The sequence below is a fragment of the Notothenia rossii genome (genome assembly GCF_949606895.1).
Source record: "Notothenia rossii genome assembly, chromosome: 10".
Classification (NCBI taxonomy): Eukaryota; Metazoa; Chordata; class Actinopteri; order Perciformes; family Nototheniidae; genus Notothenia; species Notothenia rossii.
The window spans coordinates 17,142,051-17,211,118 of record NC_136908.1 but is presented as its reverse complement, the minus strand read 5'-3'; the positions used below and the strand labels follow the sequence as shown (position 1 = coordinate 17,211,118).

Below are 69,068 nucleotides of genomic sequence, written 5' to 3'. Positions count from 1 at the left end.
AGAGCAAGGCTGCAGACACTCAGGCAGTCTGCAATCATGACCGTTAGTCACTGGAGGGAAAACATGTCAGAGCTGAAACCCCTCAGTCATACTCTCTTTTCGTGAGAGATTCATATGGCTATGAATGCTATTCCCACATCTTTGATGAAATATCACAGCATTAATTGTGAATGTGATATCAGTTTGAACTATTCATCCTTTGTAGAGCTCACTTTCTGAAAAGCCTTTTAACCACTCACTCAAACAAGTCATTTAGAAGAAGGCAGCGTTGCAGTGGAAGCATTTGAGTGCGTGCTTACCCGTGTGGTGCCTCCGTCTCCCTGATGTCCGTCAGTGGAGTCCTCTTTACCGGCCCTCTCTCGTGAACATGGCAAAACCTGGCTCTCCATCTGAGGCTGCGTCTCCTGCTCTGCAGCACTTGTTGCTCCCTCTTCCTCCAACACTGCCTCCTCCTCCCCCTCCCTGTGCTTTTCTTCTCTGCAGTCTGTGCCGGCGCTTCCCAGTTTGCGCTCCTGCTTCGACTTCTGCCGTCTCTTGCGCCTGTTTGACCCTGAGGCGGTGGACTTGAGTGGCAGGGATGGTCCCGCAACCTCCCCTACCGACTGGACCGCTGCTGGAGAAGGAGCCAGTGAAAGGTTCTGGATCTCAAAGGTCTGCTTGACGCCGTCTCTCTCGGATTCAGCTGCCTGTGAGAGAGACTGAAGAGCTTTCGTCTCTTCTCGCACAGATTGAATCTTAAGGTGATGGTCCTCAGAAGACACTGGTTCATCAGCACGCTGGAGCTTAGCTTTTCCCTGCCCCCTTGTTTGCTTTCTTATCATTTCCTTTCTCTTTTCTAGCTCTCTCCCCGGGATTTCACTCTGCGCGATGACTTTCACATTTTCTTGTCTTACTTTGAGCAGATCTCTCTCCAGCTGTGTCACTTTGCTCGCGGTAAACATCAGTTTCTCTGTAACTTCGGAAAGCCTTGCAGCCAGGCTCTCCTTCTCACTCAAAGTAACATTAAGCTTCTCCATTAACTCAGTAGTATCTTTCTCTATTACAGCGTGTTCCCATGTGTCTGTATTCGCTGCGCCCCTTTTGCTGCTGCGACCCTTCAGCTCGCCAATCTGGGACTGAAGGCTGGAGATTTTCGCCTCAAACTCAAGTGTCTCCTTCAGAGTCCTCTCTTCTAGCTGCGTCTTCGCCTCAATAAGACATGTGTACTCCTCCTTCAGCTCCTGATAGTTTACCTCAAAATTCTTCTCGGCAAAAGAGAAAGTAGTCCTCTGTTTATCAATTTCCTCAGTAAACTGAACTACTTGTTGTTGTTTTTGATGATTCTCTGCTGTGACTGTCTCCATTGTCAGATGTGTGGAGTCCAACTCTTCTTTCAAAGTGTGATTAGATTCTGTCAATGTCTCTTTTTCCGATTCCTGATCTTTCCATTTGCTTTCCCAACAACGTTCCTTTTCTCTTGTTTGGTTTTCAAGCAGCTCGGTTTTCTTTAGCAATGACTGAATTTCATTTCCCATACGAACTCGTTCTTCTCCTCCCTTTCTCAGCTCCTCGATCTCTACCTGAAGTTCTTGGAGCTGCTGGACAAGCTTGTCTGCTTTGGAGCTGTGCAAAGCCATCTTCAGATCTTCCTTCAGTCCAAGGATTTGGTGGAAAAGCTCATCCCGCTCTGTGGCAGAACTTGACCTCTCTCTTCGTAACAGATGCAGCTCTTCTTCATAACCCTTGCGCAGGTCCTCCAGAGCTTTCCCGTGTTTGATAGCAGCTTCGTTGAGAAGGTTCTCCGTGTTTAGGAAGCCCTGCCTTTGCAAATCCTCCTTAAGCACGGTGAGCTCTTCCTCATGGCTGAACAGAAGCTGAGTCCTCAGTCGATCCAGCTCTGACTCCTGTGACTCGGCCATGCGGTCCAGCACAGCATCTTTCTCTCTCTCCAGCATATCCAACTTGATTTTGTAATTGGTCGTTTCCGATTCATGTTTTATTTCTGCTTCCTCAGCCGCTTCCTGAGCAGCATCCAGTTCGCTGTTAAGATTGTCGATGTGCTCCTGGAGGCGCTGCAGTTCACCTCGATGGCTTTCCTGAGAGATAAGGCTTTTGGAGACCTGCTCCACTTGTTCTGTAGCAGCACGTAGATCTAGGAGGAGACCCTCCACCTTGGCCTGCAGGTTGAACTTCTCTTGGGTGACTTGGCTTAGCTCATGTCTGACGTTGTCTTGCATTGCTTGGGATTGCTGTAAAGTCTCTTGAAGCTCCCTAGTCTTAGCATTGAGTGTTTCCACCTCAGTGCTAACAGTGGAGCTTTGAGACAGCTGTTGAGATTTCAGAAGCTCGAGCTCAGCACGATGTTGCTCGACCATTTGATCCACTTTCGCTGCATGCTGCAAATTAACCGCCTGCTTCATCTGGACTATTTGCTCGCCGTACATCTCATCCAGCTCTGCCCTGAGAATTTCGAGGTTCCTCGCATTCTCTTCCTGCATTTGTTGGATTGTGTCGCCCTCCGACAGGCTACCTTGGTGATTACGCTTCTGCAGATCCTCCACTGTGCCCATGAGCTGCATGATTTCATTAGATGACATTCGCTCTTTCTGTCTGGAGGTTGCAAGTTCACCCTTACAGCTTTCTAACTCAATCCGATCTTTCTCCCAGTCTAATTTACATCTCTCCATTTCGCTTTTACAGCTTTCTAACTCCACACGATCTTTCTCCCAGTCTAATTTACATCCCTCCATTTTGCTTTTACAGCTTTCTAACTCCACACAATCTTTCTCCCAGTCCAATTTACATCCCTCCATTTTGCTTTTACAGCTTTCTAACTCCACACAATCTTTCTCCCAGTCCAATTTACATCCCTCCATTTTGCTTTTACAGCTTTCTAACTCAATCCGATCTTTCTCCCAGTCTAACTTATATCCCTCCATTTTGCTTTTACAGCTTTCCAACTCAATCTGATCTTTCTCCCAGTCCAATTTACATCCCTCCATTTTGCTTTTACAGCTTTCCAACTCAATCTGATCTTTCTCCCAGTCTAACTTACATCTCTCCATTTCACTTTTACAGCTTTCTAAGCCTGCCTTGTTGTTCTCCGACTCATCCATGCATCGTTCAAACTCTGCCTCTTTTGCAGCCATTCGCTGTTTGAGGTCACACAGATGTTTTTCAGAGGACTCGAGCTCATCCTCGAGCTGGGTGAGAGAGTAGTCGCGTTCTGAAATGACTCGCTCGTACTCTGCTATGATCAGGTCTTTCTCTGAAGGGCCTTTAATATTGTCATCAGTAGTCCGTGCCACGTGAACAAGTTCCTCTCTGAGCAGGGTCAATGAGCGCTCCTGCTCTGTGATTATTGCAGTTAATTCAGTTTTCTCTTTCAGTGTTTGTGCAAAAGACGTCTCTACCGTCCTTATCTCTGTCAGCGACTGCTCCTGACTCATAATAACTTTGTCTTGTTCAGCAATAAGCAGGTCCTTTTCATTTATTCTTTGTAGGAATGATTCTTCTGATCTTCTCCCCAACTGCAAATAAACAATTCTCATTTAAGCAGGGGCAACCTGGAGAACATACTGTGTAACCACTTTACATGTCTAAAAGATATCTGCAGCTTCACATTAGGCCTCTTACCGTCTCCATCTCACTGAGTTTGAGCTGGAGCTCCTCCAGCTGCGGCTGGTATTGCGTGAGCTGCTGCCTGGCCTGCAGAAGATCAGCTGCTGTGCTGCTGTGGCTCGTGTTCCTCAGAGTCTCGCCCGCCTGAAGCTGAGATTTTCCCATAAACAGATGTGTTTTTAATTAAAACATGGACTACAAGGAGTAGAACACAAATAATAATAATAGTGTAATGACATGTAGTGGCTAGGGAATATAGGACTGAATAGCTAATATAACATAGTAGTTTATACTTAAAACATTCCCACCTGCTGGAACTGAATATGTAGTTTTTGGCTTTGCTCCGTCAGTTCCAGGAATTCTTTCATGGTCTCGTCTTTCTCCTCACGAGCCTGCTGGAGGTTAGCTGTGAGCTGCGTGATGATGCCATCTCGCTGCTTCAGAGCCGCTTCAAAGTCCTGAAGCTAGAAAAGTCAAATGCAACTAAGTAAAATCACTTTACAGACAGCTTTCAAGATACTACCGAGCAGAGAAAGGATTAAGCATCAGAAAGAACCTTCCGGGCTTTCTGATGGAGGAATAAACAAGTTCTCGCCATTTCATTGTAGACAGTGAGAGCTACAGATGGAATTGCAGTATGACAAATAATTGGAAATGGATGACAGGTGACCATTTGTTATTCAAAACCAAATGCAAAATGTGTTCGTGTGAAAATACTCGTTGATTTTCACAACAACAACAACAACAACAACAACGACGGGTAATGAATGTACCTGCTGTATTCCCTCTGTGCCAAAGGCAGATCTGATATCTTCAAGCTCTCGACTCAGCTCCTCCACCGCCTGGGTCTTTGCGGCTAGTTCCTCTTCCATCGTTCCTCCCTTTGTCACCTGTCGCAGGGGCTCCACCTCCTCCTGAGTAGGGAAATGTGCTCTTTTTACAGGGTTTTGGTAAAGCCATTAGGAATGAGCTTAGCAATTATTCGCCACCGTAAGGCAACAGCAGTTAGTTACAAGAGCCACATGAAAGTGCAATAAATGTGTTAATGGTTTTCTCTTCTAAGGATTACTTTACAGATAAGGGTAAAAATGCATCTCCAATAACCCAAGGCCATTTAGGCAAAGTCTTTGTTAGTACTGTAAGCGTGAGTTAAGGCCTGCAAGAAAAATAATTCAACTAAATATCTGAAATTGCACATTATACTGTTTAAAAAACAAGAGATGTCGTAGGTTTAGCAAAATTATCACACTTTCAATTTAAGATCGAAAGGCATTTGCATTGGTGCTGAATACTCATGATACTCATATCATTTAAGCAGTAATTAAATGTCTCATCCCACACCAAGTGATTTCATTTGAATAATTTTGAGGATAAAAAACAGCGCCGCTCACGTGGTATCAGGTTTGGCTTTTTTGGTGTCAGAGCTACAGACTATCAGACGTAATGACAAATATGAAATACATTTGCACTGTATATATAATATGTTTTTAAGTGAGCTTTCAGACAGAGACCTTCTTGAAGGCAAGAAAAGCTAATTCATGCAGCAGTACCAAAAGTTAGGTTGACTTGATCAGCCTTAACACAGAACACTTGTGTGGCTAAACATCAAGGGAACTGTAGTCCTGTGATGATGGACTTCATGTTTGAGACAGTGTCTTTAGGGACAGTCAAGAATAAGCATATTGAATATATACAATTCACAATATGTGATAGAATATGCAACAGTAGAGATAAATGCTGCAGCCCTCATACAGAGAGTATTTGGATTGTATTATAGATTATTCATAGCAAAACACACAAGTCAAAATCCTCACTAAGACACAGTTAATTGTTCCTAAAGAGTGGATCAATATGGGTTTCATTTTGCATATTTCAATGAAACATTAAGTTATGGTAACACTTTTATACTATAAGAATAGTTCAGTTTATAAATAACTTCTGACATTATTATCTTTCTTAACATATCAGTGTAATTCAAACCGCAGCTGGCATGTCATTTTGCTCCCCAGCTATCCCACCTTTATTGATTAGCACCTCCTTGGTGTCCCTCCCCTGTTCAAGTATAACCTCAGTGTATCTAAAGAGAGCAGCTCTTTATAAACCCCCCCATGTGCTCTCTCCTTCAAACTCTTCACAGTACTTTTTTCATCTCTTCTTCTTCCATTCTCCCAGAGGACTGTCCTCCAGTTTTCACAAATAATTGACACTTCTAAAATGTCACACTGCCCTGTTCCATCCTAAACTGCTCAGCCATTAGTGCTTTCAAAATAGTCATTCATAACATAGAAAGATGTGTACTTCTCTTCCCTACAAAACAGCTTTCAAATTCCTATCACACATAAGGTTATGGTTTAGTGAGTACAGCATTAAACAGGCTTGGTTAGTGGGTTATAGGAAATCTTGCAGAGGACTAAAGTGTAAGCAAACAGACAGTTACGTCCAGCAGCCGAAAGCCGAGCCAAAAGAGCTGCTTGATCAGATTACTGTACCCAGACAAAATCCTTCGAAAGCATCATCAGGCTCTCTGTCATCTCCTCATGGCACCCATTCACCTGTTAATTCACAACGCTGTCAGCCAAACTTGAAGATATAGGAGCTGTGACGGAAAAGTCCACATTGTTTCCAAGGTCTTAATTGGGTAGATTAGTACTGCTTAAGTCTGGTGATTCGTTTTTTGGGCAAATGTTTTGAAATGTTGGTTTTAAAATCACCTTTAAATCAAGGATTCAAAGTTTTCTGTGTTTAGTTTTAGATAACAGATGTTCCTTGTTGACGATAGTTAATAGAAGTCACATTTTTACAAGAATGAATATCCTCCATTTGACTGATAATAACATCATTTATGTATCAGATTTGATATACAAAATTCAACTCAAAGTGCAGAAGGGAACACGTTTCACCTATTTTCTGGAAAATAAGTGGCTGGGTCTGTGGTTGGATTTCTGTGATTTATCCACCAAAGGCATACCAGCATGGGATATGTTATAACCTAGCTAGTAGTCTGAATGTGTGGAGGTGTACTGGAAGACTACAGTATTCAACAAAGGTCTACAAAATCAACAAAAGCATCCTCTGGTAGTTAAATATGGATCTCCAGAAGCCCTTCTAAAAGATGCTTCAATATGCAAGTTGCATCGATGTAAACTTGGCATGGTAAAAAAAATCTATTGTAGAAATGGGAGTAAGGTATTGTGAAGGAGGTTAAAAAGACACTAAAATATCATATCAAATGATCCCCCAGCCCTAATTTGAAGTCAAGCGGGGGGGGGGGGGGGGGGGGGGGGTTTGTCTAACGGTATGATGATACATTTTTTCAGAACGGTCCTCTCACCTCTGAGGAATAATCTTCAGCCGTCGTGGACACTTCACTCTCCGGCTGCAACAGAGGAGATTAAGACAATATAATCAGCACTGAATTTTAAAAAACTAACAAATAGTAATGATAAATGTTGAATAAAATAATAAAATATGAGCCACGTAAAAGTGATTTCAATCTGTTCACAGGAAACCTAAGTAGTAGTACTGTACATGACAGACAAAGCATCACAATTGAGCATAAACAAAGTCAAATAAACAGTAAACATTTTAAATATGTGTAATCTTTTATTGTGAAATTAAAAAACCGGACTATGTAGTGATTACAGTTTCAAGAAATCTTCCACAAAATGCACATGATAAAATGTTGAATCTGAACAGTTTGATAAACACTGCCTGCATGATGTCCTATTGCTGTGGGCACTCAGCATTAACATATGGGCCTAACCTCCTTCCATCACACAGCTCCTTTCGCACTCCCACTGAGTAATGACGGCCACTATTCAACTCTATGTTAGAGTTAATTCAAGGGTCATACATTTCAACTGTATGTGGCCCACGAGCGGTGAAAGGGAGAGTTTTACTAGGAATTGATTGCAGATCTTAGAGATCGTAGAGAAAACGCGCACGGAGAACAGAACACGTGAACACAATGTCAAAACCTCATTGAACGAGAGCGAGAAGTTTCCTTGCCGCTGGCGCTGTCTAAGGCGCCCTCTATGATTCAACACACTTATATTTGTAATTACTTGAGCTGTGAAAGACTGTCGTGATGTTTCCACAGCAACCGCTTCCTGCTAACAGAAAGCAGCGTCACTGACAAACCTCGAACCCGTTAGTCTGGGACCAGAACGATGTAAAAAGGCATAAAGCATTTCACTGTGTGCATGGCTCAGTCTGTTACGTTGTTAGTGTTACATAATACATCTCAGTGCTCTATGTTCCACAGCCTTTTATAACAGAGAGGAGGTAAAAAAAACGTTCTGTGCAACACATCATTCATACATTAAATCAACCTTAAGGTCTGGAGAAAAAGTGTTGCAAGGCCACAAGAATTGGTCGCGCAGGCCGACGCATCTCATCCTGTTTAAAAGGCAATTGTTTGTTTCCATGGCAACTGGAAGTTTAGTGGGCATGTACCGCATCAAGTGTACAGCGGGTCCAGAACGGCTGCACAGCGGTGATAAAAGAGACTGAGAGGAAAAAGTGTAAGAGCCTTCAGATATGTGCACATTGTTTTCCAAACTGTCATTTGAATAGCTTATTTTCTATGAAATATTTATTTATCAGAGCCATTGTTGAGACTGCTGAATGAAATGTGTTGCAGGTTATAAGGTCAGGGATGTTTGTAAAGCTTACAGACCAAATAATAACTATGCTCTTGAAAGCTTTCGATTAGGGCTGCTCAATTAATCGTATTTTAATCGTATTTTAATCGTATTTTAATCGTATTTTAATCGTATTTTAATCGCGATTACGATTATGACTTGCAACGATTAGGAAAACAACGTAATCGAAATAAAACGATAATTTTTTTATTATTACTTTTATTTTATTTTTTGGGGTTTTTCAGTTCAATTATACTTAAAGTTCAGGGCAATCAACTGTTAAAAACATACTGTTCAAACAAATTTTCTCCAATAAATGGATGTTTTCAAAGTCAATGAATAATCGCATTTAATAATCGCAATTACAATTATTGACCCAAATAATCGAGATTATGATTTTTGCCATAATCGAGCAGCCCTACTTTCGATGTCGACAAAGAATATTAAACTGACTCACCATTTGTTGCATTATGAAAGCGGGCTTGGCTTGCATGAGACACGGTAGCATTTGTGGATATTTAATGAATTTGTAGAAGCCTCAACATAAAATGTCATCCCTTTAAAGTTTCAAACAGCATGCCTGATGAAAGTACTGGTCTGTAGTGTATTAAGCAAACTAAAAACTAAGAAGTTTAAAAGTTCAACCCTCAGGACAACAAATCAGCACTGCACCAACATTTAAAATATCAAATATTCCATAGGGAAATCTTGTCTCTCAGCACAGTAGTCGAGTTTTAATCATCAAGTGCTGTTTTTAAACATCATATAATAAAGTATGAAGCCTCCTCCAGGCAAAATGTATCATTGACAAATTAAACCAGATGCATGCTGCAGAAAAAGTATTTAACACGTTGAAAAGTCCAATCTATACTGTTGGGATACAAAGTTTCAAATACGAAATGCAGGCTCTCAGTTATAAGATTGTTTTGTGCATTTTAGTCTAATTATGAGGGCTCAATTAAAAGCAAAGTAATTATTAATGAATTAATGGTTTTGCTATTGGAAATGTTATTCTTGTGTGTGCTTGATTACAAAAAATGTCATTTAGAAATGTTCTTTCTATAAAGTGGTAAAGGTCTACTAGTTAGTTACTTTTAAATGTCGGTTTTTTAGTTAAGCTGTGTGACTCAGAAAAGCAAGACATCTCCAGCTGAATCTTTTCATTAAAGAAAACACTTAATTATAAAATTCTGAAGAAATTAGGAAACAATTCATTTTCCAGCCTAAATTCCTACATCGCTGCCCAGTGCTCTCAGTGGGAACGGTTGTCATGACAGCTACAGCGGCTCATTTGGCTCCAGGAGACAAACAAAACTCTGGAGAGGACGATGATCATTTTAACAAAGATCTATCACTGCTTGTGTTTTCTCTCATAGGCTCTTTCACAGTCAGTGCATGTTAATGATGAAAGACTGAAGCCTTCAAATGCCTTGTGTTGAAAGGCTTTCTTGGTGCAGGAGAAGCACAGACTACATCAGACTGCAGCATTAGAGACGGAGGAAACGCATTCGGAGGAACGCTCATTTTTAAAAAGGCTTCAAATGTGTCCTTTCACTGGAGACAATTAATGACAGATTCATGAATAAACATTATTCATATTTTGTGAAATTGTTTGTGACTGAGAGAAATATGCTAGTGCTGTTTCAAAGCACACAGACAGTGAACCTTTAGATTTGAAACACCATTCTTAGCAGGGATCTTCTGCTGACGTGAATTCATATATTTTTGGTGTTACTTGATTTTTTAAATTAGGATTAAAAATGAATGAGCTGATCATTTTATAATTCATTCCATAAAATAAACATTTTTAGAAGATGTATTTTACAATATGTTAGACCAGTAGATTACTTTGGACACTTTAAGATGTCAGCACCAACAATGGTGTTTTGTATAATTCAGGATGCAACAGTGTGTTCTTAATTTGATAATTGAAGACTTGTTTGAGCATTTTAGGTAACTATAATCTCATCTCAAAATAACACATTTTTCACCTTCCCATTTCATGCATTACAACATTTTATGATTACATTCAAACATTGAAAATGTATTTGAAGTTAAACTATCAGTCAATTATTTGATAACTCAATCAACAGAAAATGAATTGCCAAATATTTTGTCATATATTTTAAGCAACAATTCCAAAACGAATTTATTGGTTTTCAACTTCCCAAAGGTAAACATTCACTGGGTTTCTTAGCGTTCTTTGATATTAAATTAAAAAATGTTTGGGGTTTGGACTATTCAATGAACAAAAGCAACTATTTCAATATGTCAAAATGCCCTTCAGGAAATGTTCAAATGTTTTCTCATATATTCGTTTTTGCACCTTTACCTTATTTTGTGTTTTTCTTGTGCATTGAAAGAAATAAAGGGGACTGTAAAACTGTAATAAATGAAGGTGCGTACCTCTATGTTGTAGGTCTGGTTATGTTTGACTGTCTCTCCGCTCCGCAGCGTCCTGGCGAAGGTAAACTCGTTGGTGGGGGGGTCTTCATTCCCTTCTTGTGATCTATCACGTCCTCGACCTGAGATCTCTTCTCCTCCCACAGACTGATCCGGCTCGCCCTCCACTCGTCCCTGAGAGTCCCCCTCAGAGTCCTCCGCAGCTTTCTTTTTCTTTTTCTTTTTCTGATGCTTCTGGGAGTCCGCGTGAGCTTTTCTCTGCCGATACTCAGCCAACTGGAGAGGGAAGAGAGAAACAGACAGTGTTAAAGAATAACAAAGGACATTTTCAGCTTCTCCTTGGAGGTAAAGTAAGTGAAAACATGTTCTATAACACTTCTTGGAAGGGTTATTCTCGTGTACATCTCGGGCTGGAGCCTGTTCTCAGATCTTTGTTTACCTGACCTTAATGCTTAAGCTTTAGAGCATAACCTCCTGCTTTAGCATGATTCACAACTTTGTTAGCCTCCCACAAACTAATAAAGAAAATATAGAAAAAGAACAAATAAACCTACTCCGAGTCGGCACAGATTGCTCAAATGAAAGCGCTGCATTATGTGTCACAAAAAGACTTCTCCCCCGCTGTGAATGAGTCCTCCCTCCCTGAGTCTGTATCACCCGACACATGCCTCTTGCTCTGCCAGGTGCTAATCCTGACTAGTGGGATTACATTTCCAAACTATGTCAATGATCGGAACTAAAACATTATGTCATCTCTCTCGTTTTGTTTGAATTGTTTATGTTCATAATTTAGAGAGACAACTTTTTGTTGGTTCAAGATCTCCACTTTATATCAATTTAATTGGAACAAGCAGCACAGCAGGAGATCACAAAAGTTTCAAAATCATTGAATGTTAGATATTTATACATATGAACAAAGACTAAAACTGCAGACTATAAGTGAGACCCTCCTGTCTCAATTAAGCCAATTGGTAAGATAACAGAGCCCCTGTGGTCCAGTCTGTCCCTCATGCAGAGCGGAGCAGGGCACAGACATGATTAGTCACCGAAACGATTAACCATTCAGGCCAAGCTAAGCAGATCAACTCCTACCTGTGCTGTGCTCAACACCACAAAAAAACCTTTAGTCTATTTGAATCCCAGCAGAACCTATTTATAATTCTTTGTGGCAGATAATACAAAAGAATAATCCAAACATAATCTTTTTGCATTCTGGACGATGAAAGATGATACATTTAGTTTTTGAGTTTAAAAATGAATAATCAACTACAGACACAATTTAATTCATTTTATGACATTTGAACAACCATTTAATCCGGCAACAGTTCCATGTTTTCTGTGCCTAATCCAAAACATAAAGGTATTTTATTATCCATTGTTATTAGCTTTCATATTCTCCATTTCAAGGTAATACAGGACTTTTTATCTTAAGAAAATACTTTTAAAACAGTTTTGAAGCGTATGATCAAACAGATCTAATAACTAGCTATTCATTATTTTTCCCTTTCTTTCACACAAATTCATTTTGTGCTGAAAACAAAACAGCAAATGTTACTAGAAACACAGTTTGTTCCAACTACTGACATGTATTATATATGAGTTCCAGCGACAGCTCACAGCGGGGCTGCAGGTGTCGCAGCACAGGTGTTACAAGGATTGCCATAGATATACACAGACTGTTGCCACGGATACCGTGCTAATGCCTGCTCAGCTGTCCTGGAAATGGCAAAGAACCCCATGACAGGAATAATTACCCTAAATGCACTTTAACATATGGGTTTGGCACTATCTTTGGAAGTGCTTATGTTTTTTTTCAAACGCCAAGAATGAACTTTCATGCTTCAACTTTGAAACTCTTTGTCTGTTTTTGTCCAGTTACTCAATTACTTAAAAATGAAGAAACGTTATATCATTGATGCAAAATGTATATTTAAATAAAATAATGGATAATTCCTTCTCATGATTTGTAACACACCTACATATCCATTAAATATATTCACACTCAGTCAAGTTTAATTGTACTGTAACATTTCTGACAGTAGTTCATAACATATTGTTTCAAAGTATATATGGTCATATCACAGATCCTTAAGTGTCAGTTTGTCATTTCAGCCAACACTGTCCTCTCAGCATTCAGGCACAATGCAAATAAGTACGCATTGTACACAGTGAGAACAGTGCTTACATAAGAAGTGATTTTGTACCACACTCCTGTAGCAGCAACATTAGCATAAAGGAGAGCACTGTTTGACGGCTCTGGTATGGTGATGCTGCACTAAAGGTTAGAGGCGGACACGACAGAGCTGAGGGTGGGCGTCGTGGTCCCGTCCCCCCACCTACAGCACACAGCTTAGAAAGCTAAAAGGGCTTCTGATGTGCACCTCTGTGCACACACACACACACACACACACACACACACACACACACACACACACACACACACACACACACACACACACACACACACACACACACACACACACACACACACACACACACACACACACACACACACACACACACACACACACACACACACACACACACACACACACACACACACACACACCCTCTCATCTAAATATACCCATCTATCTGTGCTTCCAGAAGAGCGTCAGTCATTAAATACCAGGAGACATGAATGAATGCCAGTCTTACAGGATGGAAGATCTACAGGTTAAAACAGTAGTGAGGCTCTGAAAACCCAACAACAAGATTATGGATTAAATCAAAATAACACACTATCACTAAATGAGACATGCATTGGACCTGCCAGAAGAAATTAGCCTGAGTTTTGGAGAAGTCTCCGGAAACCCAGCCTTTGACTGAGCTGCTTATCATATCAGGCTGCCCTATTTGGCTGGCCGAGCGGAGCATATGGAGAACCAGAGCTGCGTCGCTGTGTCGCCATCCAGGAGGAGAGACTGTAGGTGTATCACCATCTGCTGTCTGAAAACATTTACACAGTCAGATTTTTCACACAGGTTTTTTTTTTAATCCATGTGTAAAAGTAGGTGACTCACAGCATCAACAACAACATACAGTAAATATGTTTCTTTTTTTGGTGAGATTACATTCATTGCAATTGGAGTGGAGCTAAACAAAACTAAGATGTAATATTCAAAGTGAGTGTTTGTCGTTTTTCAGCAGATACATATTAATTTGGAGCTCAACACAATTTATATTCAGACATGATGTATATTTATATTGGGGTGGTATAAGTCTAGGTGTTTTGACCGGATTGGACACAAAATACATAAATGAGGAGGATAGATCTATAAATATTAGATTTATTTAACCAAAATAAACTGTGTTATTTCATCCATGAACAATTTATCATTCGATGTATAAGAAAATGTACAATATCAGGACTATCAAATTACAAGAGCACTATTTTTTGCCATTAATTGTATTAAAAAATCAATCCATAAAAAATGTATAGTACACAGCTAAAGAATAAATATTGCTTCACTTTAACATACTGTCAAATTTGCCAATTGGTCATCCAGTAGTCTTCTGCCAATGGATTGATAACGGTGAGGCTATAATACTGAAGCAGCACTAAAATGCAGCAGTGCAGTGGGGAGGACACTCACAGCAAAGTCATGTGTCAATGAGGCTGTCAGCAGCAGTGTGTTAGTCAACAACCCACTACTAGAGGGCAACCATCCCGTGCTTTACACACATGTACACACACATTCCAGTTGGAAATTAACAATAGCTAACCGGCCTGAAAACAAAGCAGCCACAGCAACTGAAGTCACCTATGACCCAGGGGGTTCAGCTGTTAAACAATAAAGAGGCTTCAAACACAGAAGCTATCATTCCCTTTAGTTTATATATGCGTATATATCTCAAAGAAATGTGATGACCTGAACAACTCCTACCCTAAAGTCTCTTCACACTGTGACTGAGCGGCAGGTAAAGGTATTTGAATGTGTTTATTCTGACTCTGAGCATGTGCTTATTGCCTGTGAGCAATAAAATGTGGTTTTGCAAGTCATCAAATCACCCTTGTTTCTGTCTCAACAAGCAATACACTTGTAATACCTGTCACAGCCCTACGTGCCTTAGCAGTCAACAAATCTAAGCCAGGATCAAAGTCAAGTATCCTTATAACCTCCACTGAGAATGATGTCTTCATGCAGCATCCTCATCTTAATGAGCGCCGCCACAGTCTCCCTCCTCACTGCAGAGAATAAGAGCGGGCAGATATCTAAATGGAAATGTCTTTGGTGATGGCTACTTGTCCAATGAGCAACCGAAAACAGAGCTCAAAAGGTAAACACACAATGGTCACTATAGGATAGACCAGTTGGAGTCTATGGCATAGGTGCCACATTCTGGATATGAAATATAGTCTTAGCTCCCCTGTAGGAAATGTAATGTGTTGGACCATCTCTAAAGTTCCTATATACACCTGTAGTCGGGTTTATTAAGCAGACAATTGATTGATTGATTGATTGATTGATTGATTGATTGATTGATTGATTGGCATTAACACTATCGTCCTCAACCAGACAAATTCTGCAAAAATCATTCATACATCCCAAGATTGCCAAGTAACTAAATTAAAATGCCACCAAACCTGTGATTTTAAATGAGCTATATACAATATACAGATGCGAATGCCTATTGGAAAAGCTTTTTCTCTTATAAAGACACTAGTGAAACCTAACTAATGTCTTGGTATAGTATAGATTTCAATCAGCTGTGGTGTGCTACTGCAGCAATGAAAGCGGCTATTTTGCCGCATATCAAGTGAAAAAAAAAGAAAAAACTTCCTTCTCACATAAAATGGTTTCTAAAAGTGCACGGGAAGTTAGGTTAAGTCATGCTCCCAGTTGAAGCAATTCAAACTGAACAGCTGTTAAGACGATCACATTCAATCAATCACTCGGCAAGCCCTTTGCATGCAGCACTGCATGACACCACAGGAGCTTCAAGAGCATTCAATGTTATATCTCCAAACATATTGGGATGATAAAGACTGAGGTCTAAAGGTGAAACCGTTCCAGTTTTAATTCAACAAATGAATAAGATAAAAGAGCGTGGTTAACTCTTTGTATCATAAGGAGCTCTGCAGGACACGCACATGATTAGTCACCGGACGATTAACTATGCCAAAGCCAAGCAGCTCAACTTGCACCTTTGCTGCCCTCAAAACCTCAATAGCTGCCTAATCAACGTGACCTTTAGGCTATTTGAACCCCAAGACAACCTACTTGTAATGTTGTGGCTACACTATTTTAATTGTCTGTGGTATGGTTTGGAAACTGATTTCTCTAAAAGGGTCTGCATGTTTATTAGCTGAAACAATCCAATCAAGGCTGAAAGATTTAATTAGTTTGGACATAATATCAATCAGGAATATTTTAAGCATCACCAGTAGTTGTTAAGAGCAAAATCAGCACTCATCAGATATCCACTGCCATGATGCCTTATTTGCAGAAAAACCCTAAGGCACATCAAATGACCAATCAAGCTAATCAGTCAGGATGGTAGAGGCTCGTAAAGTTACAAACATACATCCATTGCAGGACCAGAAGGCACATGAGAGAAGCAGGGAAACAAATATGCATGTCGCCCTTCATGAATGATGCATGCATCGCTGGGTCCAGATTTAAAAACACTGCCATGTCCTCCCGTGAGCCAATCAGTATTATTGTGAAAACGCTGGAGCAGTACATAGGCTGGCACCTCAATGGAGACACCAATCTGACAGTTAATGAAGCCCCTTAAGCTTAATTGTAGACCACCATTACAATAAAACATGTCTATTTGATTAATCAGTTTCAGATTAAATGGAACTGCGCTGAAATACAGGCAATTTACATCATTCTATTCTGTTAGTGGGCTTTACACAAACTCAAACTTCTGCAGAATCTGGCAAAGAAAGTAAAAGGTAAGTCACTGATAAACTGGCGACTGTAAAATATGCAGTATCTACGTCTGTGAGTTTCACAAAATCCTTCCACCATCTTGATCTTATCACGGCTGTGTCAGAAAATACAGAGACTCAAAGACCTGCCATGCAACTGGAGAAGGGAGCTGAAGCCAGTACATCTATTATGCTGGTAATGCACTTTCCACAGAGAAAAGTGAGAGCAACAACAATACATCTGCAGCGAATGGATTGAAACATCAGCCTGCAATTAATGCTTATTGTCTGGTTTGACTCAATAGGCACTTGCTTGGGATGGAAGTCAATCTAAGTAGAGGGCTTACACAAAAAGTGATCGACATTTCTCCTTTCACTCGGACATTAAAATTAAGCCTTACTTACACCTGGTTCTAGGAAGCTCATTACCAAGACACTAAACGCCTCTGATTGTCAGACTTGGAAATCATAACAGCAATTTCATACGTACTTCCTCTTAATTTTCAGCTAAATGTATTGGATTCAATGGATTACAGGCACAGTTTAATTTTTTATTTTACATCTAAAACCACCTATAGTTGAAATCTTTACCTTTAATGTGTTGAAGTTTAGAGGGGCAGTGTCATGTCATTATTCAAACACTCCCCATTGCTTGCTGATTGATTCTACAAATCAGCCTTGACTTAATCCAAGCTTACAAGATCCAGCCGGACTTTGAGAACAAATAATAATGTCCTGGATATCCCTACCAGGTGCCACTGCCAACCATTATGAAATTATTATTCCGCGAAATACAGAGTGATGTTTCTCCTTGCAAGTGAGGGCATGGTGACATGGTACGTACGGTGTGTGAAAAAAAGAAAACAGCAAACCCCCTGCAGTACAGAGAGGCCTTTTATAAGACAAAATGCCACTGAGATGGTGTTTGTCATGGTCTCTCCCACATTGCTAACATAAAAGCCAGGGCAGCAGCTCCACTATGTAACCTGGAGTGAGCTAAAAGAAACCAAATAGTAGAGAGTATTAGATGTTTCTCTGCAGTGTCACAACGTGGGGTAGCATTTCAAGTCTACCTGACAAAAGTCATTCTTATATTCATTACAAACTCTTTGCATAAGTCGATAGAGCTAGACAACAACTTAAATATAAAGAAGAAGCAACATTATATAGTAAGTGGTGTATGAGTAATAGCGATGAACACCATTTTAAACACAAGTCTAAAGGGTTTTTTATTGTCATAGTGTTCATTATTTTTGTTATGCCCAAAGTGGAGCAGCATGTCATATTTCGTAACCTCCTTGCAGGCATGCTATGGACATAATTCATACCGAAAATGCTTGAGAAAATAAATATAGATAACCATTGCTGCATTTCATACAGTACATCAGCAGTAAAGCTACAAGAAGGGAGTATTCACAACTCAGCCAGAGCAGTGTAACACTTAGTGTTTTGCTGCAATTTCCAACATGAAACAGTAATGAATTGATGTCACAAAAATATCAAAGACGAAATGGACATTAATCCACAGGGCAAAATGTAAAGCCCTGCATTATCCTGTTGTAGCACCCTGGTTTTACCCTATGGTTTTACCCCAGTAACCGGGGGTGGGGGTTGTCCTCCTGACCTAAATGATGAGTCTGATAAAGCCAATGAAGCACACGTCTGGGCAATGTTTGCTCTAACCAGTGGGGAAATGTGTCCTGTTTATCCTGTTACACCAGCCTGCCTGCCTCACTTCAGGTGGAGTTAAGGCATTTATAAGACTTTGATAACGATGTGGCAGCTAATGTTGTCAAGCTAGCATTGTTATTGACTCCTACATGTTCAGAAAAGTGCAATGAATCAGTGAAGTAACGTTAGGCTAGCAGCATGCTAACAGCCCGGCGAGCCAGCGGCTGTCAGAGCAGGGCGCATGTTTGTGGGACTGACAGCTGAGAGGGGGGTAACAAGGGGAGGAGGGGGGCCCGTAAACAGCTGACAGACCTAGCAGTGAGTGGAATAAGTTGTCGACAACATTAAGTTATCACTTTACAGAGTAATAGCAGTCCTAGTGACACCAAAAACTGAGAATCCAACCTTTGCTTTGCCGGCCTCCAGCTTCTTTTGCCTCTCCTCGTCCTCCATCACCGCTGTCCCTGTGGCTGAAACAAGAGGGAGACTGCTTCATGCGAAATACCAGCGAGGTAAATCGAAAACCTAACTGTTAAATATTTCTCTCGTTTTGGCTTCCAGCTCGCTTCCAGTCGCATTTACTAGGTGCTGTATCCTTGTTGGTAGTCCGCCGCCATGTTTTCCACGTAAACATGAGACCCATCAATGATGACGTCGTGTAGGTGCGGCCACGCCCACTGGCATACCAATGGTGTTGCCTTCAGGGCTGTCACAAATCTCGCGATTACTTGTGCTCTTCTCAACGCGTGAATGTGTTTGCAGCATTTTAATCAGTCGTGTAAATTAAGCAAGTACATTTTGAGGGAGGGACACATACTTTAAATTACTTGAGTATGTTCCATTACAATTCAGAGGTAAATAGTGTACTTTTACTTCTAAAACATCTTTAACAAACCACATAACTCCATTTGTTTGTCGTGTTTACTTTTTTTTTCTCATGTTTTGATCGGAAAGAAATATGAATTTATAAAGGCAATACTCATTTTGCAGAACCTTTTAACTTCTTAATGTACACTAAATAAAGTATTCTATTATCCACATATTCACCATGAATTTCTATGTTTTAAATGCAGTCCGAATAGTGCTTAAAACATCTGCTCAGTTTGTATGGTAACGGGCGGAAAGGCAGAGCTTTCCCATTTGAGAGATTTATTTTTTGAAGACAAGATATTTTTATTTCAAAGCTGCGTTTTTTTTGTTGTATAAAAAACTTGTTTCATCAACTCAAGTTGATAGAGAATGACACATGATTGTGTTATTCTGAGCACATTTAACAACAACAGTGCCGTATACTCGTTCAAAAAGGAAACATTTGAGCCTCATTGGCTGAATGGGACAGGTAACATGAGAGACTGGCTTATGTTTCTAGGACAGAAGGAGGTGATAAAAGACAAAATGTTCAGTATTTAACAGAATATTTATGTGGAACTGATCTTCATCGGCTGAATAGTTATAATTATCAATACAATTTATATAGCAGTATTTGTTCTGCAAACATGTTTAGTTTTAGAATAATTACTAAAGTGTCATTTCGCTTCATATAAAAACATTTTACATGAATTGATGAATAAATAAGTAGCCTAATGTGCAACAATTTTGATGTCAGGTACCAGGATTTTGGAAGAACTGTGATCCTATTTTGGTGAATTCTGCCTCATTTGTTTGATTCTTGTATAATGTTATTGTATTATTTATTTTAAGTAAAGCACACATAAATCACTTAGTGTACAAATACATGTCTTCTCTTTTTTGTATTCTTTGTTATTGAATTGTGCAATTACATTTTCTTCTGAAGGAGAGAACTTTGAGATATTTTTCTCATGTTAGATGGATAGGACCACACAAATGTAAACAGCTTGCGAAATGTATGTGTATTTGTAAAATGTGAAAACAATCTCAAGTTGTTGAGAATCACAATGTTTGTCTTCAACTTAACAAATGTTAATGTTAAAGGTTATTTAAACTATAGTACCATTATTTAAGTCCCTGTCATCTCACCTTTTGTTTCAATTATGGTTAAAACAAATGACCCTACACAAATGTAAACCTTTCTCTGCCCTCCAATAACATTTCAAACATACCCGCGGCAGCAGCAGTAGCAGCAGCAGCAGGAGAGGATGCTCTGTGTCTTCGGCTGACAGGAGCCGAACAGCTTATGGTCTGGCAAATTTTGAATTCCACCCATCTTCTTTTAGACATTCTTACCAGCTGTTAAAACTCACTATTTGTGCAACAGCGTCTGCAGGAACCGCTGAGCATTTGAAAGCTTTGACAGTTTTTGAATTATTCATTCACTGAAGGAGTACTGTGTCAGCAGTTACCCGAGCAACTTTACCAATGTAGACCACAACAAATGGATCCGGGTAGAAATCTATTCAATATTAAAAACATAACAAGAGGCTCAAAAGGGAGTGAGAAACTAGGCACACTCGAAATAAAATGGAATCAGATGAGTACAATGGAAAGCTAAATAGGCAAAATCTTTATCAGCTCAAATTAAAGACATGGATAGTTGTGTTTTTAAAAAGAGCATGGCTGAGGGGATGAAGAGCCACTCAAATGCTTGTTGTAATTTACTAATATAGTCTACATGTTATTTGAACATTTTCACATAAATACCATGTTGTTTCAAAGTAGTGTCATTATGATGCAACTGATGTTTTTATTTTATTATGTTTTTTTGTCAGTGTTACCTTAAGATGTGTAGCTCCAAGTGTTAAACACGACAATTAAATTCCAACACAGTTATCTTTCTTGCGTCTCCTCTATAGCCTCACATTAAAAATGATGGAAATTTGGCCATAAGAGCTGTTACCAAACACATCATTACGCAGATATAGGCAGAAGTGCTTTTTGACAAGTGTGAGAAAACTGGAACTGTGTTTGATCATGACAAATACACTGTGTCCTGTTGATAATAGGGAAAAAAATGTATCTGAGATCCTATCATGGACAAAGCTGCTGTCACTGAAACACCACGCTCACTTCAATCTTAGAGCAGCAGTGCGAAAGCTCCTTTGCATAATGAAGATTACACTGTGCAGTATTAAAATATTCACGAGTGGTTGGACTCATCAGTAAAGAGTGGTAATGGGTCAGTAGGTTTTTCAGTGCTAAGCAAAGAGATACAACACATGGCAAATGCTCTATTGTACCTCATGCATAAAGGGTTGTCAGATGTGTGTGTACCATTAATTAACTATTAATGCAAGCTCACATTCCAACATATATTTTATCATAGAATTGGTATTGTTATACTGAATATAGGCATGTATCATAATAAAGCTATGACTTGAAAACCCAAATTCACCCTGATAGCATTGTAAGTGAATGGTTATGTATTCACTGTGAACATTATGTGCAGAATAGTAATTCAATGATTCAGGTCAAAAATAAGTCAAAAATAAAATAAAACTCAGGTTCAATTTAAAAAGGTTGAGCCCTTTGTATTGTTTCTCTGAATGTGAGAGTTTTAACAACTGCACAGTTATGACGAATGGTGAAAGCTTATAATTATGTGCTTATTCTAAAATTAATCAAATTATGTATTGAAATAATTTAGTTTTAGTGATATTGGTAGCCTCCATCCTCCACAATTTGAAAGGTTACCCATGGCCTGGATGAGAGCGGTCTGCCTGCAGACCTCCACTCTCAGGACAGTTCCGGTGCAGACCTCCACTCTCAGAACACCTCCACTGTCAGTACAGGAAGTGAGGATTCTGACGTATGCTAGCTAATAGTGATGCTAATGATAGCTAATTCCTAATAGTAGAATGTGTGTCGTTTGTACAGTGCTAATTATATGTTATGTAAAGCCTGCATACTTATGTGTTTTATTTCTGTATTGTTAAAGTGTTACAAAGTAAAAGAAGAACAGTAAAGTCAAGAAAGAAAACCTTGCATCTTTATTGGAAGACTTTTAAATGTTAGCTAACTGTCTAGCTACGCATAGGGATACGCGCTGTAAGGGCAGAACAGTTCAATCAATATAAGTCAGGGGTGCCCAACCGGTCGATCGCGGGGAGATTCCCAGTCGATCGCGAGATGTGTCTAAAAATAGAACAACAATATTCTGTTTTATCGTTAATGTCCTATAACATAATCTTCCTGTGCCAGAATAATGCACTTGAACGCATCAAAGCTTTGTGATTGGCCGGCGTTACGTGTCGGGGCGGGGCTGGTGGGCAGTCCAAACTAGTTCGCTGACTTTGTCCGTGTCAACAGGAGTGACAGCGTGACAGCCCGCGCACACACAAGACCGCAAGTATGGCAGAAGCAAAAAAGCCCAAAATATATAATTTTCAATCAGAGTGGGAGGATGATTATTTTTTTATCTATTCCAATTCAAAGTCCATCTGTCTCATCTGCAATGCGAGCGTGGGTTTATCGAGGAAGGGTAATTTAAGAGCGACATTTCAAAAGACTGCACACACGCTACGAGACGGAATTCCCTCCTAATTCTGCCCTACGCTCCCAAAAGGCGAGGGACCTGAAAGGACAGCTAAATGCATAGCAGTCCATTTTCACCTGGCCCAACAAGAGCAAGGCTGCTACCATAGCATCTTATCGTGTCAGTCACGTTCTTGCGAAACACATGAAGACGGCAAAGTTGTGAAAGAAGCATGGAGGCTGCCGACGCGCTTTTGGGGGACAGTAAAAATAACAGTAGCATTTCAACAGATTTTTGATATAATAAAAACTCAAGTTAGATACCGTTATTAATCAGCTGTAAGTTTTAGTTTGTTTGAACTTATTCATTTGAATTATTGTAAAAAATGGTATAAGAATGCAAACATTAAGATCTGTTCCGTTTAAATTGATTATAGTCTATTATCAATTCAGGTTAAGAAACTAGTGTTGCTTGCATCCTATTTTAAAGGAATTTATTTGTATACTCTACTGAAATGCAACAAAAAAAGGGTTTGATTCTATTAATTTTGGTCTTTTTTATTGGACTTTGGCAGCAGATTCCTGTGTAGCTTCAGATCTGAGATGTCTTATTAGTAAGCCTAATTTATATTTTTGTAGCAAGACTATTTTTAAATAATGGCAAAGAAAGGGTACAGAGTCTTTTCTTTTTTCCCTGTGTCATGTGTGGCAGCATTGTTCAATGTTTCTTGAGAACATTACCCACTGTAGTATGTGACGTGTGAATAAACTCCAACTCTATCAACAACACTGTTATGTAGCTTAAGTTAAATACTTGTATGTGTGTAGATTAGAATGAGGTAAGATAAATGTCCCCCGGTAGAAACCGGGGTGAAATAGCCAAAAATAATAATAATAATACAACCGGGGAAAATAGGGGGGAAAGTGAAAAAAAGTGTCCGAAAATAGGCACTCGTGAGGCGGGCAGAGTCCCCTGTCAACTCCCGTTACATTCCTCCATGGTGTCATTTCAGCGAAAAACTTTTACGAGAACCAGGCTGGGGGGGTCAGGGCTTGACCGGCTTGACCAAGGCCGACCCAAAGTGCACGGTCGGCGGACTCCGTGATGAGTCTGAATTGTGATTTGAAAAATTCCTTCGGTGGGCGGGAAAAAAAAACGTGTTCGTCCGAATCGTCACTTCCTGTACTGACAGTGGAGGTCATATGGTGGAGGTGTCCTGAGAGTGCAGCCTGCACCGGAACTGTCCTGAGAGTGGAGGTCTGCAGGCAGGTTCCCATGGCCTGGATTAAATAAAATGATAAATGAGTTCCATCTAGTGGTTGGAAGTGAGCTGGGGCCAGTTTGTCTCCAAAACGCCAGATGACGCTGTGAGAGCTTCTTTCCCTCGAGCTTCGCTCACTCGAGCTTCGCGTTTCCGCTTTCTCCTTGACACTGGGCTGTCATCAAAAAAACACTGCAGCATGATGTAGTTGGCTAAGTGAAACCAAACGTATATGGTATGCTTTTTTATCTAATTTCTTCACAAGGACTATCGCTTTGAAACATTGATAATTCATTGTACATACTAAATGTTTAAACGTTATCGCTCAATACTTGTTCGGTTCTTTCAGGCAGTCATTTGGGGGCGAACAAAGTTTCTGACGTCGCTGCTGTAGCTCGTCTCCGGTGTGTTTTTGTCATATATCTGTACATTTAGCCATCACCTGGTTTCAAGGTAGTAAATAACTACTGCCTCATCGTAAGAAATTAGAATAATGTGAGTTTTCCCTTAGCACAGATTCTTAACAGAAGCGACATTGTCATGTATCTGTAGATATAAGAAATATCTCCAAGATTCAGATGTTAAATACACAATTTGATCAACAAATGAAATAGGCTCCATTGATAGGAGATTAAGTATATCTCAACACCTTACAACATTAAAATGCTTCAGACATGTTTCAACATAGAATCCAACCGAATTTAAAATATATTCTATCTAAAAAATATATATCTGTATTTTGAGTAATTTTGATTCACATATTGTTCATATTTACTGTTATTTTATTTAAGTAGGGAACAAAATATTAATTACATAACAAACAGTATGCCGTTTACGTTCAAACTGAATTTTTCCCTTTGACTCCATCATTGTTTAGCTAAACATGTTTATTTTTGTTTCAGTTTCTCTAAAACAGGCAGAGGTGTTACAAAGTAGCTTTACAAATGGCAGCAGTAGCCGGAGTAAGGGCTCTCCAAAGGCTTCATCAACCAGGGATATTTCAGCGGTGCTTTGGGCTCATCCCAGCACAGTTGACACCAACCTGTCTTCCCAGGAGGCTTTGCACTGCTCCTACAGGTAGTAAGGAGCGAAAGCAGCCGGACACCCCAGAGAATGTATCGCTGGTGGAGAATCTGAATCTAATGGGAGTTGATGTGAAGATGGCACGCCTGCGTCAGCCCGGGGTGCTTCGTAAAGCCTTCACAAATGAGCAAGCTGTCGCTCTCTTTTTGGACAAAAAAGGTGCCCCTACTAACATGATCGCTAGCATCATCTCCCGTTATCCTCGCGCTATCACCCGCTCCGTTCAACACCTAGAACAGCGCTGGGAGCTGTGGAGAAAGATCTTCAATACTGATGAAGAAATTGTGAGCGTCCTGTATCGCTCACCTGAGTCTTTCTTTCGCACCAGTAATAATGCCAACTTGGATAACAACATCACTTTTCTCACCTCGCTGGGACTGAACACCAAAGACCTCCATCGTCTGCTAACCACAGCGCCGCGGACATTCTCCAACAGCTTAGTGCTGAATAAGCGGATGGTGGACTTTCTGGAAGAAATATGTGCCGAACTTGGCGGGAAGAATCCAGAGCAGTTTCCTAAAGCTGTAATATCCAGAAACCCTTACATTCTCATCAGAAGCACGAAGAGAGTCAGGACAAATATCGACATCCTTAGAGCTTCTCTTACGTTGAGCAATTCAGAACTGCTCGACCTCTTTCAAGGGCCTGGAGCAGAAATAATGGACCTTTCTAGTGAATGTCTGAAAAATAATTTTCTAAGTCTCGAGCAAAAGATGGTAGCAGTTGGCTGTCAGAAAGCTGACATTAAGAAACTAATCCTCAGCTTTCCAATGGTTCTGTTCATTGGGAAGGACAGGCTCAGCAGTAAACTGGACTGTCTGTTAAAAGGGGGAATAACAATGGAGCAGATCGTGCGAAAGCCCAAAGTGTTAGAATACAGCACAGAGAACATCTCAGGGCGACTAGAGGAGCTGAAGAGAGTGGGATATGACTTTCAGGAGAAAGGCATCAACGTCCTGGACTCAAGCCAAAAGCGCTTCGATGCAAAGATTGAAAGACTTGATGCCTGAGGACAAAATATAGCTTCTTTATTTGATGTTACATAACTTTGGATGCTGCTTTTACTTGGGCTTGCTTTACAAACATGTTTTGTTCATTTAGTATGTAGAATATCATTTCTGACTTTTAGATGTCTCTTTTGTAACACTGGTTTGGCTATGTCAAACATTTTCCCTGATTAATCTTAAGGTCTGTAAAATAAGGAAAAACTAAATCACAGTGTTATGTTCAAAGTTTTTGTTTTGTCCAACCAATTATCCAAAAACACAAAGACATTTTATTTTTTATAAGGCAACTAGTGCAGCAAATGCTTACAGTTGAGAAAATTGCTGCTTCAATGTTCTGTCAATTGACTGACTGTTTGAGTTCTAATAGCTAGTCATTTATTGTTAAAGATTGCACTTCTTTTATCACTCACACCTGTTAAGATAATCCTCTTCCATTGATTTGATCATTTTATTTCTTCATCATGTATACATTTCATGTTGGAGAGTTGCTCTTAGAATTCATGTGAGGATACAATGTCGAAATAAAAGTGATCTAACTGTTACAATGTTAGTCTTTCTTTTTGTAATAATCTTTGTATGGGAGAATACATGCACGCAGGTTTTCTTTTTTGAATGATGGAATGCCTGTAAAGAAAATATATGATATAAATCCTATTATTTTATTTGCAAAACATAACCCTGCCAGCAATATTTGTATCTTTCCAAACATAATGGAGCTTTTCCTCGCTAGGATTTGTGAGAACACTACAGTGTGACGTTAGCTTATTGGGCCGTCAGATTTCTATTTTCCATAATATGAGTAATCTGATGTTATACTTCATTCCTGGACTGTAGGGATCAATTTCAATTGTTTTATAGTTTATTCTGAAAATGTCTGAGATTAATTTGAAAGAAGCGGAACCAATGTTTGTCTGCCAGCACACCCGGACCTCTTCAAATTGCTGCACATGTCTTTCCTCATGCCGTGGGATTGTTGCTGCGCTTGTTAGGGTAAGAGACAAGCATAATCAAAGTTAACGGTATTTGTTTAGTGTTTTTACTTTTGCTTTTTAGGTGCTAAAAATTACTCTTAAATGCGTTAGCATTCTAGCAGCTAATCGTTTCTGTGAACATCCTTTATGTTAGCTGTTAGCTTCTTAGCAGGTAGATTCAGTTAAAGCTACAGTAACGTCAGCTGTTTACAAACTTAATATAAAAGGTAAGTTACTCTGCTAATGTTAATTTGGATTCATTTCCACAGCCAGGCAACCTAAATGAAGGTAACATGATTTTGCTTCAGCTGACGTTAAGTCAATTTATATAAAGTAACGTTACCGGTTACAGTAAAACATGCAGTAGTTGGAAATAATTATTATGATCATTTATATAGCACCTTTCATACAAGCAATGTAGAACAATGTGATTTACAATGAAGGAAATGAACATTGATTGAATATGCATTTTCACATTTATTTCAAAATAAAATGCATTTTATCATAGTAAACACTTGAGAAATATAAAATCAATGTTAAACTAAAATGAAATATAACCCCGAAATGCATAACCAAAGGTGGATATCCAAAGCCACTGTATATTAATAATAATACAAATATTCTGTCATGTGATACATTAGTTAGTACGATTTAATCAGTGGATTAATCGATATGTTTTCCAACAGAGGGATTTGGAGAAAGCCTGTGGGATGGAAAATGCTATGGAGGAAACCGTTGAAAAGAAGACTGATGTCATTGTGAAGGGCGATGCTGCACTCAAAACGCAGTAAGTTACTAGCTTATTGTGGAATACATGAGATAGTAAAACTGGTGGAAATCACTGCAAACCTTCTCACGTGTTGTCTGGAGTATATACGGCTTGTATACAGATGATATGACAGTAACCACTTAGCTGTCAAAATGTTGAGCGCCATGACTTGCCTTAGACAGGTTCCATACTACAGCAAATCTTGTATTTTAATAAAGTTCTCTGTTGTTAGATCAACATGTTTCAGCCATTTAAGATCTCCAGCTTGTACCTTTTCCTTGCATCTTGAAAAATTGTGTCAGAAATTCCTTATCCATTACAACACTTGAATTACAGCTGACATCGCACCAGTTTGACTTATTTTAATGTGTCCTTATTGGTATACGCAGAGGTACTATTCACTTGGGGCAGGAAATGCCTCTCAACTTGAATAGAGTAATCTACTGTTTCCCAGAAGAATAGCATGGACTCAAACATTTCATCCTGCACGCTGCTTTTGTCTGATGTAGTCAACAGAACTGCACAGTTAGCAAGAAGGCTTAGCAGCTCCATTGTATGCATTTAACTTCTTGCACAGAGTATGGACTCAGCTTTCCTTCCAGTTTTACAAGGACCTGTAAGCCCCTCATTTAATTGTACCATAACTGAGTCATTAATGTGGTTTTAGAGCAGCATGCAAAGGTGACAGAATATTCTGTATACTATAAATGCTGGCCTCAAATGTCTCCAGTCTCATATCTCTTCTTTTTTATTTGCAGATTCCTAACCACCAAAGACAAATTTCATGAGTTTGTAGACTCTGGGTGGAAGGGCCCAAAAGGACATAAGACCAGTGATAATGACAAACCTGAGGAGGAAAAAGAGACATCTGTGGAGGAACCTGAAACAAAAAAATTCAAAGTAGACCCTGAGGAGAGGAATAAAGTTGGCAAACCAGACGGTAAACGCATTCGGGGACAGAATAAGTCACGGCCACACACAAAGCCTAATGCCTTTGAAGAAAAACGACTATGTCCTTCAGTCATTCAGGTAGAAAATGTTAACAAATCATTCTGGAATACCACAGAAGTATATTTTGCAATCACTAGGTCTGCTAATGGTTATTGTCATGACTGTTCCCATCCATGCAGGACAATAAGGAATGTACCTATGGAGACAAATGCATCTTTCTTCATGACGCAGCCGAATACATGGCCTCTAAGCTCGCTGACATCGGGGAAAGCTGCTACCTCTACGACACATTCGGAAAGTGTGGTTATGGTCTCTCCTGCCGCTACGCAAAGGCGCACACCACACCTGACTTCAAAACCATGGAGAACGCAGAGCTAATAAAGGCCAACGATGGCAGGGAGACGGTGAAGAACAGCATCAAAAAAGAGCTCCAGAATCAACTGAGGAAGCGCTCTGTAGCCTTCAAGAAGTCAGAGGAGTACCTCAAAACACTTGCAAACAACAAAGAAAAAACACAACGACTTGGAAATGGTAAGACTATATAAAGGTTTTCTTTGTAAATGTCTTATATGTATATTATTCCAGCTCTCAGTTGTTCTTGTCTCATAATGAATCTGTTCAGTGGTTTAAAACTGTAATTGGAAAAGGAAGTGAAGTGAGTCTCTGTGGAGCTCATTGGAGCTTTCATTTAATCAGCTCACTCTAGCAACGTGCACGTCATTCCTCATGATACAAGTTAAATTCAGTCTTTTTTTACACCTTGGTGATACAGCTGTAGTATCTGCAGATCCAACAGGAGAGGAGCAGCGTGTGTCTACTGAAGCAGAAACACAGGTAAACACTTTTACTGAGCACAACACAGTATGTATACATGTTATGTTGCTCAGTATTTTAGATGTTTATTTGTACATGTTTGCTTTGTAACAGGCCAGACAAGATAAACAGCCTCCAGTGAAGACTATTGGCCCACTCACTGATGAGGATGTCATTAAGTTGCGCCAATGTGAGAAGAAACAGGTATATCTCAGGCCAACATCTTAACTGCAATATCCATTTCATTATCGGTTATCCATTTTTTTTAAATTGTACAATTTAATTACAGCCAGCTGATACTGTTAAATAGTCTCTGCACAAGTCACTTCTGATTTATAAGGAGTGATGTGTTCTGTCTCTTTGTTCAAGGTGGACTTTCAGGACAAGCTATACCTCGCTCCTCTAACAACTGTAAGTACAACCAGATTTAATTGAGTCCTGAGGATAAACATATTATTGCTGTAGTTATATGCGTAACTGCTGCCAAACTAATCAAATTGAAACTATTCTGATTATAAGTTTTTTTTATTAAAGGCCCCCTATTATTCTGTTTTTCTTCAATATGTTATAGGTCTCAGATATATACAAAACATGTCTCTGAAGTGTTTGGCTCCAAACACCAAACAGATCATTGTAGCATCCCATAATCCCCTCTGTTTCAGCCATGTTTCAAAAGTGCTGATTCTCTGTCTGTTACTTTAGATGAAAAATAAGGAGCCCCTCCCCACGCCCCTCTGTGAGATATTTGGTTCAAAAGAACACAATGGTGCTCTAGGAGGAGATTCAGGTGATAAGGTGGGGGTGGGGTGGTTACCTTGGTTGGTGATTGGCTAATGGTTACACAAGCCAAAAAATCGTTAAGACATCATAAAGTGGCCAAAATCTGATCAGCTCATTTTCAGGCAGGTTTTCATTTAAATGGATCAGGAAAAAAATGAGAGTGAATCTCTTTTCCTGAAACTTCAGAATCTCTTTACACAGAGGGGACACATGCTTATGTATAAAAGACATGAAAAGTGGATTTTGCACAATAGGTGACCTTTAAGGTTCTACTCCTATAGAAGCAGAATTAAAACATATTATATCAAATGCTAGCCCAGATAGGAAGTATTGACCTGACCTTAATGATTCCCTTTAATTCCCCAGTGTGGAAATCTGCCTTTCCGCCGTTTGTGCAAGCGCTTTGGAGCAGACATCACCTGTGGGGAGATGGCCATGTGCACCAACCTGCTGCAGGGCCAGCAGTCAGAGTGGGCCCTCCTGAAGCGGCACGAAAGTGAAGATGTTTTCGGCGTCCAGGTGCTGTTCCTAGATTTCTTTAACTCCTCAGAACAAATCTGCTCTCTTTGATGTTGTTAACACTTTTAGACAAACTACAAATTGTATTATTTTACTGTTATCTAAAGATTTGGTTAAGTTGTCTGAAGAAAAGTCCAAATGTTGTCTTCAGGTGGAGGGCTGTTTCCCCGACACCATGACAAGGTGCGCAGAGCTCATCAACAACAACGCAGATGTTGACTTTGTGGACATCAACTCTGGATGTCCCATTGACCTCGTCTACAAGAAGGTACACCCTCCATAAAACCCACTAGTTCCACAGTGTTCCTCTGTTGTTTACATTTGAGCAACTTCACACTTTAGATCAGTATTTCTTTGAACTGAAGTTCAATTAGAACCCACCTAAAAGCTTAAATCCATCCCCCCTTTGTTTGATACAGTCAATGCCAAGAAAAAGATAAGCAGAATTATCTTTTTCTAAATAAGACGGGCCAGTTAAAGTAAAATAACATTAAACCATGATGACTTTAAGCTTTAAAGTCAGACAGTCATTTGTGTTTTATGATCCAGTGTATAAAGCATCGTTGAACATCATCATGACACTCACTGACAGGTGGTGTTTGTTTGCTTTCCCTCATCAGGGTGGAGGCTGCGGCTTGATGACACGCAACAGAAAGTTTGAACAGATAATCAAGGGAATGAACCATGTAAGTTTGGGTGTTTTGACCCGGTTCAGCTGGATGAGATGTCTTGTTCAATTTAGGCTTTTAGGAGGAAAATGTAATTTTCTTTCTTCCTGAAGGTCCTTGACGTCCCGTTAACAGTCAAGATCCGCACTGGTGTTCAGGAGAAGTGCAACATAGCGCACAAACTTATTCCAGAGATGAAGAAGTGGGATGTCTCTATGATCACAGTAAGTAACACGGCATGTGTTTGAGCAGGGGAAAAAGGCATCGACCTTCATGTGTTGAAAATTATTAGTATAGTGGCAGTTTAAGTAAAAGAAACACCTGCAAACAACTGCAGTCCAATCAGTCTCGTTTCAAATAGTGTAGGAACAAGTGGACACTTGAATGAAAATCATAAAAAATCATGTATTAATTCATGTGGCTAGCTTTATTATTTTCTTACGTTGTTGTTTGATTTTAATGCACTCAACAAACCACTTTGAAATGTAATGTGAGAGCCCTTGATGTGTCTATATATCTAAGTTGATGTGTTATACCCTTTTGCATTTTGATTGACTTGATTGAACTACATTTGATGCAAGTTTGATGCATAATATTTGTTCCTCCTTCAGCTTTAAAGTATGAGAACACAACTGATGATGTAGTTTCCTTACAGTTGCATGGCCGATCCAGAGAGCAGCGCTACACTAAACTAGCTGACTGGGACTACATCACCACCTGCTCCAAACTGGCTAGTCCTGTCCCCCTTTTTGGTATGTGAACTTGTTTTTCAATTTCTTGATTGTAGTTACACACACTTCAGATGGGGGCAAACTAATATATATAGGTGAAAATAACTTCATGTGTGCATTTTGATACTCTGAAGGTTCCAAAAATCCTGCACAGGCCTAAGAAATGTTATCTATTGTTGATAATGATTGAGACTAAGGTGACTTGTGTTTATTGTCCCAGGTAATGGAGACATTCTGTCCTATGAAGATGCCATGAAAGCAAAAGAGACCGGAGTTTCTGGAATTATGATTGCAAGGTTGGTGCCACTTATAGTGATTCAATAAGTAGACAATATAATAGATTGTAAAAATATTTTGTCCACCCTAGTTTATTTACTATGTTGTATCATTGTCAGTGAACTTCTTGTGTGTTCTTACTTTCAAAGTAATTTTAGAGGATTATTTAACCCATAACCAGTCATGACCAGTGGAATTACTCTATATTACAGAGCCGAATTATCTTTGTGGTGAACTTGAAACTGATTGTGCATGTCTGACTTTTGGTTCTTCAGGGGTGCTCTTATTAAGCCCTGGATCTTCACCGAAATAAAGGAGAGCCGACACTGGGACATCTCGTCCAACGAGCGAATGGACGTCCTCCGGGATTTCAGCAACTTTGGTCTAGAACACTGGGGCTCCGACACACGGGGGGTGGAGAAGACCCGCACCTTCATGCTGGAGTGGCTCTCCTTCATGTGCAGGTAGCGAAATATTGTAATTATGAAAGCAATATTTATGACTTGTAATTCGACCAGGCCGCTAAATATATGAGTTTATCTCTGCCTCTTAGATATATTCCAGTGGGCCTGTTGGAGCGGGTGCCACAGAAGATCAATGAGAGACCTCCATTCTACATGGGCAGGAACTACCTGGAGTCACTGATGGCCAGTCAACATGCTGGGGACTGGATCAGGATTAGGTGAGCAGGGAAACATCAAGAAGCACCATTTTAAAGTCAGGCTACAATAAAATGAACTGTTGATGTATTTACTGTTTGTAATGTCCTTCTTTTTCCCCTCTCCAGTGAAATGCTGCTCGGACCTGTACCAAAGAATTTCATCTTCTTGCCAAAACATAAAGCCAATGCCTACAAGTGATTTTTGTTGAAATATCTGGTACTTCCATTTGTTCTTTTGTTTGTTATAGGCTTTAGAGAATAAGATTCAAAGAAAGCTAATCTATTGTTATGAATAATAAAGGTTGGAAGAGTCTGATTATTTGACCTGTGGTGATGCAGTAGCAGAATACATGGTGTGTTTGTGTACTTGACTATATGCAATAAAGTATTTTTTGGCCACACAAGATATTCCTCTTTCTTTTATTCTGAATTAAATTATTTGATATGAGTCATTATGAAATATATTCTGACACAAACATCCAATATTACTCATTACAATACTTAAAATATATTTTTTACATGAAAAATAAAAAGAGATACGTTTGTTATGACATCAAATTGAGCAACACTGTGGGAATCATTTACCATTTTGATCAAATATATACTTGGTGATCAGTTTAGTAATAACAGGATGTAGATGCTTTTGCTGAACTGTTTTGCCCAATGATCTAAATATATTGTGATTACTTGAGTCTAATTTTTGGTAAAATACTGTGACCTGAAATTGGTCAGGACACTAGTGAAGTGTATTTTTGTATTTTCTCAATAAGGCTAATAAAGCAAAGCAGAATTCCCAATCTGTATGAATTATCAAATATGTTTAATTACCTTTTGGATATGAACATGTGTTGCATACTGCATACTGCACAATGCATTGAATGTTTTTTTCAATTGTTAATAGAGGTCTTTACCAAGTTAATAACAAGTATTTATTATTCACAGTTGATGACTGAAATATGTATAAGATACAAAAAGTGAACATTTATCAATGTATAATCATTCAATATTTGAAGTGGCCAAATTGTAAACCCCTACATTGGTGTCAAAGATAAACCCTTGTTGATAAGACTCATGAACATAAAATAAGGCCAGTCTATTTTCAACGACTTCTTTTTGGAACAAATATGCGAGATTGATTCTCTCTCTCTCTCACACACACACACACACACACACACACACACACACACACACACACACACACACACACACACACACACACACACACACACACACACGTGAGACTTGATTAGCAAGTGCCAACCAGCAGCTTTCAGGTGCAATCAATTAACTCCAACTACTTGCGTGACAGGAGGATACGTCTTCATTCGACATTCTGCAGCTGGTGCAGGGTTATTCACTTCGAGCCATGGCTGGTATCAAGGTTGATCTGTGGGTGGTGCTGATGCTGTCTGGGACTCTGCTGCTGGGTCCAGCGTGGGGATGGAAACCAATCACCAGCGATCAACTCAATCATTTCTACGAGACCGGGCAATGGGGAGAACCAGAACCAAGCTTGACCTCCACAGGTAAGCCCCTCTCCATCTTCCTCAATGAGTGAAAGCTGTTAGCTGTTGCAAAAAAAAGTCCATCACATTATGTCTGGGCCTGGAGTTCTTATGAATTAAAATACTGTTTTACAAGTGAGAATTTGAGGCATGAAAGGCTCTTTCTCAACTAAATTCTCTTGAGGTTTAGCTGATATATTTGATTCGTTTGGTAGCACCAGTCATTTGGGCTTTTAAAGGACTGTTCCTGTTACTCGTAGCCTACTGACTTGATTACATTGTATGTCTTGTAAGTGTTAAGAAGTCTGTGTTCCCAGCCAAAATATTTTGTGTTTAGCCTTGGGCCAGTTTTATCAGTTGCAATTACACTTGAGTGGAGTGAAAAAGCTCAATCGATGGGAGTAAAAAGATTTCAGGAACTTGTTCAAAAGAAAATGTGCTATTGCAAGTGTCAGTTATGATGGGAGGAGTTAAGGCTTTGAGTCTTCACAATTTGTTCTAAAATGTATTTAATTTTAGCTAAAAACTCCCTTTGGGCAGACTTGTTGCGGAGTCTGCACTTGGCACTATATATACAATTATGGAAAATGGCAACAATATTTAGCTGTGTCTTCACAAAAGGCTTTTTTGACTGTATTCATTTGATTTCGGTAACAACGACTGCTTTCTCTAGATGACCACATTGACTTTGATGAGGGGATTCCTGAGGATGAGTTACCTGAATTGGGCCCCTCCACCGATAGAAACCCCATGTCTGCTCACCATGGATTCGAGGAGGATGTAGAAGATTGTCCTCCACAAAACTGGGCCAGTGCTCCGAACAGGGCATTTCAGGTGGAATTTGATGATTATGATGCCCCAGAAAGAAACATGGCCAGAGGTAGTGAACAAGAATTCCAGACGGGATTTGAAGATGCCCCTCCAAGAAACTTGGCCAGTGGCTACAATAGTGGATTTCAGGTGGATTTTGATGATGCTGAGGCCCCAGAAAGAAACATGGACAGAGGTATTGATCAAGACTTTCAGACAGGATTTGTAAATGCCCTTGAAGTCTGTGTTCCTAGCCAAAATATTTTGTGTTTAGTCTTGGGCCAGTTTTATCAGTTGCAATACACTCGAGTGGAGTGAAAAAGCTCAATCGATGGGAGTACAAATTACATTTTTCTAGAATTCAGAAACTTGTTCAAAAAAATGTGCTATTGCAAGCATCAGTTATGATGGGAGGGGTTAAGGGTTTGAGTCTTCACAATGTGTTCTAAAATGTATTTAATTTAGCTACAAACTCCCTTTGGGCAGACTTGTTGCGGAGTCTGCACTTGGCACTATATATTAAATACAATTATGGAAAATGGTAACAATATTTAGCTGTCTTCACAAAAGGTTTTTTTTGACTGTATTCTTTTGACTTTGGTAACAACGACTGCTTTCTCTAGATGACCACATTGACTTTGATGAGGTGATTCCTGAGGATGAGTTACCTGAATTGGGCCCCTCCACCGGTAGAAACCCCATGTCTGCTGACCATGGATTCGAGGAGGATGTAGAAGATTCTCATCCACAAAACTGGGCCAGTGCTCCGAACAGGGCATTTCAGGTGGAATTTGATGATTATGATGCCCCAGAAAGAAACATGGCCAGAGGTAGTGAACGAGAATTCCAGACGGGATTTGAAGATGCCCCTCAAAGAAACTTGGCCAGTGGCACCAATAGTGGATTTCAGGTGGATTTTGATGATGCTGATGCCCCAGAAAGAAACATGGCCAGAGGTATTGATCAAGACTTTCAGAGAGGATTTGTAAATGCCCTTCCAAGGAGCTGGACCAGCGGTACCTGTCCTACTTCGTCTGGGTTAAGTGTGACTTGTAGTGAAGCTGGTTTCAAGATTGTGCCGACGGGTTCCCTAAGTGATGTTAAAGTTTTGGGTATGTATTTGACCTTGTCTGCCAATTTGTAATATTTGCATCTGGTCAACTTACTATGACTTTTTAATCCTTCCCCCTCCAGGCTCAAAGGAATTGATGGCTGTCATGGATGCTCCAGGGTTTTGTGGTTATAAAGTGAACGCTTTCCAGAAAACCTTGACTGTACCCTTCACTGGGTGCAATGTGAAGCATGTAAGTGAATGAGAATTTTGTTTGATTAAACCTTGCATTTAGGAATTCACTTCCTAAAGCTCCTTTTTTTATTTTTAAATGATTACAGACTGATGGCTACAGCCTGCAGTTGTTGTACGTCGATGAGTTTGGTAGCACACAAGTCACCACTGCGATTTGTGACGAAGTGCCCGACCATGGCCTGTTCCCTCGCACCAGTGGCTTGGACAAACCCAAGCATGTCTTCATACCAACAGAAGTGCCAAAACAGGCAACAAGTGAGTGAAACTGCCTAATGAGCTATAAACGAATTGTTGGAAGACATTTAATGTTGCAATGCTGAGGCTGTACTACATATTTATGATAAAGGACAAATGTAGGAGACTTGTTCTTACTTCAAGGGTGGTTTTGTGGGGTAAGGCAGGCACTTTAAAATGTCCCTGTCTTTTCAGATTGTGCCGTCGTCTCAGGGGAGAGGGTGACTTGTGGTACTTCACAAATTTCTTCTGCAGACTGTGAGAAGACTGGATGCTGTGTGGATTATTCTACATCTGCATGCTACCACCCGCTGGATGGTATGGCTCGTTTAAGGAGATGTTATGTAAATGTTTTACCCAATTTTAAACTATTTATACGGTAGCTTTTTATTCTCACTTTTTTCTTCAGAGTGCACTGGGGATCAACACTTTGTCTTTGCCATTCGCTTCGACTCTGCATCCATCCCTTTGGACCCCACAAAGCTTTTCATTCCTGGGACAACTTGTAAACCAGTCATTGTTAATGACAAGGTCGCCATCTTCAAGTTCAAAGTTACCGAATGTGGAGCTCTTGCCTATGTAAGTCGTTCACTCTGCATGACTGTTTAACAATGCACTTTGATGATGATTCTTAGTGATGTCAAACTTTAAGACTCAGAATTGACTCGAGAAAAATCTTTAAACCGCAGCTTAAGTTTCTCAAATGGGACAACCCAAATTAATCCACACATTCCTCCACCTCAACGATAAATTGTTGCGATTTTTCAGGTAATAAATCACTATACTAAAAGACTGGTAATAAAGACTGTGCCTAAGGCATTACAGATACAGTGGTTGACTTGAGGGAAAACTGTGTTTATTTTTCATACAGGAAGTTGCTGGGACAAAGATCTACCTGGCTGAATTGCAGACGATTGTCAAAGCTTTAAATCTTAAGTATGGCATAATTACGAGAACTGATCCACTCAGGTTAGTCGGTTAATTAAAGGTGTTTTTCCAGCAATGTAATGTTGTAGCATTGTCTGTACTTTTAGCACCAAGCTTGAACTGACTTTTATTAAACAATGTCTTGTAGATTCATGGTTGAATGCCGCTACGGCCAATCGGGCTCTCATCCAGAGCCTCTTGCCAATGTAGGCTATATGGTCAAGACTCTATCTTCCAGCTTGCCATCATCTGTCATGTCTGATGGCTTGCCATCATCTGTCAGGTCTGGTGTACAACTGAGAATTGCAACAGGTGAAGTTTTTCTGTTTATTCATTCCAAATGAAATTCAAATCTTGGCTGGAGTTGGCTCATTCAAAAGCAACTCAAACATTTGTCCAATTTCTATACATTTGCTTGTTCAACCTCAACAGATCAGACTTATTCAAACTACTTGGAAGATGCCAAGCTGCCCCTGCGACTTCTCCTTGGCAAACCAGTGTATCTTGAACTGCGCCTGCTGTCCCCAAAACTGAATACAGCAATTATGGTCAACTATTGTATTGCTTACACTCGCTCTACAAAGAATGCCCTGGTGCTCATTTGTGAAGGGTAAGCATGGATCTAAACCCCATTCATGTGTAATAAGGTCATATAATTATCCTAACCGTAACTTTTGTTATATCTGCAGGTGTACCAATCCTTATAACCCAAATTTGGCCATCCTTGAAGTCAGTGACCTTCCCACAAACCGGCGCTTCATGGTCCAGGCCTTCCAGTTTATGGATCAAGCAACAAACCAGTACCTCAATGAAGAAGTGAGTCAAAGTATTAAGGAAGCCTTGCTGGTTTAAACGGTCAAAATTATGCCGTATTAAAGGTCTTGTTTTGGCTTTTGCTTAAGACTCTGCACATTGCTAAACTTTACTGTTTTGTCTACAAAGGGAAAATTGGGCAACTTGTCCCTAAAGGATTTATGAATGATTTATCATGTGGTAAATGTTTATTTCCCTGCAGATCTACTTCATGTGCTCTGCTGAAGTCTTTAGGACAACAGAGAAGACTTGTGCAGAACGGGGCTTTGACGGATAGGTGAGAATCTAAAGTTTCTAAACCGTGCAATGAATTACCAACTCTTTCAATGTCTTGTCAATTTGTGTTTGCTTTTAGACACGAGGAGGATCTGCAGTTGAAGACATTAAGAAAACAATTGATTATTAACTGGAAAAAATAAAGTTTTATAATACAGCATACAATGGTCTGTCTTGTGGTGTTATGATTTGTGCTCTTCAAAAAGGTGTTCCATGTCATGCTAAAATGAAATTGACAATGATACATTTCCAACAACACTTGATAATGAGGAAAACTCATTTCAGCAGTGGGTAAGAAGTTCAGTTATCACAAGTTTAAAGACCACCTCATTTAAATCAATCTCAGCTATGCCTCCAAATGTCTGATATACTTTACATACATTATTGCTGTTAGTGCTTTTCTGATTTGGCCTTTATTTTCAAGATGGCACTACACTTGGAGGAAAAGGGTACTTGCAGAAACATTGTTCATAAAAGTCCAGATTAATTCTAGAATCTGATTTACTTAATGGCGTGTCTGTTCATACAAGGAGAAAGCCATAGTTTGAAAGTTGAGCAGAGGGCACCCATATTAGAAGGGGGACCTGAACATTCAAATCTACAAAGAAGAACTAACAATCTCTCTATGCAGAAGTTTAGCTTCACCTCAGCCAGTTAAACCATTTTTTTTTAAACAAGCTGAACATTACAACTAAAGGTCACACACACCATTTCTGTCCAGCGCTAAAATGTAGTGTAGGCTTATTTTATTAAATCTGATAGAATTCTGCTTAATATTGCTTGACACAATTTCTAAACATTTGACATCCTTTAATAGCTGCACTGTCCTTGCAGAGCACTTGAATGTATCCAACAAATGTCCCCAGTAAAACTATTTACTTTTTGTTTAAGTACTCACAATTTTGTAAAATTGAAAGCTGTTTTGAATTCTCTATCTGATGTTGCCTATTGTGAAATACTTTAAACATGAATAGGCCTTTCAGGCCCTGCCATTGGACAATGCCATTACCTTAACTCGGTCTACCACTAATTGTAACATTTATTATTAGTTTGAAACTTGATTTTCATTACACAGCAGTCATGCTGGAGACAATAATGCAGTTCAAACATATTCGTGTATGGGTAGAGTTTGAAAAGTAATGAATTATCAATGTATTGGTCTTTAGATGGTAACATCACATGGGAAAATTAACAACAAAAGGCCTGAAAGTTTGGTGCTGTACAATTTAAAAATATTAACATTACTTTTGAGATAATCGATCATGCTATTTAGTTTGAGAACATTTCACAATATATTTATTTCATCACAGGCACATTTTTCATATTTCTTTTACTGTCAAAAATTACCTTCAATTCTTGTTTTGAACAAAATAATTCTACAATCCAATATTTCTACATTTACGTAGGTAAAACATCATAGTGCTGTTGCATCAGTCAGTGTAGGTGGGTTTGTCAGAGAGGGCTGCGCTACACGGTTTACGGTTTCTGGACCTTATGTATGAATGAACATGACTAAGCATCTGTCGCTGACCCACAATCCTTTGCGCCGTATAAAACACGTAAACAGCCACTTTGTGTCCATTGAAACGGTGAAGTCTCTCTGTTCTCTTTTATTGTCTGCCTAAAATAAAAATATCAACTGTTCCAAAGCTTCAGCTACGTTTGAACGTCATAAGGAAACCGGACGTCAGGGGAGAAGAGTCACATGTGGACATCAGCTGTACGGGAATAAAAACGATGTGAGTTTGGTTTGAACTAAACAGGTAGTTTTACTGCTTCTTTGTGCGTTTCAGAAATAAGCTCACCAGAACATGTGGCAGGAACATAATACGTGTAAACATAAACTATGATTGAGTGTAACTTGAACCTGCTACTGCTACTTTTAGAGGTATTATGTTAGCCTGTTAGCTAATGGCACTCAGTCTGAGCTGTCAGCTGCCTTCACAGTTAGCTGCAGAACGGTTTTCTGCGGACAGTCAAAACTAGACAGTGTTGTTTACTTTTATAAGCCAGCTCAATCAGACTAGATCTGTTATGAAGTGCAGATTCCAGTATTTTATGTATTCTTAGCATAGATGGCAGATATCTAGATGTAAATGTTCTGTTAAAAAAAGTGTGTAAACAAATGTTTCTGTCCGGGTCAACAATGTCCCTATGATACAGAGACGTTTCTAGAAAAAATATCAGTTAGAGCTTAATTATATGACTAAACTCGATGCCTGATTTTTTTTCCCTTAAGTCTTTTAGGACCAAAAGAGTCATGGATTAAAGTAATTACAATACAATAGATGACATGTTTTGTAAATAAACACATTTAGGGCATCAAGACAAGGAAGTTAATGCATATATTTTTTTAATGGACCAAAAATTACCGATTAAAGTAATATGTACATATTCATACAACTTCAGGTGAGGGAAGTGAGCTTTGTGCCTTAATAAGACCTAATGATCATATATTTGTACCTGCTTTTCTATTACTAAAAACTACTAGATACACAAAGTAGGTAAACAGCTGTAGCTAAACTATCACCAACTCAACATCCTGATATCAAACATCCTCTTCTGGCACAGCTGGATAACAGAAGGTACAAATACAGTAGTAGTCAGCAGGTTTGCAGGAGGGTGTGGTTTGTGTCCTCCCATAAGAAAGCAACGTGGTGGTGCTAAACTCTCACTCCTCTCTGTCTGTTAAACCCTCAGATTCTGTCGCTGGCAAAGATGGCTCATCTCTCAGCGCTGTTCAAGTATGTGGACGAACACCAGGATCTGTACGTGGAGGTAAGCTCATCTTAAGTGACATTCATTTACTTTAAGTTTACTCCCCGTGTGACCTCCTCCTATTACTGATCATCTCTTGTTGTTCTTATCCTGATTACTGAGCAGCATTGTAAATAATTATCTCTTAGTTGGAGTGTTTGATAATTGTCCAAATATTATGCCATGTTCGACTCCACGCTACAGGTTTAAAATAAGCTTTGATAAAATGTTAGCCATAAACGTATCTGACTTAAACATGCTTTATGAAACATCTAGAGTTGGTCGTACATGCTTTCTTAAATAATATTTAAATGTATGGCTTTTTTAACCTGGTTTCCTAGCGCCTCGCAGACTGGGTGGCAGTTCAGAGTGTGTCTGCTTGGCCAGAGAAGCGTGGGGAGATCAAGAAGATGATGGAGATGGCAGCCAAAGACATCGAGAGGCTGGGAGGAACTGTGGAGATGGTGGACATCGGCAAACAGGAGGTGTTAAATCACTTCTGCATGTAACAGACTAGGTCCTCTTTCGTAAATCGTCTTTATAATGTATTTTCTTGTTTTGGTTTGTGCATGCAGCTTCCCTCTGGAGAGGAGATCCCTCTGCCACCTATAATCCTGGGTCATCTGGGGTCAGACCCGGCCAAGAAGACGGTGTGTATCTACGGCCATCTTGATGTCCAGCCGGCCAAGATCGATGACGGCTGGGATACAGAGCCTTTTACCCTGGTGGAGAAAGACGGTGAGAGAAGACTTTGATACAAAAATAACCCTGATTCTGTTTCGATATCACCCTGAACGTTGCCAAGTTGAAAACAATACACTTTTACTGGAAGTTATTTAAGGAGACTGGAATGTTTTCTCTTGCATGAAACACAAGCCATGTTGTTGTTAACTTCAGGGTTTCAGTTCCCAGTCTTCATGCAATGATTTCTCTACTTTCGTCTTTGGCTCAACAAACCTATTGTTTCACATTGCACTAAAATAAATGACAACATGTCCTTCAGAAAAGGCATGATGGCAGGTAAAGTCAATCAAAAAAAGAAGGACATTCGCTTTATCTGAGCCATGTGCAGATTACACAATTAATCGAATCTGGTATTTTTAAACATTTATTTAAATGTTTAAATCTCGTTTGAGGCTTAGTATAACATAACAATGAAATCACACCCCTTCTTTAGTGTGCAGCTTCATCTTCATTACTTGTGTGCAACGTCTTGTTAAAATGCTCTTTGAGCTTTTATTAGCTTTGAGCTTGTGATCATATCACAGTTTGCTGCATATTTCCAAAGTCCAGTCAAGTTACCTCATGCTATAGAGGCGTGCTATCAGGTCTTATCTGCACGCCTTGCACGAGCTGAATAAGTGCTGATGTGTTTAGCAGAATCAGTATACAGCTGCTCAAAAGGCAAAAGTCAAGCTGTTTTTTGTATAAAAAGTTTCTATGTAATGTATTTTCTATTCACAATTACACAAGAGCTTAATGACTTATCCTTTATAATGTATCAGCTCTCTCATCTGCTGTTGTACTTGACATATAAAGAATGTAATATATTTTCAACCAAATAATACTTTTTAGTTTATCTTTAAATATATCTGGATTGGTAGGCTATCAGATATTAGCATTGTTTTATTACCTCTTTTTTGTTTGTTAGGATATTTTCAAAATTCCTCTTGTACTTTCTGGAGTCAGCTGACAGAAAGTAACCCAACCACTTCCCCCTGTCTCCTTCCTGTCGACTCAGCTCTGTTCTTGCCAACGTCATGTTTTACTATCTGGTTGTTTAAATGCTGATTGCTTTCCGTCTTTCATCACGTGAAAGGGTTCCTAAATGTGCACGCATTACTAGCTAGTTTCATAAAAATAATTTCAACTTATTCTGTTATCCCTACAAAACCACCCATTTAAACAAAACTTTTCTACATATACAACTTTCAGAAACATGTGTAAGAAATAACAAGATCGAGGGCTTCAAACTAAAACCCTTTTGTCTTTGTAGGTAAACTCTTTGGAAGAGGTTCAACTGATGACAAGGGTCCCGTGTTGGCCTGGTTCAACTGCATTGAGGCTCACCAGAAGCTCAATCAGGTAAACTTCCCACCGCAATTTAATCTCTAACTTAAACTTAAATCAAGTAAAAGAGTACAACAAATGTAATTGTCTGTGATCAGACCTCTGTTACAAGACTTGGTGTATCCCTGATTTGGGTGTTACAGAGCTTTTCATTGTGAAGATGATAGAACCAAAACTAAAATACGTTTTTTTTATCTTAAAATATCTGAAAGCTGATCATTTATGACTAAAGAAATTGGGTGTGGATGGGCGTTGATGAAAAACATCTATACACACAATGAGTTTACCTGCTGGAATTTTCTTTGAATGCCAAAGAGGAAATATACCGAGGTGTGGTGATGTCTTTCAGGTTGTAAACATTGTTTGGAATGTATTGAAAGTTCATCACCTCTTGTGTACTTTCTAAGATAACACCATTTGAATTTCCAAAGAGGAAATATACCGAGGTATGGTGATGTCTTTCAGGTTATAAACATTGTTTGGAATGTATTGAAAGTTCATCACCTCTTGTGTACTTTCTAAGATAACACCATTTGAATTTCCAAAGGGCTTTTTGGAGAAACAGATTGTTTTGTTGTCTGAATTAGTTCAGGTTTTTAGGTTGGTTCTCCAAACCAACTTGTTAGAGATGTTAGTTATTTTGGACAGCAGACACTACATCTGAACTATATTATGCTTAAAGCAGTATCTTATACTCATTTGTTGTGATAATGCGTAATATTCATAAGTTAATATGCAGTATTCTTTTCGTATTGTGACATGGGATCTCATTATTTGAATGATTCTGCATTATTCTGAGATATGAATTATCTCTGTGATAAAGTACAGAGCCGATGCATGTTAAATCCCTTTCACAGCTGTCAGCAGGAGAAGTGGTCAAAGGTCTTTAAAGGAAATCAGCAATTATATCTTATCCAGCCTTTAAGTAATGATTGAACCAAGTCACGTCACCTGCATGTTGTTTTGAATAACCTTTACTGTTCCTACATCAGAGTTTCTGACTAATATTTCTGAGTTAGTATCTGCTAATTAATTTACATTTAGATAACGTCATGTTGTACCACGACATCTCATTAATTGATTTTAGCAAGATGCCATTCATTGAATATGTTATTTTATTGGTTCACTGCCCAATGCTCGTTTCAATAAAGCATCATAAAGAGATTAACAGTTCTACTATACTATAAACTCAGTAAGGCCTTTGTTATTATGTAAATGAAAGTATCTATTTATTTTAGAATTACATTTGTCCTCTTATCTCACATGCAGGAGCTCCCCATCAACATCAAATTCTGCTTCGAGGGTATGGAGGAGTCTGGATCCGAGGGCCTGGATGAACTGGTGTTTGCACGAAAAGACACCTTCCTAAAAGATGTGGACTACGTCTGCATCTCTGACAACTACTGGCTCGGCAAGACCAAACCCTGCATCACTTACGGCCTGAGAGGAATCTGCTACTTCTCCATTGAGGTGAAGTCTGACTTCACACAGATGTGTATTTTGTGAACATGTATTCTAATGAAGCACAATACAAATATTGCTTTTTTGTATTTAAAGGTGCAATGTGGTGACAAGGATCTTCACTCAGGGGTGTTTGGTGGCTCTGTTCATGAAGCCATGACCGACCTGATCGCACTTATGGGTAAGTCAAGCTGATAATTGAACTATAATCTCATAAAGGTTTTTTTGCAGTTTTAGAGAGAGAATGGTAATAAAAAATATGTTTCTCTGGACATTTGAAGTTGAGTTTAAATGTTGTGTCTGACTCTTTCTAAACAGGCTCCCTCTTGGACAATAAGGGGAAGATTTTGGTTCCCGGGATGAACGACGATGTGGCCCCTCTGTTAGATGAGGAGAAAAAGCTGTATGAGAAAATTGAATTTGACTTGGACGAGTACTGCAAAGACGTTGGAGTTGGACAGCTGCTGCATGACACCAAGGCAAGGCATTGACTTCTGTTGTTTAAATCGTTCAAAGGTAGAACAGTTCCCTGGGTCCCTGCATTGGAATCCATCATAACTAAAGTGTACTGTTGCTTTTTTACTGTAGGAGAAAATCCTGATGCACCGCTGGAGGTATCCATCCCTTTCTCTTCATGGTATTGAGGGAGCTTTCTCTGAAGCAGGAGCCAAGACTGTCATCCCCCGCAAGGTCATCGGAAAGTTCTCCATCCGCCTCGTCCCCGACATGGACCCCAAAGTCGTGGAGAAGCAGGTAGACCCTGAAATATCAAAAACACAGATCCTCATGCTGTCATATGGCATTGTTCATGTGACTACAAAACTGAAACTGTCTCTGCTAGGGACATTTGAAATGATTTGACTTTTCCAACCACAGTCTGTACTGTAAGTGGTAGTGTGCCACAAAGATGACTCACTTGGTCGCGCTGCTACAACAGAAATGTTGCAAGTCAAGCAGATTTAGAGAGCGGCCTAAATGTGTTCAGTTCCATTAATAGAGAAAAAAACTATTAAAAAAGATGCGTATATTCCTCTTGGTATTCAAGCAGTGATTGATGTGGTTATCGTGTCTGCTAATATGACAAGAACTTAGAAATAATTTACTTTTGAAATAATGTATTTTGTATTATTTTCTAACTATATTCAACTTCTGTTTCTACTGAGTTTGTCAACAGCTTAGCTAGGCGGAAAATATATGAAAAACTATAATCACATACCACAGTTACATTTAAACGACATCCACAAAAGTTAGGCATACATAAACCAGTCATTCAAACAAACACCCTATTGCTGAGAATTAAGTAAGATAATGAATTGTAGTTTTCTGTAAATGAATAGCATTAAGCCATTATGGACTCATTTATTTGCACACATTTATGTTGGCTAATTAGTTGTAATGATTATTAAAATCCTGGTATGTTGTAAACAATGGGGTTTAGATTTAGCATGTCTCCACTGACACATTGTGTTAAATTGTAAAAAAATATCCTTGGTGCTTTGATTTCACTCGTTTTTTAAATGTTTTTGTTGTCAAGGTTATCGATCATCTGCAGAAGAAGTTTGCTGAACTGGGAAGCCCCAACAAGCTGAATGTGTACATGGGCCACGGCGCCAAGGCCTGGGTCTCTGACTTCAACCACCCGCACTACATGGCCGGCCGAAAGGCCATGAAGACAGGTACAGAGGCTGAGTCATGCAATATGAGAAATGTATCTGGATAAAGGCTCTTAAAACATATACTGCTCACACCCTCCATTTCCTAGCTAGTTTAATCGTTAAGGGTTTGCCAAATCTTTTAAATCGTTTTTTGTTATGGGGCTCATACCACTTAAATACTTAGGTAGCATGTCTTAACCATAAACTGTGTCCTTGCTAATCAGAGTATTCCACAGATGTCCCTATCGGAAGTTTCAGTGTTAGAAAATATTCCCCATTTGTCTCAATTGTAGCTAGAAAGCAATGAAAAACAAAGCCAGACTTAAATCATCAATAAATAGGATGTCAAGATAACACAAAGGGTTAAGTGGGTCTTTTCTTCGTAACTTGTGTGAAATCATTTCTTTTTTGATCATTATTGAGAGAGGATTTGGGTTGGAATATTATCCTTCTAGTTGCACTCTGTCTTTTAATGTTGTAGATTATTTTTCCAATTTGATTAATCCCATTTTCTCCTCCTTGCTGTGCCGTAGTCTTTGGTGTGGAGCCTGACCTGACCCGTGAGGGAGGAAGTATCCCCGTCACCCTGACCTTCCAGGAGGCCACGGGACGTAACGTCATGCTGCTCCCTCTTGGATCCTCTGATGATGGAGCTCACTCCCAGAATGAAAAGCTCAACAGGTATGACACATTGCACTCCTAATCTACTTATTTCCTTTCCTTCCTAAATCACTGCGATTAAGAAGTGAGGGGGAATACCTCGAAACATACACTAAATAATAATAATACTTTCACTTTTTCCAATTTCAGAGTCAACTACATTCAGGGGACCAAGATGCTCGGGGCATACTTCCATGAGGTGTCCCTGCTGAAATGAAATTATGTCTCGTTAGGAAAAAATGTAAAATATATCCATCCTTACTATCAGAGCCATAGCCTTTGTGGTATGAATTACCTTTCAGTCAGCAGTTTTATACAAACCTCCTGATAATAAAAATGTTTTTGTTTGTAACTCTTTGTTGTCCTGTTTATTTATGACCTCTACTGCATCACTTATCAACTTACAATAACCTGTAATGTCCCTGGATTTTGCAGTTGTTTTCATTGTGATACTTGAAGCGTGATTAAAGAAAGTCTGTGATTACAATCTCTAATGCTCTCCTGTACAGCGAGTCCCTTGCAAAACTAATCCCAAATTACTATGTTACTATTTTTGTGCACGTCAGAGATAGGAAATAAATGATTTATTATAACTTAAGAAGAAAAGATACACGTTTGGATAGTTCCACACTCACAAAATTAGTAAAGTTACCTTTTTTTGGTTTATTTTTTAAATATTTAACATACTCGCCATATGTACTAGTGACAGAACAACAACCTCTTTTAACATTTAAGTCTGAAAATGTTTTAATTACAAAGTGTAACTTTTAACAATAACAATTCAGTGGTGGAGGATTATTCAGATTCTTAACTTTAGTATAAGTAGCAATGAAACAATGCAGAAATACTATGTTACAAGAAACAGTGCTCCACATAAAATGTTACTTAAAAAAAACAAAAACAAATATTACATATATTTTTGCATTAAAGTAGTACCAAAAACAAATTATCTTTATGCAGAATAGCCCATTGTTTTCATTATATTATTACATTTATTAATATACTGTAATATGTGTATCGGGTGGTCATGAAACCTGTATATTCTAACTAGCTGACTACTCTATGCACACAGCCCATAATAGTCAAACAAAGGACATGTTGGTTGAAATTAAAGTATATTTGTCTTTCGTCCTGTCCCTTTAAGAAGCAGCCGGATGTTGATGGATGCTGCAGGAAGTGATGCCTGACCTGCCTGACACAAGCCTGACAGAGTAAAACTAAAGGCATGGGTTTGACATTCAAGAGATTCAAAGCTATGCAAATACAATTCTTTTTTTGTTACTGTATTTTATCCTCTGTCTTCATTTTGTCATTGCTTATACATTCCCCCACTTGATAAAGTACCCTGCTGTAAAAACAGAAAACTTTGTTGTGAGAATGGGGGATACAGAAAGTAAACTGGCAACCCAGCCTGTCATACACCAGCGCGGGAAAATCGTAAACAACACACAGCGGAAGAGAAGCCTTTTGTGCAGTTTACTGATATGTTTACTTAGCAATAACTACATCTGTAGAGTTTTTGTCTCTTTGAGTAAGTGTTACTTTTATTAGAGAAAAAGACGTTAAAGTAAATCACGGTTACAAAAAAGCAGTTTCCGCTGCTAAATTAGAGATATGTTAGCAATAATGTCGGGTTTATAACGTGAGCTAACTACCACATCGTGTTGCTGCAACGTTAACTTTCGTCTGACAGACCCTATGCTCTAAATGCATATGCAATGATTTAAAGTTAGTTAAATAAGATAATACGTGTTGTACGTTACCATGGATCGATACAACGATGTAAAAATTCAGCTGAAAACCTGGGAGCAGGGGTTTGTCACAGACCACCAGAGGAAACCAAACAAGGTGATTTAAATGCTAAGCATTAGCTGCTAGTAATAATAATAATAATGTCAACCCCATGCTTTAACTTACTATGCATGTCATGTGTTTTTAATCGTTGTTATTTGAATGTGGTTTTGTTTGTTCACAGGATATTTATATCCATGTTTCTCTTCCTTATACCTCATAATAACTGGCTATTAAAATGCTCCTTTTTTCCAGGAGGACATTGATCAAGCTGCAGATGAGACCAGGAGTGAGTATGAGCAATAACTTGCAACATAAGGTATATCTAATCCATCTGAAGCATAGATGATCCGGTTATAGCCAGAAGCACTTTAGCTATACTGTGTGTTTTAATTCCAGACCTGTATAAAGAGTACCGCAGTTTGAAACAAGCCAAAGACAACAGCAGCAGTGATGCAGCCAGCGGACACGTTGAACAGGCCAGATCTACAGCTGCGGTCAACACACCACAGAAGGTACTAAAGAAATTGTGTTTTATAGCAAAATAGACAGTAAGACAAGTGGTTTCCTTTATCGGTTACTATGTGCTTGTCATTGCTCTTCATAGGACTGTTGGGGATCCCATCTGAACCGCAGTTCACAGCCTGCACCTTCTCCCAAACTGACAGCTGAGGAGAGAGACAATCTGCAGGCCTCTGCCCAATACTATGGCATGAAACTGAAAAACAACATGGGGACACTCGGTAAGGTAAGGCACACTTTGAAAAAAAAAACACAATATGGTGGTAAGAGAAATGCTTACTTAGAAACTTGGGATAAGTTAAGATATTTGTTGGTTATATTCCAGGAGAGACCTGTCTCACTGAAGAAATCGTTCCTTCCTGGTCGGGTGTCTCTTAACTCCCTGAAAGATGGACTAACTGGACAGACGAACAGCCCTGTTGCGACCCCTGTGAAGAACCCTTTCAACGGACCCAGATCCAGCCCCTTCACACCAAGGTAATTCAATGAAAGAAGGGATTGTAATGTTAGCATATTATCAGGGCAATATTAACTGATCAATATGAAACCACATTTCTATTATAGTTGGATGAATTGTTAAGTCTTAAATTCCCTATGCCATACAGACATGAGGGAACACTTATTTTAGACTTTTATTATTTATATTACTTATTTGTTGATACCTGCACACTTTTACTGACTATGTGTATTGTATACTGTTATATGTACCTATTTTATGTTCATTTGCTGTACCAAAGACACATTTCCACTGAGGTCTACAAAGCATTTAATCTAATCTTATATTAAATCTAATACATGAAATATCCAGAGTCCAAAGTCACATCTTCAAATGCCTTGCTTGTCGACAGTCCATAACGGAAAGATATCTATTTGACAATAATACAAAGAGAATATCCTCTTCTTTAATAACAATGCTCTTAGTTTCTAAGACAGTTTTTTTTTTTAGCTTTCCCTGTAATTGTGTTTTTCTTCACAGAAGATTTAACACACCCCAGGGCCTGGCTTCAAAGACACCCCAGAAGGCGGAGCCTGAAGAGCCGTGTGAACCCTTTGAATCCGTCAAAGATTCTTGTGAAGAACCTGCAAGTGCTGCTATTAGTTATAGTATTCCTAGTGTTCTAAGTAGTAAGAGTTGTACTAGTAAAGTTATTAGTTCACAAAATCAGAATATCTCTCATCTAGCTCCCTCTCCAGCCAGATCTGCTTCACTGTTTTCATCATTATCTTCTCCAAGTAGGCCAGGAACTTTAAGAGGAGACGTAGGAGCCACGGGCAAATTAAATGAAAGTATAGGAGCTTTAGGAGACAAAGAAGAACATGTGGGCAATTTCAGAACTCCTCATAAGGTTGATGATGAGGCAGGTGTTGGAGCTTTGATCAGCTTGAGGGGAGGCCCGCAGGTTATTGCTGGCTTCAGAGGAGGAATGGCAGGGAAGCCCTCTCCTGCCAGCAGATTGAGTTTTGTTGACAAGAAGTGGCTGGAGAGGTGTCAGGTGTTCGGAGAGATGGGGGCTGAGCTGAAGCCTGGAGCAGGCAACGTGGAGATAGATGTGGAGAAAAGAGGAGAGTGTGAAGAGGGAAGAGAAACAAAATGTAAAACACATGAAGAGGAGAAATCTGGAAAAGAAGAAATACACGTAGCCGAAGAAAGAAGAGCAGCAAAAGTCTCGGGAGAAGTTAAAGAGCCTAAGAGCATTACCCATGACAAAACAGTGAGTGAAAGGGAACCAGAACCTTCTCTACAACGCACTGGAAAAAGCCATCAAAGGAAAAGGAAAGGGAAAGCAAAAGAGAAGGAAGATATTGAGGAGATGGAAAGAGGACCGACACCACCTTTAACGCCAGAAGAGGACAATGAGGAGAGTAACAAATCCAAAGGTGGAAAGAAGAAAGGGAAGAAAAGGCAGAGAGAGGCCGAGCACATGGACGCAGAGGCGCCAGAGGAGGGAGGAGTGAAGAAGAGGCGGAGGAATGGTAAGAAGAAAGAGGAGAGCTCTGATGGAAAGCCCAGCACAGCTCCACAAGGAGGGAGGAAAAAGAGATCCAAGAAAAAAGGAGATGAAGACGAGGCAGACGAAGAGAAAAAAAACAAGGAACCAACAAAGGTACGTCAGTCATACTCGTATTTACATACTGTACATACTGTGCATACTGTGTGCATACTGTGTGCATACTGTGTGCATACTGTGCATACTGTGTGCATACTGTGTGCATACTGTGTGCATACTGTGCATACTGTGCATACTGTGCATACTGTGTGCATACTGTGTGCATACTGTACATACTGTGCATACTGTGCATACTGTGTGCATACTGTGTGCATACTGTACATACTGTGCATACTGTGCATACTGTGTGCATACTGTGTGCATACTGTGTGCATACTGTGTGCATACTGTGCATACTGTGTGCATACTGTGTGCATACTGTGTGCATACTGTGTGCATACTGTGCATACTGTGTAAATGATTTAAATACATTATTCTTCCGTCCAGCTTCCTCAGGAGAACTTGTTAGGAGAAATAGAGGAGGACTATAAAGCCAGAAGGGCGTATAAAACTCAGCCTGCCAAAGTCAAGTAAGACAAAACACACCCTACTGCAACATGTCGTTCAAACACATCCATTTGTGTTCCTGTTCCAAACCATTCTTTATTCCTACAGAGGCATGAAAGGGGCAGAGGGTAACTTTGTGAAGATAAATCTGAAGAAGAAATCCCATGTCAAAGGATACGCTCTCAGAGGTGCTGGTCTACGCAAACAGGTACGTGTTGTGTGTTTGTGGCACATTGTTTCTGTACTTTCGAAACCATTCGTACAGTTAACACGAGTTGTCATAATACAAAATGTATCCAGCTTCTTTCACTGTTGTACTCTGTTTTTTAGATATACATGGAGAAGTTCCAGCTGAAGGGCGAACGCTTCGGTGGACATGGATTTCTTAGCAGAGGAGGAGGGGGTGGTTTCAGAGGGGGAGGACACAGAGGAGGTTTCAGAGGGGGGATGAGTCAGTCGGGGGACACCTGCTACAAGTGTGGAGGGACCGGACACTGGGCCATCCACTGCAAGGGACCAGGTATACAAACAGAGACATGTCTAATCTGCTTGTTAAACAAAAAACGATCAATTTCAGTAATACTGAAAGTTTTCCTGACAACAGGGGGTCGAGTCATCTGTTCATCAGCGATTCATCTCCTCAATTCATTGAACTTAACTTAACCGCTGATAGCCTTACCGTCTGTATGGGCCATAAGAGTGACGCAGCCGTCCACATCAGACAACTTCTGAACCTCTGAACTCTTGGTTCTTTACGCAGCCCCCCCCCCTTCTGCTGCCGATGACCAGGCCGCTGAGGAGGAGCCGTTTGACCTGCCCACCTTAGAGGAGGTTGCCAGGGCAACAGGCACACTGCAACCTCAGCCGATGGGTAAGCCTGTCAAACCTTTTGTGTAACTGACCTTTGCTAATTTATCTTTTAGTACGGTGACTGTATATTTGTGTGTTTTTTTTTGTTGCTTGTGTTTAAATCCTGCTTTGTTTCTGTGTTCCAGCAGCGTCTTCCAGTGCATCAGAGGAGCAGCCGTCCCAGGATAAGCAGGGTGACGGTAACACTAAAGACGAGGTGTTGCTGAACGTGATTCGTCCTGACTATGAGCGTCCCGTTGTTCCACCTCCAATGGAACCACTGTTTCCTCTCACAGATGATGGGAAAGTCCAGGGTAAACACTTACTTTGTTCATTATTAAATTAAAAACAACATTATGAAAAATAGACTCAGAACATTGGCTCGAAAGCTCACACATTTGTGGGAATATGTGTCCGTTTAGAAGCGCCTCCTGAGCTGTATGAAGCCCTGAAAGAACTCGGCTATCGGTCATTTAGACCCGGACAAGCGGAAGCTATCATGAGGATCCTGTCAGGTATGCACACTACACACAGATACAATCACACATCTAAGACCTTTGTAATAATGTGTCTCCCTTCTTCCTCCAGGTCTCTCTACCCTGGTAGTGTTGTCAACAGGAATGGGTAAATCGTTGTGCTATCAGCTCCCAGCCTACATGTATGCTAAGCGATCGAATAGCATCACTTTGGTCATTTCCCCTCTAGTCTCACTAATGGATGACCAGGTAGCCGTCCTATCACACATGCATCGACAACAAAAACACAACACCTAAAGAAATCGACCATCATTAAAAGAACGTACCCTCTCCCTTTGAGCAGTTATGCACACAACACATCTTGATGTTAATGTCTTTCTCTGCATTAAGGTGTCTGGCCTGCCAGCCAATCTGAAGGCAGCCTGTATTCACTCCAACATGAGCAAGAAACAGAGAGAAGCTGCGATAGAAAAGGTACGTGGCAATTGTAAGATTTAATTCTGAAAAACATCTTTGGCTCAGATAGAGTTACCTGTGAGCAGTGGCGGCGCTGGGGTAGGCTACAGCCATACCAATAAATGGCTTAGCCCCACCATGAAAAATTATGTTAAAGTAAGCAAATTGAATTAAATAATAAGCAAAATGTTGAGAAAGCGGCGTGCGAAAATATACGGGTCGTGTCCACAACACACAAACTGATCCTGCTGTAGCAACAAGTGCGCGTTACTGATGCAATATGGTTGAGACCATTCGGGCTTATGCTAGAAGAGGGGTGCAAGGAATAGTCTAAGAGTAGTGGGGGAGTTTTATTCACTAAAGGTGTGGAAATTCTCTGGCGTTATAATATCAGCGCGGCCGCGGTCAGAACAAAATGCCTCCGAATGCAATTTGAATAGACCTACAGCCAATCAGAGCAACGAGACGTTGGGTCAGCGTCATGCATTACTGAAGAGATCAATCGGAACCGCCATTCAGTATCCCCATTGGATTTTCAACGTGTACTATGATACGTCAACTTCACAGTGATAAATGTGCAGTTTTATTTCACACAGTTCCATTCTGATTGAGACAGGGAAATAATCTAAACCTCACGCGTGGCGTTTCACTGTCAAGGGGGGCGATATAGAGTGTGTGTAATTACATTGCAAATACTGACTTGAGCCCCACCACTGTACGGGTTAGCCCTACCATAGATTAAGCAACAAAAATACTCTGCTTGTGAGAGAAGCAGGGACCTGATACTTGCTAACTTGAGTTTTACTGCAAACTTGACCTTTTTTTAAGACACCACAATACCAGTACATCAACGCCCTGTTAAATCATTGCAGTTCCCAAATCCACAGTCATTAAAATAAATGCATATAGTAGTGCAATTTGCTCGTAAAGTTGATTTCACTCACCAGCCAAAAAAACAAAACTAAATGAATCAGAATCAGAATGAAGTTTATTGCCAGTTACGTTTACACATAAGGAACTTGCTTTGGTATCTGGTGGTGCGAACATAAACAATCTAAAAAAACAAGTTGCAAAGTAGGTAAAAAAAGAAATATATAATGATAATAAAAAACAAGTATTTTTAAGAAACAATTTAGCATTAAAAAAGGATACTAAAGACTTTACACCAAATGTTTATTTAACTATACAAATAAACTTGAAAGTTTAAAAGCAAAAACACGGAGGACAATGAGTATATATGGCAAACTACAGTGTATTATATTTTAAAGTGGAGGGCTGTGCAGACATGTTGATTTATTGAGTGGATGGTCAAATGTGAAGTTTTTCTCCTTCTCCTGTTCCTGCAGGTGAAGGCAGGCGAGGTGCATGTGTTGCTACTCTCCCCGGAGGCTCTGGTGGGGGGAGGGGGCTCAGGTGCAGGGTGTCTCCCCTCTGCTCAGGACCTCCCTCATGTGGCCTTCGCCTGTATTGACGAAGCTCACTGTGTCTCAGAGTGGTCGCACAACTTCAGACCCTGCTACCTGAGACTCTGTAAGGTGGGTTCATCGTGGAGTGTCTCTTTAACCATCTTAAGTTCATTTGAGGAAAAACGACATCTAAATATAAGATGGTAATAAACATATTGCAATAGATTACATTGTTGAAATATTCCTTTCGTTTTAAGGACAGCAATTCAACCAAAAGTCATGAAGGTACAGACACTTCGTGAGACTGACCGTTGAGCGGCCCGACCAAGCAAGGAGGCAGAGGCAGAACGTCCAAAAAGATAACCCGACGTGGGCATTTATTAAAACAATGTGCACAAAGTTCACAGCCTCAATCCTGCTGTTCTCTGTGAATACATCCTGCAGCCACAGTCATCTCACACACACCCCCAGCCTCACAAGACACAGCATCTAAATACACACACAGACTAACAAGACACAGGTGGTGGGGGGGAGGAGCAAACACAGGGCACCAGGTGAACACAATTGGGTAATCAGTAGGAGGGAACACAGAGATGACCGGAAGCAACAGACAAGATGGGGGTGAACACTTATACCATTAAATAAATATTACATCAATAAATGATATAAACATGTTCACGAGAGCTCTAGTAACGGCGTCTCCTCGTTACATTCCCCCCCTTTTCTCCTAAAGCGCACAGTACTTCCATTTTCATCAATGGCCCACTTACAGTGTCTTAACAGTCTCGTCGTTACACACTTTAAGAAGTTGTCAACATCCCAATTTGAGCACATTTAAAACCGACAATGCTTAGCAAATTGGAGCATTCCTTAAAGTGTTATATGGTGTAAAAACTATTTATTAGTGTAAAGGATATTTGAGTGACTTTTCCACAGGGACTTATTTTGTCTCTTAAGTCGGATTTATCATTTGAAACCAATAATGGAGCATAAGAAAAATATAATTTTCACAAATCAAGATAGTCGATAGTATGTTGGTTTTAGATCTCATTGAGGGTAGCTTTTATCAGCAAAGGTATTTCTCCGCATGACGGTTATAATCCTGAACCTCAGTCTATTAGCAGCCAATCACACTTAAAAACATCCTTCTATGTAAAAGAAAATACAACTCCAAAAACGCTATCATCTATGTGTGTGTGTACTGTAGGTACTTAGGGAGCGTTTGGGAGTGCAGTGCTTGCTGGGACTCACAGCTACGGCCACACTTTCCACTGCTATGGACATCGCACGACATCTGAACATCAACGATAAAGACGGCATCGCAGTCCGATCTGCGGCAGTACCTCCGAACCTGCACCTGTCTGTGTCCATGGACAGAGAAAAAGATCAGGTGTGTAGGGTTGCATGTTTCTTGTGCCTTTCAGCAATGCATGGAACATAAAATGACGCTCTGTCTAAAAATGTAGTCGGTGGAGAAAAAGTATTTTCCAGAACTCCATCTGTCCCTTTGTCTGTCTATGGACATTTTATCTTTGTCTTTCCTGTCTTTTTGTATAAAGGCTTTAGTGTCCTTGCTGAAAGGAGATCGTTTTGGTTGTCTGGACTCCATCATCGTCTACTGTACTCGAAGAGAGGAGACCACTCGCATTTCAGCGCTGCTCAGGACCTGCCTGCAAGGAGTGATCCTGAAAGAAAACAAAAATATAAACAGCAACAGTCGGGCAGAATACAACCCTGTAGGACAGAAAAAGAAAGACTTGGGTAAGGATGGAATAATACTTATTTTTAAAAACAATGACTTATTTATATCTAATGCAGAGAGAGGGGATAATGGTCGGGGCAGAGGTGTAATCAAATATGCTAGATTTCAATCCTACATGACATCCTTCAAAAAGCAGCACTCTCTTTGACTTGGTGCATCTTCCATCTTCCATTTAGCAAGGAAGAAGATTCGTAAACCTCTGAAATGGCAGGCGGAGTCGTACCATGCCGGCTTGTCTTCTTCAGAGCGCCGTCGCGTCCAGAACAACTTCATGTGCGGGGAGCTCCGACTTGTGGTGGCCACTGTGGCGTTTGGCATGGGCCTGGATAAGTCTGACGTCCGCGGCATCATCCACTACAACATGCCTAAAGTGGGTAGTGATCTTATTTATTCAAAAAAAAAAAGCTTTTCAAATGTTATGTGATCACGTTGCAACTTCTACATATTATCTACAACTGTATCAGGTCTGAATACATTAATCATTTATGTGGCCAAGAGCGAACCTCTTTTGATTGTGGGGGAAACTTCTGAAGCAATTGGAGTCAGGACTCCGAGAGACACGAGGAGAGCTGGAGCTTTGATGGCAAACACTGACGGTTTATTTGGAGCTTCGGCCGGAGAATTCAAAAGACATGTCACGGGCCACGGTTTGACCACACGGTTGAGATGCCACACAAGAACTCTTCTGTAGTTCCAGGTTTTAACTAGTTCGGAGTGTAATAATCAACATTCTTTATCAGCGAGACTAAACAAATATGGACCCTGAATCTAACTGCTGTCGTCTATAGAAAAGAATGTGCGCCAGGGAACCTACGTTCCTAAAAAGAAGGACTTCTAGATGTCCCTGAACAATAAACTATCTCATGTCAGCTTGTGCTCGCTCATAAGCTCGCAACAACAATGCACCCAAGCTGCCCCTCCTTAAGGGAGATAGCAGCAATACCCAAGGCCGTAGACCTATGCCTTGGGAAAGGAGACAGTGAGAAGAGAAAATGATGAACTGTGTCAAAGGTTGAATACCTAAGCAAATGATTCCCCAACATTGATCATGTTATATAGATCTTCATTATCAGAGGGAGTTTGCCCAGCTGTCATGTCAAGAAATACATTCCAAAGACCTGTTTTTCACCCGTCTCAAATGTGAATATACCCAGGAGGTACTTTCGTCAGATAGATTCCCTTTAATACTATAGATAATACAACAAAAAAGAAACTCTTGACTCCAAAAGTCTCGTCTTAATCAGTATTGTCTTACTGGTCAATTTTTTTTTCAGAGCTTTGAGAGCTACGTCCAGGAGATCGGGAGGGCTGGAAGAGATGGAGAGCCCGCACACTGTCACCTCTTTCTGAACCCTGGGGTAACACTGTCAATAACTGTGTGACTCTATGGTGGCCTTCTTGTTAAAGTCACTTACACTGTACATTTGAAGCATAAATTAATGTGTGTGTGTATGTGTGTGTAGGGGGAGGACCTCCATGAGCTCCGTCGGCATATACACTCGGACACGGTGGACTACTTCACAGTAAAGAAACTGGTCCAGAAAGTTTTCCCTCCATGTAAATGTAGACAGATTCACCAGAAACAACAGGCGCTTGAACAGGTAGTGTGTGTGTGTGTGTGTGTGTGTGTGTGTGTGTGTGTGTGTGTGTGTGTGTGTGTGTGTGTGTGTGTGTGTGTGTGTGTGTGTGTGTGTGTGTGTGTGTGTGTGTGTGTGTGTGTGTGTGTGTGTGTGTGTGTGTGTGTGTGTGTGTGTGTGTGTGTGTGTGTGTGTGTGTGTGTGTGTGTGTGTGTGTGTGTGTGTGGTCTAAATACAGTAAAGAAAAAGCTGCTAAGTGAAAACTATCTGTGTGTAAAAGGACATGGAAGATAAGGAGATGATGGAAATGATGGATATGTGCGATCAAGAGAACCTGAGCGTTCCCACTCAGCAGGATGTGGAACATACAGACACACCAGAACAGGTAATAAAGAACAAGGGTTATCATGTATTCGTACTCTTTCTTCTTCACTCCTTTACCCAACAAATGTGCAGTCAGGAAGTTGAAGAGATTTTTTCCCAGCGAGGACACATTTTCTAAAGTTATTCATATAGGAAACAAATATTTTGAACAAAAGAAGTGAATGCTGTGTTTTTATTACAAGGAATCGTCACATCCAGAGGCAGCAGAGCTCCCTCTCCAAGACTGTCAAGATGAAGGAAAGGAAATGCAGCTGGGGGAGCAGAAAGTTAAACATGAAGAAGCAGAGGGTTCGATAAAGCCCAAGGATGGGGAGTCGCAAGAAGCTGATTGGCTAAAGGACCAGGAAGAGGAGAGCAGTGATTGGCCCAAAGAGCGGGTCTGTCACACGCATGAGAGAGCGATTCCCATGGAAGCAACTGTGGAGGCTCTGGACGTCACAGAGCAAGGTGAGTGGATGCAGGGCACACAGGGAAAGTACACGAGTTAAGATTCCAACAATCAACTGAAGTTTAGGAAGATGGATATATTCAAGCAAAACATTCAGAGAAACGTTGTTGTACAGGGGGTCCGCGGGGTCTTAAAAAGTATTCAAAGTTGATAAATCCATTAAGCGAAAATGAAGGCTATTAAAAAGTATTAAACAGCATTTTCCAATGTATTACATTTTGTAGCTTGTTTTCAATAAGTATATAGATTGTCCAAAGAGGTTGTATTCTACAGTGTGCCTGAATGTAATCATTGCGTAGGTGTGTAGTGTGACTCTGTGTAGTTTATTTATGGCGTCCCGTTGCATGTGACGTCACCTGAACAGGACATCGCACGCTCACTGCTTGATAGCGCGCGAAGGTCCGTTTACGCCGGTTGCTAAACAACATCGTTATGGGGAAATGCAAGTTTGCGTCCAAATGGTTGGAAGATAAGGAGAAAGGACAATCAATAAAGTGTGTAAAGTAAATGTGAGGTGAAGTGTGTCGCCGATGTAACCGGTTAAAACTCCAAGTGGCGATGAGGTCTTAAAATGTATGGAAAGGGTCTTAAGAGGTCTTACATTTGACTTCAGGATTCCTGCATATACCCTGTAGAGAGACGGATAGATTTATACAAAACATTCAGAACAAGTATGTAGTTGTAAGTAGGCAAGAGGCTCCAAATGCAGAGAAAGGAAAAAAAGTAATAAGAGAAACGATAAGAAAAATATTCTTTGTCTTTCTCCTTTGTGTGTTCCAGGTTTAGAAACGCTGCTCTGCTATCTGGAGCTGCACCCCCAGCGCTTTGTGGAGCTGCTCCACCCCACTCTGTCTGTGTGTAAAATCGGCTGCTATAGTGGACCCAAACAACTCCAGAAACTCACTAAAATGTATGATTTGTCATTCCTTAGTATATTCTAATGTTTATATAAAGACATTTAACTGTCAGCTATTTTCAGAGATATACTGTGCTGAGTTGATCATATTTGTCCCGTTTTACATTATTTACTTCCTTTTTGATGTGTCACAGTTGCCCTCCCATTGCTGTGGTGTTGGCCAGAAGGCGGATGGCGGGCGAGCGAGTGGAGACGTGTGATCAGCTGGAGTTCGATGTCGTTGAGGTTGCAGACACTATGGGATGGCAGCTATCTCTTGTGAAGAGAGGACTCCGACAGCTGCAGTGGTCCTCTGGTATGTGATGGCACTAATACACACTTTCTGGGTCTGTTCTATTGTCTGGTATGTTTTCTCCTCGGGGTAGATACTGGTTTGCACAGTTCTAAGCAAGTATCCACCATGACATAAAAGCAAAACCTATAGCAAGAAGAATACGTCACTGTTGAATAAAATCAAATAAGAATGCACTGACTGCAAATGGTGGAGATTAGTAAATCAAACACGAGTAGTTGAACCGCTCTCAATCAAATACCGTCTGCTTTTAACCTTGTCTACCGTGTGCAGAAAACGTGTATTTGTGTACAAATATTAAATAAATATTAAAGAAAACATTTGTGTTTCAGTTGGAGGCCGTAGCGGTGTCAGCGTTGAATTGTCTTCCATATCGTTCTACTTCCGTTCCTTTGGCGACCTCAGCGACGAGGAGATGGACAGAGTGTGTCAGTTCCTCTATAATCGAGTCCAGAACCAGGAGAAAACGCAGATCTACCAGCTCACCTCCTCCTTCAAGGCCTTCAAAAGGTAAACACATACACCAAAGCTGCGTTTTACCCTCAAAATAAATGTATCATAGAAACTCACAAAGGAGTCTTTCACAGCCTTAAAATTGTTTTTAGAAAGCTGAAAGATCAATCGTTATTCTCCGTCCTCACTGTAATATTGGCCTGCTTTGTTCCCAGATTGCATCGACAAACATCAGAAGTAAATTCATCAGAATTTGTGATCAAAGATGCTCATTTGTTATCGTGATTTTATAAAACCCTATCCATCTGTGGATCATTCTAAATGTAATTCATGATGAAATAATGTTAGATATCGTTTGACTGTGTTGTTCCCTATGACTCCTACTTTTTATATAGGTTTATAAAGGTTGGTATGAAGTCTGTGAGTAACCACCTATTAATTCAATGTCATGTACCTTACAATGTCCCTTTGACACCTAAACCTTTTAAAAGCTGGCAAATGCTTTAGGGCAGGGGTACTCAAACCTTTTTATGAAAGGTCCACTTGTGAATTTTATACAAGGTCACTGGTCCGGATAAATGCCAGTAAAGTCCCCCCCCCCCCCCCGGAGCGGATTGGAGCAACGAAACTGATATTAAGAAGCAGTTTCTTACAGTGCGCTATGCATGGGGCCCCCTTGAGGGGGTTTCCCGACATGTCGTTGCAGTAAATTAAAGGGTGTTTCATGTTGTCGTTGCTGTGGGCCTTCTTAATCTTCCTGCCTGTTGGCAAACGGCGCCCCTGTATACACACACACATTCAATACATACCGTATGGTGGCTTGAACTAATGGGAGAAATGGCACTGTTTGTCTGTAGCCAAGGCCTTGAACCTCGGCAAAAAAGGCATTAGAAGCATTAGAAAGTCAAGGTAAGCTTGCGGCTAACTTGTGGTCTGCAATGCGTGTCACGCTCGCGCGCACAAGTAAATATATATATGCACGTTCATTCTCACAACACGTCTGATACAAGAAAATATACATTAATTTACATTAGAATCAGAACGTTTTTATTTGTTTATTTTGTATAATTTTTTTTTGTTCTAATGGGACACAAGGTTCTGTCCGGATTGACTTTCAGTTCGGTCCGGACTTTGAGAAGCCCTGCTTTAGAGAGTCCTGCAAAATGTCCAAATAATAAGATGGGACTGTATAAAATGGCAATTATCTTTCTCACATGTACAACTATGTGTGTGTGTTCTCTCTCTCTGTTCACTTCTCTACTTTACCTTGTGTGTGTGTGTCTAATGGTTTGTGTGTGTGCGCTGTGTTGCAGTGTTGCATTTCCGAGTGCATCGTCCTGTGTCGACGACTTGGATGAGAGTCGCAGTCTGAGGCTGAAAGACCTTCTGTCCGATTACTTCGACAAGAGGCGGGACCTAAGCCAGATGCTCGCACCGGTGTACATCGAGGAGCTCGACAAATATAAGGTAAATACACAGGAGGGTTATCAGGAGTTGTCGGCTGAATTAGTGTCTTTAAATGTTCTGAATGTTGAGGATTACTTTTTATTTTTGTGTGTTTTGTAGTTTTCAGACTGGGAAAATCAGATCAGAGCGGACATCAGAAGTTTTCTCTCCAACCGGAGTGATGAGAAGTTTTCTGGAAGAGCTGTTGCTAGAATCCTCCACGGCATAGGTGAGACATACACATACATCTGATGATGCTCGAACAAAATATGTATCTCTATTATATAGGTATGGGTGACCACAGATGTAACCTGACCTAAGAAGTTAATGAAGAGAACGCAATTCAGATATTTTCAAACAGCATATATAACATGTAGTGTTATACTAATAAAAACTCCACTTCAAAGAGCAGGTTATACAGTCAAAATGACAAAGCGTTTTTTAGCCACTAGAGGGTGCTAAAGGCTCAATGAATAAACTTTGAGAATCAGAATAACTTTAGTGAGATCCACGTTGTTAAACCTCAGTAAGGCTGGACTCAGAAGCAAGGATACAAAAGAGCAAATCCTCAATATATTATCTGATTCATAGAAGAACATTACAAAGTTGACTTTTATTAGAGAGAAACACACCACCTGTAGCCTTCTCTTTTATATTTATTTATCTCTCTCTAATTTCATCTTAAACACAAACAAAACACCTACTGTGTTACAAACTATCTCCACTCTGTCTTCTCAGAAGTACTATTATCTTTAGCAGGTTGTCACACCTTCACAAACCTTCATCTCCGTAGCGTGGGATCACAGGGATCTTTCCTTGTAGTTAACCTCCTCCAGGTTTTGATTCGTTCAGTGTTGATACATCTGGAGGTTTTTACTTGGAGCTAAATGACACACAGAGCCCTCCTCCACTCCAAAACAAATGAACCAGGCTATTTAAACCGATTTAAAAAGACATGTTATTAAACTCTGACGCTGTTCAGCTGCCAATAACATTTGCCCAATTTCTTTTTACTGATGACTTGTTTCCAATGACTAAAATCCTTTACCCAGTTAAATGATATAATAAAAAATGGCCAAAATCTAAAAAAGTTTGCTAAAAAGATGTGGCATATCTAGACAAACTGCTCCTGGCAACCACAATGCCGATGTGTTGCCATTACATGACACAGATTAAAACAAACTGCTACCATGGACATACCTTCCAAACTGACAGACCTCAACTAAATATATTCTATTGTACTAGACGTTTTTATACATTTCAATACGGATATGTCAAATATTATACCTTTTTTTTTATTGTAAGGAATTGAATATACCAAAGATGAAAACTAATTGTGTGTTTCAGGCAGCCCTTGTTTTCCTGCTCAGATCTACGGCAGGGACCGGCGCTACTGGAGGAAGTACATCCAGTTTGACTTCAACCAGCTTATCAGACTGGCCACTCAGGAGATTATTCACTTCAAGTGAGAGACCAAATGTGCACACACAGACACAGGTGTGCACATACACAGGTGTGCATCAATCACTTACTCACTCACTTATGAGGTCGGGTTTCAATAGATTTGGCCAGAAACACCTGTTTTATATATAATATCACGTTTATACCATCATGTTGAATTAATTTATCTGCTGTGTTTTCTAAAATGTTTAGTTTTTATACGTATGTGAAGTATAAATGAAAAAGAAAATGAAGTGTTCTGTAATAAAATATTTGTATTTTTCTAGCTCGGTCTGGCCCTCACATTTATTTGTAATGCCTCAGGAATATCTCTTTGAATTTGTGTGGCGCAGATGAAAAGCTCTTATTTGTTTTTAGTGGCTGTGGTTAGGACATGGAATGAAACACTGAAATAAAAAGTCTTGACCCAGAAATGGACTGATATGAGGCAATCAAAATGGGAGTAACAAGGAAAGTGGAATTTATCTTACTGCTGTAGCATGTCACTGTAAACTCCAAACACTTTAATCATTTATTATTTAAGCAAACATTAAGTTTTATTGTTTTTATACATGTGATGTTTTCCCCGATTTCCCTCAACTTTCTTAAATATTTACACATCTCCACTCAACACTCCCTTTGTTTCCAGTCTTTAGTCTCCCTCCCTGCAGAAATCCGGAACGCCCCTTCTCTCAACATCTTCAAATCAACCCTTAAAACTCATCCGTTCAACCTGGCCTTCCAGCAATAACTCACTCCCCCCCCCCCCCCCCCCCCCCCCACACTTACACTTCCATTTCTGCCCCCTGTTTTATGTTTATGTTTTTTTATTTCTTGTCCTTGTATGTTTCTTTGTAAAGCGACCTTGAGGTTATGAAAGGCGCTATATAAATTCAAGTTATTATTATTATTATTATTATTTAGCTTGGCATAAAGACTGTAAACAAAGGGAAACTGCTAGCATGGCTCTGTTAAGAGCTCACAAATTGTGCTGACCAGCTTCTTCCAGGCTTTATGCTAAGCTAACCGTCTCCTGGCTAGAGCCTCATATTGAACATATAGACGTCATCTAACTCTGAGCATCAAGGGAAATAAGTGTAATTTTCTGAATCAATTCAGAGGAACAGGATAACATCAAACCTCTGAAGTGGAAAGGAATGTCAAATATACAACATGCTTCAAATAATTGTCATGCAAATCAGCTAAAAAGCCATAACATGTTCTATAAAGTGAGTCAAACGAAAAAAAACTAATATCAGGGAAGAGAACAAGCAGTGACTTGAGTTTCTTTCCTCGCTGTGTTTTAATGGTGGACTCTGGCTTATACATATCTGCTTTGACTGACACCATGTCATAAAATGTGAAGAAATCTGCCTAATGAGCATATATATGTATACACTCAGGAGTATTTGGCTTTAACCTCTAAACTCTTAGAATTAGAGCTTTAAAAGGTGTAAACAACCCTTACTTAGACTAACTGCTGTGTTCATTTTCCCACCTCCCATTCAATCGAACTGATATTTAGTATAAACATCCATGTGATGATATACATTGACATACTGAAGCTCTGTGGTGGAAACAGGAAACAGAAAACAGAAAACAGGGCCATAAAGCCTGCGTTTTCTGGGAAGTGTTAGGTAATGGTCGGTGACAATGATTGAAGCGCAATCGATCGCCTCTCTTTTGTAATGTTTGTGATTGAACCAGAGCGTCTCCTTGGCAGCTGCAGATAAGACCTAAAAAAGGAAATTGATGTGGTAAAGAAGATCTGAATATCTTTCATGTGATCTCATCACAAAAGGCATTTTTTACATTATAGGAATAATAGGGAATGCAGTGCAACAATGTGACAGTGAGTCACCCTGCTTAATACCTTGAAGTGGAAGCTCATGAAACCAGGTCATTACTCACTTTTATTGTTTGCAAGGTTTTCCTACTGAAACATGAAAGGGTCTTTGACCTGTTGCTTAGAGTTGGCGTGCGGGACTTTTAAATATTAATGAACATCCACTATACCCTTTCCAAATGAGTTCACACAAAGGGATTTAGCGCCGCCAGGGAAAGCTCTCTGTATCTCTTGTGGTGAATGTATGCCTGCAGGTATGCCTTTTGAGCATCATCTCCCCTTAACAGCAGTTATTTACTGATACACTCACTTTTGATGCAGCTTTTTATGTCACTGCATCCAAAACTTATTTAAGAAGTTTATAAACTACATAAATCCAGAGAGGCAGCATAATCCAACATTAAAAGTCTGTCTCAAATTAGACTTTTTCGGTCTGTAAAGTCTGCTTGTGTCTACCAATGCCACTGTTAAAGATGTTTTATGCAGTATAAAGTGCGAGAAGCTCAAAGGGCTAGTTGTAGAGGTGATTATCAAGTGTTTTGTTGGGAGGGTAAGTTAAAGGACTCCAGGGGCTCGTAAAACCTCTAAAAATGAAAGTTGAAAATTATTGTTGCTTTTTGTTGCTGACATAAGGGAAATCCATGTTTCCTCTGTCAGCAGCTTCGTGCTGTAATATGCAATTTGGTTTTTTACAGCACATCCTTAAAGGATCAGTACACAACCTAAATGTTGTCATTAAATGGGTCATTTTGTCTTAGGAAGTGAGACGCTTGTCATACATGGTTACATTTACAGTATGCATGTTAATAATATGTCTGTGTGAGCTGAGTTGTCAGCGGACTCTGTCACTAAAGGAGACACTCACTTACCTGCAGGTTGAGGAGATTAAAAGACACGGATAAAGAGAAAATCCAAACAGAAAGATTGAAAAAGTAGATAAAATTCAACAGATGGAACAAAAGCTTAAACCCCTGATAGAGTTAATTCATGTTGATTGACAGGTCTCACAGAAATTACATAATTGGGTTTTGAAAGAGTTTTAATTTTCCAAACTAAGCTTAAAAAAAAGAAATATACCATATTGTATGTAATAATATATATTAACACATTTGTACATTTTACTTTATTAAAATCTCAAAAAACAGTACAAGTCTGCAGGCAGCTGGACAAGATATTTGGTATTGGAAGCGTTCTGGTTTCTGGGTGTAGTTCGATAAGTGTTAAACATTCAGGTTAGAGCAGCCATTTGGTGAATGCACATACATAGTCTAAGGGAGGAGCCAAAATGGGGAACATATGGCAGAAATGTTGGCTAACCAGTGAAACTGGTAAAAACAGAAAATAAATCATTTTCACTTCCAAAATCAGTGAACACATGGAGGAGACGCTACAAGCTTAAGGCTAATGTAAAATCCAGATCACCCATCATCAAACATGTCCATCGTTATAAATAGAGTCTTATCTTACCTCATCTTATCTGATGAAAAAGTGTACCGTAGTTAAAACCACCAAAATCACAAAAGTTTATTGTAAAAATATGTGTCAATTTATGACAACTTCGGGCAGACCGCCAATTGCTACATATTGTATCTTTAAGTCTTTAAGGCAATAGCCAATTTCAAACACATTGAATGATTAGTTTCCCATCTGCAAGGTCCTTTATTAAGTGCTTTGAGCACCAGGAAAAGCGCTATATAAATAACATGTATTATTATGATCCTTTTTTGGGTGGAAACAAGGGCCAGCTTTAAGCCTTTGTATGAATAAGGGCCATAAACAATATCATGTTACTGTGAAAGTTGTTTTTCCAATCTGCATCAATTATAACAATGACATTTGCCGTGTGAGACCATGGGATTCTTGACTGGTTTTAGAAGCTGATTCTCTCCTCATAAACGGACAGCAGCAACAGCATACCCCACCCGCTCAGCAGGCCGACGTTCTGCAGCAGGAACATCAGCCAGGGTCTCTTGTTGCTGATGTGGACCATGGTGGGCAGCTAGAAGGAGAAAGAGGAGAGATTTCAGTTTCTATTGTGATTCCAGCTACAGTAAATGTTGTCCTGAAAGACAAGTACTCACCATGTCAGCCAGCCCCACATACAGAAAGAGCCCTGCAGTGATGGCAGCGATCCACTGCTTGGTGGCGAGGTCGGTGGCTACAGACAGAGCGATGTACAGACCCACGAACGAGGTCATGGCGCTGCCGACGTTTAAGAGCAGAGCCTTGCGCACAGACACACCACTGTGGAGCAGAATGGCAAAATCACCTGTAGAGAAAGTTAGTAAAGTTTATTTTAGTATTGAATCTTTCATAGAAGAAGATCACGAAGGAATAAAAATTACACAAATGTGACGGCAATGACAAAACAAACATAAATAGTATATGATGGACAACGTGAAAGTCTAACTTCTGACTGTTGGTACTTAAAATGTTCTTATTGAGTTTGTACAGCAGACAAAAGCTATTTTTGGGAATTTGTGCTCATTCAATGTTTGTGATGAAGACAGTTGTTTCCCTGATACACAAATAGGATTAATTAATAGAAAATAAACAGAAAAACATCTGCATTGGTATCTGCATTGCCAACATTGGTATTCTAAAATGTCCATATGGCGCAACAACAGACCTTAAAAACGGACTGAAAAACACAATCGCTTAAGGCGAGACAGACGGCAGTTTCAATATGTGTTTGGAACACAACAAGAGCAACAGGCTGATGTAGTCTCTGTGTGTTCTTTACCCAGTTCATGAGGTAGTTCATGGCAGAGAACAGCGATTGACGTGGCCAGACCAGACTTCCATGACAGGGAGAAAGCTGCACCCATCGCTAAGCCGTCTGCGAAGTTGTGGATCCCGTCACCAATAGTTATCATGTAGGGAAGCAGACGCTGCTC

General features: G+C 39.9%; 7 protein-coding genes across 20 annotated transcripts in view; 5 read left to right on the top strand and 2 right to left on the bottom strand.

Moving 5' to 3' along the window:
- The window catches only part of akap9 (A kinase (PRKA) anchor protein 9), a 70,947-nt gene extending 52,104 nt beyond the window's left edge, over positions 1-18,843 (bottom strand). For 4 of the 5 annotated variants that reach the window (XM_079656207.1, XM_079656208.1, XM_079656211.1 and 1 more), the window contains exons 1-8: positions 18,604-18,843; positions 10,650-10,922; positions 6,932-6,976; positions 6,090-6,152; positions 4,374-4,514; positions 3,909-4,064; positions 3,616-3,750; positions 300-3,509 (exon numbers count right to left, since the gene is read on the bottom strand). In XM_079656207.1, coding sequence (XP_079512333.1) covers positions 300-3,509; positions 3,616-3,750; positions 3,909-4,064; positions 4,374-4,514; positions 6,090-6,152; positions 6,932-6,976; positions 10,650-10,922; positions 18,604-18,651 — 4,071 coding nt within the window. In that variant the 5' untranslated portion in view covers positions 18,652-18,843. The remainder of the gene's footprint in view (positions 1-299; positions 3,510-3,615; positions 3,751-3,908; positions 4,065-4,373; positions 4,515-6,089; positions 6,153-6,931; positions 6,977-10,649; positions 10,923-18,603) is intronic. The other variant, XM_079656210.1, reaches the window with a different exon arrangement.
- Positions 18,844-22,439: 3,596 nt separating this feature from the next.
- On the top strand, positions 22,440-26,484 carry mterf1 (mitochondrial transcription termination factor 1). Of its 4 annotated transcripts, none has more exons than XM_079655062.1 (3): positions 23,761-24,084; positions 24,199-24,344; positions 24,752-26,484. In XM_079655062.1, exon 3 carries the CDS (start codon positions 24,794-24,796, stop codon positions 25,940-25,942), a length of 1,149 nt encoding a protein of 382 aa, XP_079511188.1. In that variant the 5' UTR covers positions 23,761-24,084; positions 24,199-24,344; positions 24,752-24,793; the 3' UTR covers positions 25,943-26,484. The 4 variants fall into 4 exon arrangements, with proteins under 4 accessions (XP_079511189.1, XP_079511188.1, XP_079511187.1 ...); XM_079655060.1 differs by having other exon boundaries at positions 23,763-24,084; positions 24,199-24,255; XM_079655063.1 differs by lacking the exons at positions 23,761-24,084; positions 24,199-24,344 and adding an exon at positions 22,440-22,462.
- A 324-nt stretch (positions 26,485-26,808) lies between these two features.
- On the top strand, positions 26,809-33,482 carry dus3l (dihydrouridine synthase 3-like; the record flags this gene model as incomplete). Of its 3 annotated transcripts, none has more annotated exons than XM_079655058.1 (16): positions 26,809-26,929; positions 27,597-27,697; positions 28,438-28,708; positions 28,810-29,161; positions 29,418-29,464; positions 29,558-29,647; positions 29,813-29,854; positions 30,590-30,742; positions 30,894-31,010; positions 31,363-31,428; positions 31,524-31,634; positions 32,066-32,162; positions 32,362-32,437; positions 32,693-32,881; positions 32,971-33,099; positions 33,205-33,482. In XM_079655058.1, 16 exons carry the CDS (start codon positions 26,810-26,812, stop codon positions 33,275-33,277), a joined length of 2,034 nt encoding a protein of 677 aa, XP_079511184.1. In that variant the 3' UTR covers positions 33,278-33,482. The 3 variants fall into 3 exon arrangements, with proteins under 3 accessions (XP_079511184.1, XP_079511183.1, XP_079511185.1); XM_079655057.1 differs by having other exon boundaries at positions 26,810-26,929; positions 29,403-29,464; XM_079655059.1 differs by lacking the exon at positions 26,809-26,929 and adding an exon at positions 26,993-27,137 and having other exon boundaries at positions 29,403-29,464.
- An 895-nt stretch (positions 33,483-34,377) lies between these two features.
- LOC307023183 (uncharacterized protein) lies at positions 34,378-39,114 on the top strand. 3 transcript variants are annotated; one of them, XM_079656291.1, is made up of 13 exons: positions 34,378-34,604; positions 35,257-35,589; positions 36,017-36,505; positions 36,588-36,697; positions 36,786-36,954; positions 37,129-37,251; positions 37,343-37,512; positions 37,805-37,902; positions 38,009-38,172; positions 38,293-38,470; positions 38,550-38,676; positions 38,876-38,950; positions 39,039-39,114. In XM_079656291.1, exons 1-12 carry the CDS (start codon positions 34,445-34,447, stop codon positions 38,948-38,950), a joined length of 2,196 nt encoding a protein of 731 aa, XP_079512417.1. In that variant the 5' UTR covers positions 34,378-34,444; the 3' UTR covers positions 39,039-39,114. The 3 variants fall into 3 exon arrangements, with proteins under 3 accessions (XP_079512417.1, XP_079512416.1, XP_079512418.1); XM_079656290.1 differs by having other exon boundaries at positions 39,029-39,114; XM_079656292.1 differs by having other exon boundaries at positions 34,379-34,604; positions 35,257-35,463; positions 39,029-39,114.
- A 1,389-nt stretch (positions 39,115-40,503) lies between these two features.
- On the top strand, positions 40,504-47,904 carry cndp2 (carnosine dipeptidase 2). 2 transcript variants are annotated; one of them, XM_079654058.1, is made up of 12 exons: positions 40,504-40,688; positions 41,650-41,727; positions 42,048-42,191; positions 42,282-42,444; positions 43,703-43,791; positions 45,046-45,246; positions 45,334-45,418; positions 45,556-45,716; positions 45,826-45,990; positions 46,772-46,913; positions 47,426-47,573; positions 47,703-47,904. In XM_079654058.1, exons 2-12 carry the CDS (start codon positions 41,668-41,670, stop codon positions 47,767-47,769), a joined length of 1,425 nt encoding a protein of 474 aa, XP_079510184.1. In that variant the 5' UTR covers positions 40,504-40,688; positions 41,650-41,667; the 3' UTR covers positions 47,770-47,904. The 2 variants fall into 2 exon arrangements, with proteins under 2 accessions (XP_079510184.1, XP_079510183.1); XM_079654057.1 differs by lacking the exon at positions 40,504-40,688 and having other exon boundaries at positions 41,568-41,727.
- Positions 47,905-48,797: 893 nt separating this feature from the next.
- On the top strand, positions 48,798-64,611 carry recql4 (RecQ helicase-like 4). 2 transcript variants are annotated; one of them, XM_079653801.1, is made up of 28 exons: positions 48,798-49,400; positions 49,599-49,632; positions 49,743-49,858; positions 49,951-50,091; positions 50,191-50,342; positions 50,842-51,970; positions 52,361-52,443; positions 52,529-52,628; positions 52,751-52,940; positions 53,181-53,291; positions 53,419-53,583; positions 53,692-53,784; positions 53,858-53,994; positions 54,136-54,219; positions 55,548-55,736; positions 56,815-56,997; positions 57,167-57,368; positions 57,546-57,739; positions 58,644-58,727; positions 58,833-58,970; positions 59,227-59,331; positions 59,513-59,777; positions 60,559-60,688; positions 60,829-60,989; positions 61,319-61,496; positions 62,753-62,906; positions 63,006-63,114; positions 64,233-64,611. In XM_079653801.1, the coding sequence occupies exons 1-28, from the start codon at positions 49,317-49,319 to the stop codon at positions 64,352-64,354; spliced, it is 4,833 nt and encodes a 1,610-aa protein (XP_079509927.1). In that variant the 5' UTR covers positions 48,798-49,316; the 3' UTR covers positions 64,355-64,611. The 2 variants fall into 2 exon arrangements, with proteins under 2 accessions (XP_079509927.1, XP_079509926.1); XM_079653800.1 differs by having other exon boundaries at positions 53,416-53,583.
- A 2,664-nt stretch (positions 64,612-67,275) lies between these two features.
- Positions 67,276-69,068, bottom strand: part of slc39a4 (solute carrier family 39 member 4) — an 8,579-nt gene continuing 6,786 nt past the window's right edge. Inside the window, exons 10-12 of the mRNA XM_079655743.1 lie at positions 68,915-69,067; positions 68,253-68,440; positions 67,276-68,170 (exon numbers count right to left, since the gene is read on the bottom strand). Coding sequence (XP_079511869.1) covers positions 68,042-68,170; positions 68,253-68,440; positions 68,915-69,067 — 470 coding nt within the window. The 3' untranslated portion in view covers positions 67,276-68,041. The remainder of the gene's footprint in view (positions 68,171-68,252; positions 68,441-68,914; position 69,068) is intronic.

What these genes read in the sequence shown, in the direction of transcription:
- recql4 (XM_079653800.1), top strand. Translation starts at nt 49,317, where the DNA reads ATGGATCGATACAACGATGTAAAAATTCAGCTGAAAACCTGGGAGCAG. An exon ending in AGCTGCAGATGAGACCAGGA is followed by an intron (nt 49,633 to 49,742) that starts GTGAGTATGAGC and finishes TTTTAATTCCAG; the next exon opens with ACCTGTATAAAGAGTACCGC. An exon ending in ACCTCTTTCTGAACCCTGGG is followed by an intron (nt 58,728 to 58,832) that starts GTAACACTGTCA and finishes ATGTGTGTGTAG; the next exon opens with GGGGAGGACCTCCATGAGCT.
- cndp2 (XM_079654058.1), top strand. Translation starts at nt 41,668, where the DNA reads ATGGCTCATCTCTCAGCGCTGTTCAAGTATGTGGACGAACACCAGGAT. An exon ending in CGACCTGATCGCACTTATGG is followed by an intron (nt 45,419 to 45,555) that starts GTAAGTCAAGCT and finishes CTTTCTAAACAG; the next exon opens with GCTCCCTCTTGGACAATAAG. An exon ending in CAGAATGAAAAGCTCAACAG is followed by an intron (nt 47,574 to 47,702) that starts GTATGACACATT and finishes TTCCAATTTCAG; the next exon opens with AGTCAACTACATTCAGGGGA.
- mterf1 (XM_079655063.1), top strand. Translation starts at nt 24,794, where the DNA reads ATGGCAGCAGTAGCCGGAGTAAGGGCTCTCCAAAGGCTTCATCAACCA.
- LOC307023183 (XM_079656291.1), top strand. Translation starts at nt 34,445, where the DNA reads ATGGCTGGTATCAAGGTTGATCTGTGGGTGGTGCTGATGCTGTCTGGG. An exon ending in AATGTGGAGCTCTTGCCTAT is followed by an intron (nt 37,513 to 37,804) that starts GTAAGTCGTTCA and finishes TTTTTCATACAG; the next exon opens with GAAGTTGCTGGGACAAAGAT. An exon ending in ACCAGTACCTCAATGAAGAA is followed by an intron (nt 38,677 to 38,875) that starts GTGAGTCAAAGT and finishes ATTTCCCTGCAG; the next exon opens with ATCTACTTCATGTGCTCTGC.